The sequence below is a fragment of the Apteryx rowi genome, unplaced genomic scaffold (genome assembly GCF_003343035.1).
Source record: "Apteryx rowi isolate R43461 unplaced genomic scaffold, aptRow1 scaffold_2, whole genome shotgun sequence".
Classification (NCBI taxonomy): Eukaryota; Metazoa; Chordata; class Aves; order Apterygiformes; family Apterygidae; genus Apteryx; species Apteryx rowi.
In genome coordinates, this window is record NW_020448307.1 from 4,530,293 (window position 1) to 4,599,793 (window position 69,501).

Sequence of the window (69,501 nt, forward strand, 5' to 3'; positions counted from 1 at the left end):
TGACAGTGGCTAGCTACAGTGCCGATTCCTTCTAAATCACTACAGTGAGAGTGATAAGGTGCCTACAGAAATGAAGAAGTGAATGACCTGGGGTCATAGTCTGCTGGTGTTATTAACTTAAAGCAACACTTTATGTCAGTGTGCTTAACGGTGGATATAATCTGAGTCAGCATAAATTAGCGGTGAAAAGTCTTGCCTCTGTGACTGTTTCTATAAAATGCAGAGGTAAAAGGCCTGGCCACACCAAAGTCAATGCGAAGTGGTTTCAGGGGACGGCAGTTGCACCCAAGGAGTGTTTGGTCGCCGTGGACTGCGCTTTGGTGGAGCTGAGCTGCGGCTTGCACGGCCTATCAGCATTTCACACCAAAGCAGAGTAGCTGGGAAATGCTCTTAAATCGGAATTGCTTCGGTTTCCAGCACCGAGAAGGGCTGTTTCTGCTTTTCCCAGCCATACCTATTGGTCTAATAAAAGGTGTTTGATCTGCCTGCAAAACTTGCCGCAGTTAAACGTGAACGGCGCAGAAGCTGGGATTGCAGCCTTACGGCACCGCAAAGGCACGATGACTGAGAACTATGGCTTTCGCTGTTGAATTAAATGGGTATTTAAGGTGTCATCAAAACACTGTGTAGGCTCTTAGCTCAAAAGTGCTAATTTTCACAGTCTGAGGGAAAAGTAACAAGTTATAAAAGGAAAGATAACCTGCAAAATCACATGTCAGTGATTTTAATATTTGGCAACATGCCATTATATTATGCCAGCTGTCACGGAAACTTGCAGTCTGGTTCCTTTTTTGCCACGGAGTGGAAAGAAAAGTCACATTCGTATGAAGCCCAGGCACGTGGAGAAATGTTCCTCAAGCGACCCTAAAGACTGCCCTTGGGTGGGCAGAGCAGGGTCGGGGCGCCCCGGGCTCAACTCAGGCTCCCTGCTGGGGACGTGCAGTTTAGCGTGCAGTCTCGCCATAAGACTTCAAGTGGTTGAAAAGGGCATTTCCGTGCATTTTCCCCTTCTCTCTCCATCCTCATCCTCGCCCCCCACCCTCCTTGTTCTGCCTGAATATTAACAAGTAATTCAGGCACGTAGTTCTCTTGCTTGGTGTCGGAGCTGCTTGCAGTTTTTCTGCTGCCGTTCTTGGCACCTGGAAGGCCTGCAGGAGGGTTGAGGGATAGGTGAATAAGGCGACCAGGCCCTTCTCTCGTAAGGAAAAATCTTTCTGCATGTTGGGAGACACAGAACTGATGGAGCGTCGCTGAGAAATGGCAAACCCAGGTCTGGCTGTTTATATTCGGGGACATATGAGCAGCATTCTCAGTGGTGAAAATAATTGTCTGGTGTGCACACAGAAAAAATGTAAATGTGGCTCGTTGTTCATTTTGATGAGAAAAATATGTGCCTCTGGGCTTTTCTTCATAAATCTTCATTATTATTTAAGTTGGCTTTGACATATGTTACTTTATGGATACCAGAAAACCTTGAATCTCCTCCCAGAAAATTCTGTCTCTTCAGGCAAAATAACACACCCCTAGTAAATCAAGTAAACAATATCCCAACTTCATGTTGCAAATTCCATCATAAGCAACACGCTTTGATTCTCTCTAACACATCAGCAGCACGCCCTGTGTGCACTGAATACAAGATATGGTGGTGTTTAGCAAGCTCAATATTTCAGGGGAAAGGCTGGTTAGACACTTTAATCTAAAGGCTTCCTGTCTTGGAGCCAAGATCTTCAATCCGTTCTTAAGGTAGCTGTGGGAATTCTGCCTTTGTAAGGCCTGGAGGGGGTTTGGTTTTGCTGATGTTACTGTTCGCATCAATTCTGAAATTCTGGTGTTTAGATTAGTGATCCCAGTGATTAGCTTGGCTGGTTAACGGAGTGATTTTGTGAGAAACGAGCCAGCAGACACAACCCCCATGACCATCGTTTTGTAAGTAGGCTCTCCTGGGTGCCTGCGTGGGGTGGTCCTGTGCGCACCCTTGCACATACCGTGCAATGGTGTTTATACGTGAGGGTCGGTGCTGCAGGGAGCTAAGCCAGACGCTGGCGTTATTCTTCCTGCCCCTCTCCTGTGGTCAGTGAGGAGAAACACACCCCTCCAAGGGTAGTATGGAGCATCTGACCTCTGAATATCTTTTGATGAGAGCCCGCTTCTTGCCGCTGACTGCAGAAGTCGCTGAAGAAGCGCCCTGTGGCTTATTCTGCTTGAACCAGGTGCTGATCCCTGATTGTAATAGCTTTTCTGCTCCTTCTCTGGCTCCCAAGTGTCTTCCTCACCTGTAGACCCAACCCCAGAAGTTGGAGCAGTTGCTGTGTGAAAGCAATGGCCTTCTTGTTGTAAACGGGGGTTTGTCAGCATGAGCCACGCCTGCATAAGAAAAGGGGTGGAGGGACTGATACCAGGTAGGGCTGCACAGGAAGAAGTTTTAGATTTCTCGTTTTCTGTTCTCCACCGGTGGCATGTTACCGTTTGTTACCCTCTGCCTCTTCTAGCTCTTGCTGACAGGTTTAGAGGGTGGCCCATAGGGAACACGAAGCATACGGATATCAGACTAGTGCCATTGCTTTTTCATTCTCTAGTGCACGCGTCCCCAAAGATCAGCAGTGAGAGAGTATCTCTTGAGCAAGCCATGATTTTGTTCTTCAGAATTCCACCATGATTTAGTTCAATGTTTTCTTCTTCTTAAAATAGCCAGTATGTTCCTACACTCTAACCTTTTTCCATCCCCAACAGGTCTTTTTCAGGGGCATCACGGTCAATGCAGTGCGAGGATTTCCAATGAGTTCAGCCATGTTTCTTGGCTATGAACTTTCTCTCAAAGCAATGAAAAGAGACCAAACTGAGACCAATCCTTAACATCCAGGTCAGCGCATAAAGACCCTCTAGCATTATTAAAATTAGAAAATTAATCTCTGCAATTGTATGGATCTTCTGAAAGTCAGAGGGAAACCTGAAGCCTGGGTACCTAAACTTCTAGTGTCAAACATGTTCCAAATTTTGGTCTATGGGATTTGGTGTAGATAGCAGAACTGCCAAGATTCTAGGTTTCAATCCAGATCTTCTGGAATTTCATTCCATTCATTGATTGTTGTGATTGTCTTGATTAGTGTGAGTCAGAAATGAAAATATGAAAGGAGAATATTCCCTAACGTTTCATAATTTTTGAAATATCACTCATTAAAGTCTGTGCACCTTATCTTTTCCTTAGTAGATCCATCCACAAAGCCCCAAAATTAAGCCCTTTCAAAGAGTGTTGACTATCAACTCTTTCCCTCATAAACCTAGGATTGTATAAAGGAGCAACATTAAAAATATCTGATTACAGAAACTTTTTTAGAAGTTAAATGCTCAAAATTATTTTTGGCAGTCTTTGCTGTTTTCTGTGGTGCTTTATAAATCTCCTTCTTTCTTATTTCAAAAGTGTAGCTAAGAAGACCTGACCAGTCTGCTACTTTCCTGGGCCAAATCAGCAGTGTGGTATTGGTGAGGGCCTTGCTGTTACCAGCATGGGATATGACTTAAGAATCCCGTCACCACAGAAACCTTCCGCTCATGAACTGCGCTTTCTGTTCTGCCATGGACTTGGCCACTGGAGAGCTCCAAACCTGCACCAGCACAGTCCAAATCCAAAGAACATTTTCTTTTGAAATCTTTCACTTGATTGTCTAAAAGCACCTTAATAATTACTATGGCTGCATTGGGCTTTTTCACCGATGACGCTGTTTCCATTGAGCCGATAGAACAATTCACTTTCTTTACACAGAAGGGTGATATGTATTTAAAAACAAGCCACCTGACATCAGCTGAAGAAGTGCCTTCTATAAAATATTGGATATAATGTTTGACTTTTTTTGTAAACAGGGATCTCCTGCTCTAGAAAGAAAAGGGGGAGGCATGCTGGGGGCATGGGTGCTTTTCATGTAGGAAGTCCTGGATTCCTACCAAATCCTAGCTTGGTTTCAGGATCAAGAAATGGATGACTCCACCCTTATGAATGGATACTTTTGTTTTACATCACAAAATTCTCCATATGGTTTGCCACAATTTAGCACATTAAAAGATGTGCAGGGCTTCAACAACTACAGTTTGTTATCCAAGCTGTAAACTAAATTGAGAAAACAAGAGGATGTTAAATGTGGAGTCTAAGCTGCTCCTTCTTCCTCAGAAAACAATCAAGCAAGTCTGTATTTCATATGGATAGCTGCCCATTAACTTACTTAACTTGCCTGTAGACTTCCAGTGACTTGCTAGAATCTCATTAGACAATCTGATTTCCCTGATTTGATAGTCCATCTGGGCAAATGCCAAATCCTGCAGGCATCGCTTTGCAGCCTTAAGAGGCCACTGCCAAACGAAGCCTCTTTAAGGGATGTGGATTTTATCCCACACTATATGCTGTAAAATGTATGGGCCAGCTTCAGACCTGCAGCTCTTTGTTGCAATCCTACCCGTAGGACGTGGGGGCAGAAGCAGGTCTCTTTTTGGTCTACCTCAGCCTTTCATTTACTCTCAAGATCTTGCATCATCATGATTATTTCTGTTTATGCTGTTAAAAATCTCCATGCTTTATTTTCTAAGCATGGGGCTTCTGATGCCAAAAGCAGGAGAACCAGCTCTGCTGGGACTAGTGGCTCTGGTGGCACTCGCAGGAGAGGCGGCGGGTAACAGCCTCCTGTGCTGAGGGAAGTGCATCACAGAGGAACAATCTGGGACAACACTGTCTTGTGGAAAATGCACAGTTCCCCCTATCTTCCTCCAGAGAAGGAAGGCTCTGGGGAAGAAGCCCAACAGTGGCGGTTTTAGCAGATGCCCTCAATAAAGGTTTCTGAAGACACCTGGAGTAGCCATTCAGCTTTACTCCATAAAAGGAGGAGAAGGAAAGAGGAACTCCTACATCCTTGTCCCTCAAGGAATGGAAGAACAGTGACTGGGGACAAGAGACTTGAAGACCCCCAAGTCCCAGCAAACAGCGCCTGCAAACTTGGGTCTAGAGCAGTATTCAGAAATGGGTGCCCCGATCTCCTGTAACAGTGTGGATTACTCTTCACTGGGGCCTGAATTAACACCTGCTTCCCCCAAAACAGGCCCTAAAGAGTGGTAGAAACAAAGCCCCTGTTGCTTCATCTCAGGACTTGTAGGGTAGGAGGTTCACATAGTGCCTTTGAGCTTAGCAAGAACAAGAGGAACTGTTTTTGACAAATGATTTGTATAAAATTGATGAGCCTTCACACAAATATTTGTCACTGGCCACATTTAAAAAGTCATCCTTTCCATGTCACCTATTTTAATACATACACATAAAGTGTGTTCTCTAGGTGTGTAATATCGTATGACTCCAGGGATAATACTTGGGAAAACTGCTTCTTCAGTGCAAATAAACTGCTTTAGCCATCTAACTACTTTATGTAAAATGGACTATGAATGAATTAAAATGATGAGGTTTGCAATGAGCTGTGTATCTGAATTATCCTGCACCTAGGTTCTATGTTTTCAGTGCCCACCCGTGTGTACAGCCCGTGTCAGAGTTGTATGATAATTTTTCCTGATTTTCCCCATACAATGAAACCAATTTCGAGATAGATCCCCAGGACTCATTCAGGCAAAACTGATGTAATGGATGCCTGCTAGAAGGAGCTCTCAGACAGAGCCATGCATCAACTGGTGTTGAAGGGGGAGCAGGGGAAGGAAGCTTTTAATATAACTACATGAAAATAAAATGGAAAGTGAGTAAAAGGGTTTGGCCACATGATGGCATCCTCGTCCACAGCAAGGACAGGGAGAGGACATAGTCCATGTGAAGCACACTGGCATTGATTGCTCAAGCTGTCAGGAAAACACCTTTCTCTCTTGCTCTATTCAAACCCCAAGTCCAGGTTTGCTGCCAAATGAGCCCACATTTCCCTCCTGATTGAAGAGCCCTCATCATGGGTGGGCCAGAGCGCCCCAAGGGCAGACACAGAGGCCAGAGTACGTGACCCAGGGTAATTTCAGAGTGGTCCTGCCCTGCCTGTTGCCTCCTTGCCCTGGAAGTGCTGGAGGCATGCCCTGGCTGGCACAACCGCAACCCTCAGCAAGCCAGCTGATGAGTGTCTCACGAGGCTAACATCTGTAGAGAAACTACCGGTGAGGCAAAGCAACGCCGGGCTGATGCAGGAGAGTTTTGCTCTGCCTTGCAGTTCAGACTTGTTGAGTGACAGAAGCCCTGCCAACCATGCGGGAGGTCTGGTTTGACTCTTGGCCAAACGCAGCAGTGTTGAGACAGGCATGAAGCAGAATTTGCGGTATAGCACTTCGTGGTGTGGGTGAACCCATCACTGTGATGGATCGTAATGGATCCCAATTTAATCTTGCTTATAAATTGTAAATAAGTAAAGTAGTAAGTGCCATTGAGAGAGAGAGATTCAATGGCAGGTGGGTGTGTGTGGCCCATGGTGTCAGGGGTTGGGTGCTGGAAGAAGAGGTGATTTTAGCTAAGACTCAGCTCATGAGCAAGTCCTTTCCTGGGGGCCTCTTGCGCCTCAGGACCTCATACCTGCACCTCGGGGTGCTGACTGGCTGTGTCTGGTGCCTGGGACTGGATCTCAGAAGAGAGGGTAGGATGAACCTTGCAGGTGGGGTAGCCCCACATCTGGAAGAACGTGAAGGATGGCAATTGAAACTTGTGCTCAGAGAGACTTGACAGGTCTGTGTCTTGTAATGCCTTTTTTTTTTAATCTATCAAATACATTATTTTTCAGAGATTATATTATTATGCATCGATAGAAATTAGTGTCTCCAAGGAATCCTCTTAGGGGGCCTGCTGGTGGGATTTTAAAACAATGCCTTACCTGGCAGGCAAACAGTCATAATTACAACTGTTCCAAATCCCTTGCATGGGACACTAATTTCATGTGTTGGTATTTTTGACCTTGGACTACACAAGAGAAAAGTCCCCTCTGTCAATGTAATTTGGCATAAAGACCAGCTCTTTTATAAGTGCTGTGGCCATAGTGACCTGCTGCCAGTGGCATGTTCCCTAGCACCACGCAAACTGAATTCAAAGGAACCGTCGCAGAATGTGAAGCCTGGATTAAAGTTAAGCTTGGGCTAAGGTTAAGCCTGGCCTAAGGTTAAGCCTGGCCTGCTCAGACAGGAACTTGGCTCCCGTGTTTTTTAGCATGTCTAAAACCCTGGTTGGGATGGCTCTGGGCCAGACAGATTTTCTCACGTCTAGGGAGTCCCTTCTAGTCCCTACATGGTGTGTTCACACTACGGGGGCAGATGAGATCACAGTCCCCGTCTGAATTTCTCTTTTTCTATTGTAATCTGTGACGTAGGAGCAGGCATCCTCTTTTCAGCCACTAAAACATAATGTATCTCCTTGGTTTCTCTGAAGTTCTTTATTTTGTAGTATAGGAAGCAACAGGATGTTATGGTGGCGATTTCTCTCCTAAACCCTTGCATTAATGTAAGCCAAGAAGGCTAGTGCATGTCTTGTATCCGTGAATAAAAAGCTAAAGTGTGTAGTCAGAAGAAATGGTGACATCCAAGGAGAGAAATAGGAAGAAGTTCAAGCAGCTAAATTTAATATAAACCATACAGGAAGAGTTTTTTTCTCTTTAAAGACATTTTCTTTCTATATATACTGCTATAGCAACACACACTGATAATTACCAATCTGGATAAATAACACGCAAAGTATCCTTCCAGAGGTAGACTCCAAAGGTAATTAAGCCATAGAATGAGGGAAAATTTAAGCAGTTACAGTGATTTCCAAAGCAGTTTTCCTAAACTACGTGTTCCACTACAGCTCTACAGGCAGACATTGCTGAAACAACCTGTTAAGTGCCATACATGCAGCAGAAGGAGAATATCTTTTTAAGGAGGTCTCAGCATTCCCATATGAGGTTTATACTGCAAGATATAAGGCACTGATTAAATCAATAAATTTTTTGTTAGTATAGCTGGAACACCAGGGCTACTGGACTGTAGATCACCAGATCTCTGAAACAAATATGAAAGTCTCTTGAATTATGGAGAAAGCAATGAATACTCCTGGGTCACCTACAGTATAAAGGTTTTGAGAAAATACGGAACTTGCAATTGAAAGAGCACGGGCTAAGAGATTGTTCTGCCACGACCACCCAGTGCTTCAAGACTGGCACCTACTGGGGCCTTGTCTGGTGCAAGAACCTCAGGACTTGCGTAGATCCTCTTCATGGACTGGACCAGTTCCTAGTCTACTTTGCCAGATTTCAAAGCATTTTATCATTCACGTGGCCTGCTTTAGACATAGTATGGCAAATCCTGCCAGCTCCTATGGGAGAGGGCCAGCCTATTCTTACTCATGCAGCTAGGTGTGAAGCAACATCTGTGCTCACTCTACTAAATTGTGATTGCCGCATTTCCATCAAACAGCCTTCCAGCAAGCAGATTTCTAAAGGGTTCCAGTGTGCAATCAAGCTGCTTTGTGGGTTCAGCCACTGCAGGACTCTGGTACAGCTGTGGAGTAAGTGCTTTGTGCTGTCTGTCTGCCTGTCCTGTGCATTTGTCCTTCTGCTGAATGCTGCTCTGAGGGCAAAATCCAGCACCCTCGGTCATCTCTCAGCAGGAGAAGCAAGGAAGGGTGAGTGGACTTACGCTATGAGAGCTCTTCAGTAATGTTTTATCTTTCATGGTATGAAAGCAGTTAGACCCACGAAAGGGGATGCTGAAGTGAAGACAGAGTATGTTGGTAATGCTCAAAATGGCATCAGGAAAAGCCTGAAGAAATAAGGGAATTGGTGAGCTTTGCTGCCAGTTCCTGCTTTCCTCTGCTTACTTCTGGAGACTGTTGGGTGTGAGATGCACTTGCAACATGTGCAAAACCAGTACGGCTGGCGTGTTGTTATCAGGGCTTCAGGCTTTTAGATGTCTCAGCTGTTGCTAAACATTACTGCAGCATGGAAAGCTTTGCTCCCCTGCTAGAAAACCCTGGAAAGCTCTGATGACTGTACTATTGCATGAAATAGGGACGATTTATAGCTCAGAAGGTCCCTCTCAGCTGTGCTCCAAGGTGTTTGCTCCCCAGGCTCAGTTCGCCACCCAATGTATTACCCACCGCTGATCTCGCTGCAGGCTGGGAACAGCAGCCAGGTCAGCACATTGCAATCTCTGCCAGCCGTAGCACACTGCAATTTCTGCCAGCTGCAGCAAATTGCAATCTCTGTCAGATGTAGCTGTAGTAAATGCTTCAGCCTTTGCAGTCCTGCACAGACTGGGAGCCAGAGCCCGTAGGCTGGAAGGCTTTTATCTGAATCGGAAATGCTATCATTCCTGGGCTGTTCCCAGAAGAAATGCTATCTGTCCCTCTTCCCTGCTATTTCCACACAGGGGGCTCTGTTCAAAATATAATGCTTCTCCAAAAGATTGGTGCCCCTGGAGCTTCCTCTCAAAGATATTTTTGCATGGTGAGAGCATCCGGCAGGGCAATTCATGCCGGTGAAGCTGTTCTGTGGCTCCCTGTGGAGCTGGTCAGCTGACCCGCGTTTGCCCTTGCCCTTGTCCCTGGTGCAGGCGTGATGCCAAGGTGCTGGGACGATGACCCTGCTCCTGTCCCCATGTCCTGCAGCAGCAACAGCTCGTGAGCACCAGAAGTTTTTGCCTGGACGCCCTTTGGGGCAGCTCAGCAGAACCAGCCGGCTGAGCTGCCTTCCCAGGGCTCCTGGTCTCTCTTCCGATAGCTGAAAATACTGGCAAACATTTCTTTTATTTTTACTACTTCTCCAGAACAACCCATTTCCTTTACTTCACTTATTTCCTGAGCACCACTAGTTGTTCTGGTTAGTTAGTTTAGAGGGTTTCAAACTGACTAAAGCCCTCCCCAAAGTAACGGGCGCTCTGTTGCCTCCAGGCGCTGATGGGAGCCCTGAGCAGGTCCTGTAGCCCATGCGCTAGGACAGGAGCAGAGCGTGGGGCTCCCGGGAAGGAGCCTCCTTCCACGGGGGCACGGCCGGTGCTTGAAGTCTTCCCCAAGGTCATCTGGGTTTTACGTCTCTGTGTCACAGGCAATCTCAGTGTTACTACGCTATGGTTCAGGCTTTTGTGGAGGAATTAGCATGACTCTATTTTCCTTTATTTCTACAGTAGCATATGTCATCTTTACTTAAAAGGAAAGCAAAAAAAAATACTCCAAGCCACCTTATCTCTGGAAAATTAAAACTATCGAGAGCATCTTTTCATTTGTGGTTTTTGCAAGCTGCTGCATCTCGGTAAGTGTACACAACAAGCTTAAACCAAGCTGGTATATTATCTCTGGTATTCATCTGCAGGGAATCTTTTATCTACACAAAAAAAGGTTATGAGAGTTTCTTGGAAACACTACAGCGAGCTGCAGGTTCTCTCTTGAGAATGACATCTATGCTGACTATCCCCAATACGGGCTAAAATACTGATTTGGAAGTTTCACTTTGCAAAGAGATTTGTGGGGCATTTTTGGTCAATAGGCATTAAAAGAGAATACAGCCACAGGTATTTATATATAAACCAGAAACGTATGAGGATTTCCAAAGGAGCCAGAGCGAGCTGCCTGTAAAAGACCACAGCGATATACTTGGAGAGTTTTGTGTGTTCACGTTTTTCCGAATAGCTGTTCTGGGCTGAAATTTTACAGTTTTGTCTGGCGTTGAGTTGCGAGTTGAACGTTGAGCCGGCGCAGCGGGCTGGGGGACGGCTTGGCTCTGGCAGCCCGGCCGCCTTAGGGAGCTCTCTGCCCCCCGTCCTCGCCTTCGGCTGCTTATTCCCGACATCCCGGAGAACGCGGGGAAGTTAGAAGAGGCGTGCAGATGTACGAGCTGTTAATCTAAGCACCCCACGCCAGCCGGGCCGCGGCGAGCGCTTCCCCGCTTCGGTTTCCCACCGGTGAGGTTGGGACCGTTTGCGTGGGTTAATGCACCCGCTGCCTTTGGGCTCAGTATTACACGCCCTGGGTTTTAGTTCTTCCTTTTCCTTCTGATTTTCCCAGCCACAAAGCTTGAAAGGGAACAAAAAGCTTCAGAAAGGAAAGCTTCCAGGCTTAACCGTGGCGGCTGCGCGCTTCGGCAAGAGGCCTTTCGAGGCTCGTAGTCTGCGGTTTTATGGCCTGGGAGGGATGTGGACTGAAACAGTCGCCTTCCTACCTCAAGCAGTTTGAGGTTAGGATTTTAGCTACGATGAATTTGTTTTAGCTTTTTGAGTGGCAGTCCGAAAACCTCTACTTCATCTCTACGCTTTGCTCTATTTTGCTTACGGAGAGATTAAGAGAGGGGAAACACGGCGAGATCAGGGACCTAGAAATGAGAACTAAAAACAATCTGCTGATTTTTATTTAACACACAAATTGCAACATATTTATGAAAATATGTTGTCATAGCTGGTCATCAAAATGAAGACTTTTAAAATATCAAAGCTGTCTAAAGATTATATATAAAAAAAGCTTGTCTTTTTGCTGGAGTGGCAGGTAAAAGGGAAATATATTGTAGTTTTATTTTAAATCATTGCATTTAATGCTGATACTTGCTGATTCATCTAAGATGAGATTCCATTAATGCAAGAGGATAAAAAGCTGAAAGGTCAGAATCCAGCCCAAAGTCCTTAATATAACACCAAAACATAACTCTTCTCTACAGTCAAGCAAAAAATCTCTAGCAGCATAAACTACTGGTCCCCAAGGTCCCAATTAAAGATTTAGTAGAAAAACATGTATCATTATAAATTGTTCATTTAGCCCAAGTTTCTACCGCATTATTCTAACACCAGAAACCTGAAAACTTTCAAAATAAAATTAATTAAAACAATTAATAAAACTAAAATAGGTAATAACTGTTCAGGGTGTAACTCAAAATCAGTTGTAATCCTTAAAAAGACTTATACTGATTTCCAAGGACTTTGATCAGCCTCTTAATGCTGCAGTAGAGCCTAAACTCTCAAGAGAGGCCATACAACCCATGCCACTCACTCATGTGCCTAATCCACTGCTGCTGTAATCAATAAATGGAAAGTACTTTCTGTGCCAGTGTGACTGCTGGTGATTTCTGATTCACTGTAAATTTAAGACAGCTTTTCCAGTAGCCTATTTACCCTGGAGGAACAGCAGCGTGAGCAGCATCTCACTCACTAAGCACTCAAATGGAGATGAAAAGATGTAGAGACGGCGCTGGCACTGCCAGCAGATGCAGGCTCCTGGGAGGAATCGCAAGGCTCGGTTAGCAGCTCGTGACTATATTTCTTCTTTGAATAATTCAAATGGGATGAAGGGAATGACAGTTTTCCTCTCAGTCCCAAGTTACCACTGTTAACCCTTATCCCAAATCTTTCCTGCGATCACACAGCTCATTTTCCCTTAATTACGGCATTTTTCGTAAACGAGAACTGGGAACCCTATTTCACCTGGGAACAAACAAATTCAAAGGAAACACAGCTTTCATCCTCCCCACTGCGTGGACGTTTCACGAGTACAGACTGCATTAGCTCTAGTGAAGTGTGTGTGGGAAAAACTCATAGAGGAATGGTAAGCAGAAGAGGTTACTGAGCCTAGCAATGAACTTTCTGAATAAAACCAACACTCCAGCCTAAAGACACGAAAAAGCAATTTTGCTTTTTGCTTCACGTTGCAAGGAGCAGTTTTTTTCCAGAATGTCCTAGGTTTCCCAACGGTCAGGTTAAGGGCACTCATCTCGGCCATTTCCTTTCATTCCTTGCAAGTTCTACCACTTTGATTCTGAATCGGCAAGAAAAATACAGATCTTGTCCTTTTGGGCTGTAGGCACAGGAAGAAGTTAATAGATGCAAGATGTAGTTTGCTCATACACTCACAGATGACTGGAGATTCAGGCCTGGCCTTTCTGATTCTGGGATGAAATGTTTAATACATCAGATCTGGTCTGTTGGCTGCCCAGAGAATATAACTACATCTCATGTATGGAAGGGCTTAATTACGTATCTCTCGTGTGTAGTTTATGCCACCGATTATTTTCACTTACAGAGCATAGCAACTGCATTGCAGCTTTACTCCTAAGGTGAAGAGGCCCATCGGTGAACTCTAAGTATGTTATCACATTTTGTAAAATTCTTGCAACAACACAGCCTACCAGCTACTGGGCAAAATTTTACTTCTAATGGACACACTTTCCTTGAAAACAAGAAGCAAGTAGACACTCCTGACTGTCAGGAAGGCTTCCCTGCCCCACTCTCCCCACGGCTTGTTACACAAGCTTGGCTGAATCAAAGATGCTTGTGAGTTCCATTCTTTAAAGCCCTGGAAAAATAGCTTCTTCAACCACCTGAGAAGTGTCGCACAAGTGTTACACATACCTTATTTTGTTATGGGATATATGCTTCAAACCAGTAGTTCTAGCTCCTGCCATGGGGTCGTGCTGGCCTAGCAAACAGAGGAAATGTTGCTTTGCATGAGCTAAAAGCTCTTTCCTCAAGAGAGACCTACCCACCAGGGAAGCCTCTTTACTGCACTGCAAGGCATCACATACTCTGGATCACAAACCAATGATTTTAGCCCTTCTCAAACAGTCAAATGCCTTGACAGGTGCCATTGCCTGGCTCGTGAACACCGCCCGTCCCTGCAATACGCTCTTGCATGCATCCCGCTCCGGTCGAACACGGTGTGCACTGCTGCCAGCTTTAGCTTGCCAAGGGAGGACCTCTGGCTTTAGCTAGCTGTTCCCCTGGGCCTGTTTGAGAGCTGTATCTGCCTAATGGGATGTACACTTCCCACACAAAAATCACCTAAGGAACAACTTCAAAGAACAAGCATGGAGCATCCACCCCAGCCCAGAGAAGGTGCTTGGTGCTGGCAGGGGTAGAAAAGGCAGAGCTGCTTCTTCTCCCCTTTCAGTGCAGGCAGCTAGCAGAGGAGGAATGCCCAACCGGCAGGCAAATGCCAGAGGAAAGAAAGCAGATTGCAACTGATGTTTTCTCTTTGCAGGATGGTTGGCAGAAAGAGCTCGCTCAGCTTTCAGCCAGACTGACCAGCAGAAGGTTGAAGCCTTTAGAGAGGAGCTTTGAGGCGCACCAGAAGGAAGGAAAGGTTAAGAGCCAAAGCTGGTGATCTGAAAGAAATCAGAAGGGCTAACACTTGCTTTGCCAATGAGTGCCACTCGAAAAAAGAAAACTTCTGGGGCCACAGAAACCTGTATCAGTCATTCAACCTGATTTGGAGACCCTGGCTGGCAGAATTTCCAAGCTAATATCATTTTGTTCACTTAGGAATATTTTTGCATCTGGTCCTTTCTCCTTCAAAGGGAGAGGGCGGAATGGCACGTTGCATTCAGTTTGGCACTCGGAGGGCCCGGTCTGTATCTTTGTGTCGGTGCATTTACATTCAGCGATGGTGAGATCAGCATCAAGGACTACAGGGTTGCGCTCCAGGTGCAGGAGCTGTTCTTCAGCCAGGCAGCTTCTCCAGACACGGCTCGAGCCTCGGGCGGTTTCCCTCAGTCTGGTCAACAGAGTCCTGCAGCATTAGCAACTTGCTTTGTGAAAGGTCCTGCTTTGCATCCAGGGGAGCGCGAGCTTGCCGAGCGTCACTTTGTTTTCTGAGGAACTCTGACAACGCTGAACATTATTGTCTCTTTGCTTTCATGGAACCACGATTTACACAAACACAAGAGACAAAACCCACATCTAAAAAAAAAAAAAAAATTGCTTTCGTAGAAGATTTTTTTTGACCATTGTTTCCTGTTGGGGAGTGATATTACAATGTTCAAATTAATCACTTCTGAGGAGCATTTGTGAATTTCCACAGTACTACAGAAAAGTCACTGCAGTAGGTGACTCAATTCCACGTTCGATTTTTCTAAAACGCTGTCCAAGCTAGTGGGAAAAAATAGTGGGCACCTGGTATCAGTTTTATAATTGGGTTTTTCCATATGAGAATGGGAATTTTGTGCAGACTCGATTAAAAGGAGTGTCCTCCTATTCTTCTGTCACCCATCAGACCGAGATGCACGCGAATGCCAGCATGCTGTCATACGTGTTCTTCTCTTGTTTGCTGCTCTCTGTGCAAGCACACGATTGCCAAGTCAGGGAAATTATGCTCTTCACAAATCGTCTGCTTGTAAGTGGCTCTTTAGCACCTTAATTCGGTAAAAATGCATATTTGTAAATTATGTGATAATAAATACTGATTTCTCCCTTGTTATTGAGCAGGCTGAAAAGCTGCAGGATAAAACTTCTGTAAATTGCTCATGTAGGGAGCCTACTGCCAACGTAAGTAAAACAGCTTTGAGAGCATCACGAAACTAAATAACAATTTAGCTGTGTATTAAATGTTTGCAGTGCTGATTTTTAATGCTCGCTCTTTTCATTTTCAGTCATGTTTATGTCTTCCTATTCCTGAGGTAAGTAAATATTCTGTTTTTCTAAGTTACTGTAAGCGTTAAAGAAGTTAAGTATTACCTACTTCTGCTGAAGCTTGTTCATTTTGCTCCTCACATAAGTTTTGCTTTCGTTTATGAGGAAGATTTTTAATACGTGAGCAACAACTGAAAACAGAGCTTGATATTTTTCCCTCCTGAGGGGCAAAAGCAGAAGTCCTTCCATTAGCAGTGGAATTAGCCAAGCCCCGAGTTAGGCACAAGCTCTCTGTGGGCTTGATTTACACATCTGCAGCTCCAGGGGCACGCTTTGAGAAGCTCACCGAGACCTTGCTGTACGGTTGGGTGCCTAAAAACCTTTGCAAACCTGGGCCGGGGACGCCGGGCCCCCGATGCTCAGCTCTGCGCGCCCCCAAGCGCCGCTGCGTTTCTGTGCATCTCCTCAAAGAGGGGGCGAAAGCAGCGTTCACAGAAACGCCGCTGCCAACAGCGTACACTATGGCATGAAGTTTTGCATGAGCTGTGACAGATGTTCCTTCCTGCAGACGCGATGCCCTGGCGCTTCACACACTGCCCACAATTCTTGAGTCGGTTTTCTAGATATAGTGCAGAATGCGTTACGTTTCTGTTGTGGTGTGTCGTCTTGGCAAGGAACGTGTGCTTCTTTCCCCGGTACATAAGTATGAAATGCATCCGAGCCGCTTGGCAGTTTTCTCTGACACCGTCTCTGCTTGACAGCCTGGCCATGAGTTGTCATGCTTTGTGGAAGGAACTGAACGCTTGATGAACGCCAGCGTGACTTCAGAGGCAACAACCCTTCAGCTACTTAATCGATCCTTCCAGACTCAGCTGGAGAGAAAGTTCTGTGGAGTAAGGGATTTCTTACTTTTCTATAGAAATTTATCTTCTACAAGACAGAGGAGTTTTTTTTATAGCTTAAATACCTGTAGTTGTTTGAGTAAATTCAAATGTGTTTTAATACCTCTTATATGCAGAAGCCAGATAGGATATTGGAACATACACGGGGAAATGGAAAACTATTGAACCCGGCAGAGGAAACGGGGAGATGGCTTTTCCCACACTGTGCCGTCTGCTGTCTCCAAGCCCCCCCTAGCACAAGGCTTTTTCAGAGCCCAGGTGCTTAAACACAGCACGCTGCGACAGGAGCTTCATTTAAATTGCTTTGCTATTTTCCTCTTTCAGAATGTGTTGCTACACTAAATAATGCCGATATAAAGCCACAGAGGAGGCGTGCAGCAGCAGCAGCAGCAGGGCTCAGCACAGGCTGTAGTCAGGTTTTGTGGAGCATCTGGACCCATGTGAGCTCCAGGTTCCTCAAGGATGCTCAGGCACGAAGCACCACTGCAGCCTGTAGCATCCTCAACCTAGTGATCATGCTCAGAAGGGAAAGACTTCTGTAACCCCAGTTGCCTCTTCTGAGGCAGTGAATCATCTTTTATTTACACACGGTGCAAAACTGTTGTGTGGGTCAGTGAGGCAGCCTAGTTTAAGTGAAGTGCGCTATGACTACATTGCATCCAGTTTCACAGCGTGCATATCCGCCAGGTCAACACGAACAGCCCCTCTCACGCTCGCCGCTCGAGGAAGAGCTCTTTAGGATCCTGTCTGAAATCCTTGATTAGCTCCAAGCAATGTATATTTTAAGTCTTTCTTCTAAGCCCTATGTGCTATGCTTTATTTCTTATAAAAGGTTTAGTAACCCAAGCTTGCTCCTTTCTTCCGTCACAGCAACTGTCACGCAGTGATCAGTGCCAGTCCAAAACCAAGGGAAACATGAAGGAATTCCTGACTCAGATCCGGAAAAGCTATCAAGAAATCAACAAAAGTAAAGCTTGAAAAACTAAAAGCTTTACCAACCCAAAACTCCGACATGGGAAGGGGAAAATTATTTATTGTATTTATTGTCCATATGAAATATAAGAGGTAGAAATAACAATTGCTAAAAATCAATAAAACTAATTTACATGAAGATCAACAGTATTCAAGAGTTTATTTTATATGCTTTATATTATATACATTCCTATTTCATAGTTGTACAAAATAATCAAAACCTGATCAAAGCCAAAGCTTGATTTTTCAGAGTAGAATCATTTAGGTTGAAAGGGACTTCTGGAGATCTAGATCATATTTAATAATGATGAAACAAGACTGAGATTATGGGAAATGCATTTTATATAACTATATAAAGGCAATTAAACTTGTGTAATCCATATCAGACAAAAGCATATCTTTATTTGTCACCTGGCTGAGATAAAGTAAGAAGATAAATATTAAAATACAAAAGACTATTTCCATGCTAATCCCTACATAGATGAAACCCAGAAATAAAGTAACTGTTTTATCTTTCTCATATTTTCGTATCTTCCTACGTTTTCTACTCCAAGTTCAGATCAGTTTCCCCTATCTACCTACTTTGGATTCTAGTCCGAACAAAAAATCATCAGCATTTCTCAGGAGGACTCAGCTCACAAATCAGCAAAATACTCAGGCATGCTACTGACCTTAAGCAGGCAAAAAAGGTCTCATTAACATCCACAGATCTTATTGAATCTGGTGCTCAGTACAGTGTCTGATTTTAGACAGATTTCCAAATATCTCTTGAGCAAATAATGATATTAGTCTTGTCAAGTGCAAAGTCCAAGTGATTTTAGTGTTTCCATGATGCTTTTGTTTTCATATCTTTGTGCATGCAGTTCACCAGCAGTGTGTCTGGTCACAAGGTGTAGCAAGTGTAAAATCTGAAGAACGATGATTCATTTTTATAAATGAGAAAAAGAGCTCCAAGATCCTAAGACTGCAGATGGCTGTTCTACAACATGTTTACAGCAAGCTTCAAGAGAAAAGAAAATTCTGTATCTAATACTTTGACTCCCAAAAGAACTTCATTAAAATTAAGAAAAAGATACAGTAATTGTGAAAAGCGACGTAATGAGTTTAGTTCTAACCATCATGACTGGCACCAGATAAATGTAGTCGCCTTCCAGTTAAATCACTTCTGCAACACAGCAATACGAAACTCTTGCACAGAATGCTAGAGACCAAACACACTTACTAAGCTGCAGAAGATACGGCTGCAAAATATCTGTTCATCTGATGTCTCAGTTTGCAATATGTGTGAGAGAAATGATCATCATGCGCTTAAAGCATTCAGTGCAGAACTGCACAACCTGAAATAAGTGCCTCCCCTGCCCTCTGCCGTTGTGCACATGCCCCTCACCCCTGTGAGCCTGGGCTTTCTAGCAGCCTGGTTACAAATCTCATGGCAAATCTGGGTCACGTTCAGGATTTGTGGCCATTTCTCCCAGAATTATGACCTGTGGTCCGGTAGTCGCTGCATCTGCTTTTCAAATAAGGAGGAGGAAAGTCTAGAAATCCCTGTGCAGCAGGACAGCTACACGCAAATGTCAGCCAGCTCAAGTGCAGCCCTTTTCCTTGGGTGGAATCCCCCTGTCCTGGGCGCCCCAAGCCTTCGCTGCCGCTCCGGGGCTGCGAAGGGGCTTTGGAGAAGAGGTGCCGTAACGCATTCCCCTGTGCTGCTCCCCAGCCTCACCCACACCAACCCACACCAAGACTGCTGCAAGTTAAGGAAAGGGCTGACACCGGGGGTTCACTTGTACCTGCGCGCTCCCCCGAAGCCCAGCAATCTAGACCCCAGGAAATACCACAATCCTTCCCCCCCCCTGTAGTTTTGCCCTCTGCCTTCCCGCAGCCATAGTCATACCTGCTCAGTGGGACTCAAATACTCCACAAGCCCCTTGGCAGCCCGATGGGAAAGGCTGGATTTCTCCGGGTGGGGCTGAACTCCCTCCTCCGTGGTTCTCGGGCCAGCTCTCGAGCAGATGTGGGACCCTTCTAATGCCCAGGGGCACTTTCGCTCTCGAGCTTGGCTCAGGCTAGTATTGTGAAACTACCAGAAGAAAACAAAAGGAAACAGTAATCCATTGAGATAATTACTGTAAGAAGTAGCATTTTCTGTTATCTCAGTTATCTCTCTCTAGCACAATGTGTCATGCTGTGTCTGAAGGGGAGGAAGTGGCATGGGGTGGGGGGACAGAGGCGGTGAAGAAGGCCAGATATCTGTTAAACAAGATGACTTGCATACACATGTATTATATTGTGGAATAGATTTACAATGGGGAATCGACAATCAGTCATGATTTCAGGAAAAGCCCTTCCTCCAACCATGCACCTCGCCAGGTGTCCGTGGCAAGGCGCAGGCTTGTTTCCAAATATGCACAGTTCAACGTTCGCCTTAGTTCTACTGCTCACCTCAGGAAAAGGGGTTTCTGAACACAGAAACCCTGGACAGCTGAGGGTGTAGGGCCAGGGGTGGCGACTTTCTGCAGAACTGGAAAGAAATACCTTTACCTCTGTAAAACACAGGGGTAAACAGTACCTGCTTTCTTCTGGAACGTGTCTCACAAGATTTTTGGCCAATTCCATGCTACACATCACCACAATGATATGATTTTTTTTTTTTTCACATTAGAATTATATAATGCTAAATTGTATGCTATGAGTGAACCAAAGGCACTTGAAAAGCTACTTTAGTCTTCAGCAAGGAACAGTTTCCCCAATCCTGTTACACCAGCCAGAGCACAACCCTTTCTTTGAAAGGTTTCGTTGGTGACTGCTGTCAGCTGGAAACCTGTTCACAAGATCTGTTGTTCCATGGCAGTGTTTCCCAACCTAGGTCAGGCATCCAGTTAGGAGCACAGCTATTCTAAAACTCCTAGTGTTGTCTTCAGAAACCTAACTGGGCAGGACAGTTTTATATGCCTGGATCTCTGCTATGACACCCATCAAGGCAGAGGCATGGTTGCAGAACCAAAGTTGTGCTCCAGCCTTGGCTCTACGCAGCTCCATGACCCGCTGCAGGACAAGCCCGAGCCCTAAGCAGTGTCAAGGATCTAATATGCAAAACTCCCAGAGACCGATAGGAGATCACTGGTTTAAAAGGCATTTTTGGACAGGCTATGACTGCCCTAGTGCATCTGGTATAGTCTTTTTTTTTTTTTCTGAGCCTCTTGCACCCATGAAAGAACAAGTCTGGTACATGCTGTGCTATGGGAAGGAGAGGCACTGGGCTGCCATTCAAGTGCTTCTCTGCCATAAATCATACTCAATATTTAAAAGCAGATTTACATATCTGTATAAGAAAGCTGATCTTATCTGACTAATTCTCACAACACCCTCCCAAGGTGCGCGGACAAGCTTCACTTTTAGTTTTACAGAAAAGTAAGGCAAGAAGAGTTTGGTGAGAGGGAGAACTCATTTCTCCCTAACAGCCTGCATTCGACACTTGTCTGAAGACTGTAAGATTTGCTTGCAGATCTCAACACGCACCAGCGTTTAACTCAGCTGGACGTAAATGACAGCACCCATGATATCAGGTGGTGCTACTGGGAAAACGAAAGCCAAAGTAACAGCCCTCTACCTCCTGCCTCCTGCCAGGTGAGCCCATCTTTTCTCTTCATCTCCCACTTCTGATCCAGTCAAATAAAAAAATCTCCAAAAGTCAGAACTGAAAATTTCCACTACTTTTATGGGCTTTTTCTCATGGAGGCAACCACAACGATGATCTAGGAATTACAGCAAGGCTATTTTTTTCATGGAAGCGTACTCTGCAGTGTAAGTTATACACCAAGCACCAGTTCATACAATAATCTTTTGTCATCTTACCAGAGCTACTGCCAATGTTCATACTACTGTTATAAGGTACTGCTATAAGGATAACTGTTGTCTTCTTCCTGTTGGGCCACAGACTGGAATACAGGTCATCATCAGGACAGCTCAGCACCCAGAGCAGTGAAAGGGCTGGAAAGAGAAGGCAAATTGCTTGACTTGCAAGCTATTTCTCTAACCACAAAACAGCATTTGTATTGCCATAAGGACCTTTTTCTCCGGTTCATAGGCTGGCTGTAAAAATCAAAGATGCTTACAAATGATCAATGTATCTGCATTGTTTCTGCTATCTTAAATCTGGTATTGTAGTAACACATGAAATAATGCTAAGCTTATATCAGGCTGTAATCTAAAAAAAAGTGACAGTAAGTAAGAAACTACGTTAAAAACATTTTTTTCCATGTAAAATATTGGTGAGAGTTCTTTTTACTCATGTCAGAAACAGCATCAGCAAGAGGTTTCACAAGAAAAAAGGTATCACAGATTTGTTTATTGTGTTCATATTTGTTAGTTTTTAATTTGATAGCTTTCATACCAAATAAATAGTTTCCAGGAGTAATAGGTCAACAAAAAGCCCAGGAGTGAGGGGAGTTTCCCCTGCCACCCCACAAAATTGGAATTGTAAAAAAGTAACAGGGAAATCGTGACTTAAGAGATGCAGATAATGATCAGTCTACTTCTGACTTTGCAAGCAGCCTGTGGGAGAGAAGAGAGATGTTCTGTCTGACTTCAGGCAGGATATAAATCAGCCACTTAGTTTTAAGAATGTTCCATGGTGGCAGAAAAAGTTTCTAACTCTGTGATTTTTCTGTGCTCCCATACCTTTGACTTCATATTATTAAGGAAAATGCAATAAAAAAGGAAAGCATGAAGACTTAAATATTCCTGGAAACCACAGGGTATTTTTGGCAACATAGTGCAACTAGAAAAAAAATGGTATGGTGTTCACAGGGAAGGAAAAGTGCAAAAGCACATTTAATTTTTATTGCCTATTTAGAGGCAAGCACCCTAAAGTATTAGGTCCTTTGATACATCTCACAACGTTTTAAGAAAGCAGGCATTTAGGACCTAAACATTCCTTTTACCTGAGGTCACCTGAGGCAGCAGAAGGCTGTGGGACTGTTTTGGGGAACAGGGAAATGATATTTAGGCATTTTAAAGCATGGTCTCCCTGCTTCTTGCAGAGTTTGTGATATTGGTGTGCCAAGAGGGACAAGATGGGCAGGCAGAGAAGGATAATTTTCTGCAGCTTTCACAATAATCCTTTACTAATCTACATGCAATTAAGATAGATATTTATATACACACACACACACACACACACACACACATATACATATACATAGTACAGATTCTGCATATTTCAATATAATGCACCCATTTATATGGTTATTGAGGAACAAAGATGAGGAAAAAAAAGCAAGAATCTAGCAGACTTCTTGGGTTAAGTGGGGGCCGCAGCTGAAGACAGCGTTGCTGTTTGTAGCTGTTCTTGCCACCTTGTACCAACTTAGCTTTGGGTCAGCCCTTAGGACAAACTAGGACACCAGAAGATCTTGACAACCGGTGAAAATTTTGCTACCTGCTAATTGTCTCCAGGAGGTGGTCCAACAGGTGGGAAACACTTGGGCTTTGGAACAACCTGGCAAAGCAAAACAGAGTTTCCCAGGCAGTAAACTGAGAAATCCCCTTGCTTGAGGGGAAACTACCAGTGATGTGGAGCAGTGTGGGTGAAGCAGGGGCAAAAGGCATTCTGTGATAACAGTGCCCTATCACATATTCCTTCCCAAGAAGGACCATTCAGTCCTGTACAGATGGTTCTAGAAAAATAATTTTGTTACACTTATTACAAAAAGGCACACAGCACTAGTAAAGGCCATCTAAAAGTGTATCAAGGCACAAATCAAGTAAAGAATGAGCAACAGCACACAGAAATATTATATCAGTTAAAAGATACAGCCTTAAGAGGGTCTTCACCTCTGATACCGTGTTTGTTCTGACATCCACGTTGCCGTATCGTGTGATAAGTCCTAACAGCATGAGACGTGTTCATGACTGTACACCTGGCTTGAGCTCTAACGTTATTATTTGTTGTTTTCTTGGATTAATCCCAGACTTTTAAGATCTTGAAAATTCGATTGTGCAAACATATTTATCCCATCAAGTTAAACAAACAGAACAATGGTATGCAGGTGTGGTGCAATGAAATTAATAATTGGATTGTTTAATAAATCAGATGTTCAGATTATAGATAACGATTAGCTATATGCAACCTTCTCTTACAAGATTCAGGACCAGCAGCCTGACAGATATCCATGTGATTGGTGGTTCAGTATGCAAACTCAAGTTAGGAGTGCTGCCTTCTCCTGTCACAATGGTTTTACAATCAACTTAGCAGAATCCACTGTGTGCTTCTTGGAATTGGTATATGTCTCCAAACATCTACTCCCATTTTCCAAGCAAAATCCATACCAGAGTTCTTCTAGGAATCAGCCCTGTGAAGCAAGATACCTTCTCTTTCCTCAAGGGCCCCAAATTCATTGCAACATATCAGCAATTTGTTGCCAACTGCTAATGCATCCGTACAGTGCCATCAACCATAGGTTGGGGATGTTCTTCATGATGCAACCCAGCTATCTTTGAAGTGTAGCAGTTGTACAGAAAGAAGAAACCCTTAAGGGAACTCAGAAACTCACAAGGTCAGCGGACAAAAAGGAGAGAGTGAAAACCGGACTCGATACATCTGAAAGACAAACCTACCAGGACTGCATGCTACAACTATTACCCTATCACCCAACACATACTGGCACAGCACAGTGGTTTCTTACAGGTTCACAGATACAGGGTGATCTAAAGGGCCACTAGAAGCTGCACTTGAGAAACAGAGCTTAATGAAGCTGTCTGAGGAACCTAACTCACCCCAGGGGCGAGCCAAGGTAGCTCACCTTCACACAGGAAGATTGCTATTGACTCCTGGGGAACCAGCCACCTTGAACTGCTACAACCTAAATAATAAGCCCCAGATCCAAATCCAGCTGAGTTGCCAGGGGTTATCTTGCAAGTTGTCCATGGGCTGTCTTCACTAGCTATGGGCCAGAAACAGTAGCCAGGTTTTCGAGACAAGTTCCCACACTGTGCTGAATTTATTAATGACATATATTACATGTGTTCCTGAAGGAACCTGCACATACACTAGCAGGCTTTCTGCAGGATTGATAAATTGGACCAGTTTGGGAAAGAGGACACCAGGGCAACATGTGTGACACCAGGTTCTGCACACAATGGGAATTTTCATGTTAGAAAGCTCTATTTATAGGTTTATCTATTTTAGAACAAGGACGCCTGAGCAGATTGGATAAAATCCATGTTGCTGTCACTGACATTTAGCAGAAATTAGAAATTAATTTATATTTGAGTCTTCTCCTTTAATGAACACAGTTAACAACAATCAAAGAAAATACATGCATATTCATTCCTATGAATTCTGGGACAGATTCCAACTGGAATCAAGTTTTGGCTGGAAAAGGATTCTCTGCAAAGGTGAAAGGCAATCCTAGCCTCAAACCAGAAAGTTAAACCTCAGGGCCGCTCAAAACTAATGGTTAGAGTATCCCCTGCTGGTCGGGGATTGCTGGGAGCTAATATGTTCTGCTCAGTCTGTGCCCTGCTCCTGTAAGCTAATATTAGCTTTGAGATTTACAGAATTGCAGTGTGGGAACTGGGACAAGCTGCAAGTGTGCAAACCCATGAGTGCGAGGGCAATATCTGTGCCTACCCTCTAGATTATTGTTCCTTATTTCTATGAATGACTTTCCTTCTCTGGTAAATAGAAGATGTGTATTTAATTGTAGGTATATTTATATATACACACACATATCTTTCTCACACACACATGCATATCCCAACATAATCTCTTTACCAGGCTGTGTAGACCTCTGGTTTAAAAACCTAAATCATAGCGACAGATACGCGAGTTCCCTCTTGTGTCCAAGTGATGCTATAGCAACTCCTTGAAGTAGTGCCAAAAAAATGAAAATACATGTTGAAAAAAATCACACCTTTGACGAGCAAAGAAACTATTCAAATTGCAGAGAATAAGTCAGTTATACATTTTGTGTTCACTAGACAACTCTCTAACTATTTTTAAACTTTTATAGCAACTGTGCACAGTACAGAAAATGAATTCACAGGACTGTGTCTCTGGAAAAGACTGTCACAATAATGAATCAAAAAGGAAGCTAAGACTACTAAAGCAAAAATATTGTTGCAAGAATCCTAAGCCCCAAAGTCAATGGAGGGTGGAGGAAACTGGTGAAATGCCCTTTACAAGCTTTATCTTTATTATAGACTATTATGTGCTCAACTCAAATATATTTATCAGAATGTACGTGGAAATAGCCATTTCTGTGGGGTTCATTACTCAAGGTAATCTCACTATGGCATTTATCTAATAGCTAATGATATCAAAATTCTGAATCAGAGTATTTTTCAAGAATGCAAATCTATATATAAGCACACTTTGCTTTCCCAGAGGAAAACAAAAGCTGAATTGGTTGACGGTTTATTTTTAATGCTGCTTGGATACTGTCCAGTCTGAGGATGTTCAATATGTATTTTACAAATAATTGGTGGACAGAGTTACCTATCAAAAGTGTCAGGGCCCTGAGTGCACTAACAGGCCTTAATGGTCCTGACTGGGGTCACCTGGGGCCTCTCCCACACCCTGCCCATGGGCCCAGGAGCTCATTTAAGCTCAGCCCAGGGCCTTCAGTCCTTTCTCAAGCTGTGCAGGAGGAGTGCTGGTCTCCAGCTCAGCTGTGGCCAAGCCTGGCCATGGATCCTGTTGATCTGGACCCCGACCTGTGGACTGACTTCCCTGCTTGACCTCAGACCTGCCCCAGTGCCGTGAGCTTGCCTGATGATCTGGGCTCCTGGTTGAACCTGGCTACCATCTCTGGGGCTGCTCCAGTTGCCTTGTTTGGGAGTGGTGGGATGGGGCCCTGGCTGGTGAGATCCTGCCCTGCTGGCTGCGGTGCCCCCCTGCCTCCCCTTCCCTTGGGGAGCAGCCAGCCCATGCTAATGAGAGAAAAATTGAGCTATGCTAGTTAGAAGAGATGACCTAAAACTTATTTTAGAGACTAAAATACACTGCTCTGGGAGGATTTTAGTAACTTGCCTATAGCATACTAAAGGGATAGAGAATCTCTGCTATATCTAATTTATTGTCAGATAAACTAAAAACTGCTTTGTGAAAGCCTCTACAAAGAAAGTGCAAATAGCATCTGTACCAGTAGTTTCCTCATACTTCTTCTACATCTTAATGGACAGTGTTAATTTTACCTATTATCAGTTTAGTCTGAAAGACATATGTCTGGGTAGTATATAAAAAAACCCTGTAGCATACCATCTTACACACTCAAACCATCAAATGAGGGGGAAAAAATAGATAGTTGGAATTACTTTTAGTGACTCACTTTATTTTTGGAAGACAATTTTAGAACGTTTTTTAAAAGCTGCATTACAGTCTTTATAAAGATCTGTTCATACAAAACCATGTCTTGCCCCTTTCTCATAAAGGAAGGCATTTTTATACAGATGTGCAAATAAACTATCATTTATATTGTTTTTTTATTGCATATTCAATGTGGATTGTAGAAATTTTTTTGTAAAAGAACTTGGGTGATTTCTATTCTGAAGGCAGGCTGCTGGTCATATGCTTGTGAAGCAGCTGGTGTCTAGTGGAGCAGCTAACAAGCCTCCAGCAAACCCAAAATACTAATCTACTTTCTGGGCATGATTGTTGTTTGCTACTTTAGTCTTCTCAGTGTGTTTTAGATTGCTAGGGCTGCAGTCTTTGATCGCATAGAGTTTGAGTATTCAGGCTTTAAATTAACAATGACAATAAGTAACTGTGTTTGCAATAGTGTTTGTGAAATATATGGGTCTTTGTAAAATTAGCTTTTAAAAGCAGAAGTTAGGATGTAATATTTATCTGGCCTAGCACAAACATTCAGATATACAAATGCTGCTACCTTCAGAAAGCAGACTGATTCTGAATATCATTCAGTATGGCAACGATACTGTCGTCTTGAAACTGTGTCAATGCCTAGCACCACAGGCCTATTCCTTCCAACGTGATCTTTCAAGAATTCAACATAGCAAGTGTGCAACTGTGAGCATCTTTCAGGTTATGAGGATTCATCCGAATCATGGTCAACATGAAAATGAAGCAAGGCTGGTATGAAAATGTAAAAGTCCTGCTATGAAATTTAGTTATGCTGAGGTTGGTATTTTTAAAAAAGTGCTGGTAGAGGTACTTGTTTTTTCTGAAAACTATCGGTATGGTTTATTGTTGTATAGCACAATATACTGCAAGGATACTTAGTTGATCTGACAAGCATCCATGACTTTTTCCCCTTCATTTTTTCTGTGTTCTCACTTCTGGAGTCCTTTTATTAAAACTAGGCAAAGAAACAGCCAGTAATCTGACTGAAGAGAGATTCTCCTCTTAACTTTGCACACAGTTTTTTAGTCTATTTGAAATGCACAATGTACTAACTGATTCTAAACTGATAGACATCTTTCCTCAGTCTGATGAAAATTTCAATTTCCTGAAAGCTTTCTTATACTAATTAACTTGTTGGTTTACTCATATTGCTTGCTTTTCTTGATTACTGTTTTAAAGCCCAATGATAAAATGTGAATATCAGTGTTGATCAAAGTACACAAAAAGAGTACACTATAAAACTAATATGATATGAGTGATATTTGTGTTATAATAAGCATGAGAAGCAAACAGAATATCCCTTTCAGTAAACTTGTTTCCAGGGGACACTACCAGAGTGCAAGTGGGAGAAGAAGGGCTAAGCTTGACTTCTCGTAGTTAGATGAGGTGGGCAGTCTGCAGAAAAGGGCTTTTGCTGAGCTGGGCACGTATCCAGTGATACAGTTTGCCTTCAGCTCTTTGCATCTTGTGTACAAGACGAAGAATCTGGAGATACAACCAGCAACTCTCTGCTGGGCACTGACTTGATACATGGAAGATGAGTAGAAGACAAATGGGTGTGTGCATGTTTGTGTTTATTTTGTCCTATCACTGATAGAATCATAGCTGATTTTTTTTGTTCATATATACCTGTAAGCATTTTATAGAGTGATCATACCCTGCAAAAATGACCTATCTAAAGCACAGGATTCTTGATAATGTTTCCATTTTAGGTTAGGCATATGTCTCTGCAAGATCAAGATCAACAGAGGAAACTTCTATACTGAAACCCTCAAAGATTAGTCTATGTGAATCTCTCTTAAGTAGGAACCTTTTCCTTTACAGCAGCCCAAAGGTTATTGGCAATGCACCAAAGATAAACCCATGACGAGTTGATTTAGATACTAGCTACAAATCCCCATTAATCTTTTACGATCTACCACCTATTGCCCTCTGCAGAGTTACTGCAATACTAAATGTGCTTCTGGTAACAATTAAATGAAAAATTAGTTTGTAAAAATGTACTGGGAACAAAATGGGTAGAAAAAAATTATCCAGAACTTCATCTCCTACTTTCTTGGGAATCTGATTTTGATATGGCCAAGAACTTTACAGTTAAGAGCATTTTTGATAAGTTTTTAGTGATAAATTGACTTTTAAATGCACAGTGGTTTTTGTTATGTCATTCTATTTGAGGAAATTATTGTGTTCTTTAAAGATGTCATAGTCATTTTATGATGAGTAGTCCTTTCAGTTTCTATTTTACTAGCCCTTTAATATGCTTCTTAAGTTTCCCAGATCTGTTTGAAGAAATCTTATTTTAACATCACACAAAGCTGGAAAGCTGGCAAAATGCAACTAAATACTCACATAAAGGAAGACAATCTACCACTTAAATGTTTCACTTAATGTTTAGTATTATCTGTTTATAATATGCTATAAAATTTTGTTATTGGTTAATTATATAGGCAAGAGCCAGGAAATCTGTGGTTGCTAGTGCATTTGGTAGCAGTCAGTAATGAAAATGGATTATTCTAATATAAATACAATCACAAAAATATCAGTGTTAAAACTGTTATGCAGTATGTCTGCATAGATAGAATTTGTGTTTATTATGCTTCTGGGTAGCAAACTAGAGGCGCATTTTTGGCAGCTCCAATTTAGACATATGACCTAAATATAGTTCACTGGTCCCTAGCAGAGTGATTTGAAGAGGTAGGCAGTGAGGATATGCATAGTAAATGGTGAAAGTCAAGCCCTTCAGAAAGGGCACCTTTTGGGCCAATACCTAGCTGAGCAGCAGCAGTAAAACCCACCTGTACTCAATCTCCATTCAAGTTGGGACTGAGCAGGCTAGGATGGCCAGATGCTGGGGGTAGGCAGAAATGTTGTGGCACCCAAAGGGTGGCTATTGCTCTTGTATCAGTTTTGGGGCTACAGGCCAGAAGTACCAAACTCCTTTTCTGCAGTGTCATGAATCTAATTTCCCAGATTCCCATCTGGAATGGGAGAAGCAAGGAAAAAGCCCATGTCCAGGTAAAACAGCACCCTGAAAAGGTTCTTGGGACTCCAGTAGCAGCTTCTGAAGTCCAAGACTGTAGAAACTAAGATATGAAATTACTGGTGCTACTTTAAAGAGTTTGGTTCCTTTTGGGAGTCAAAATCTGCAGGTTTCTTTGAAAGCAAATGGCTCAGTGAGGTGGTGGTGAGCTTTTCAGACTAACTGCAGGAGGTGCTGCCCCTGTACACCCTGTGTGTGACTTCCTGCCAGTCAAACTGATGAACTTGCCTAGAAAGGTGATGCAGACCTCTAGCCTCAGCTGGATGCAGCTGAAACAAGCCCCTCTTGTCTCTCTTGCAAAAACCTGGCTCCCCAGGCCATTTGTGAGGAAATCTCCAACTTCCTTGACTGGAGATGGCCCCTAGACAGGAAACAATTGAAAATTCACGAGGTTTAAAAAGAAAAATTGGTGGGTGATACTGAGCCTGCAGCGAGGGCCCAGAGCCCCCCCTGCGCCTGTAACATGGGAAGAGAGCAGGCGGACGGTGAGGGACAGGATCCCTGCAGGCGCGGCGAGCAGCGCGCTGCCTCTCCCCGCCCATTTTAGCTACGCGGCGCCCGCCCGCCTCGGCGCGAAATGGCGCCCGCCGTCACGTGCCGCCCCGCCGCGCGGGGCGGGGGCAGCTCATGGCGCCTGCGCCGTGGCAGCGGCGCTGGGCCGCGGGGCTCCTCCCCTGGCGGCGGGCTGCGGCTTGGCCAGGGCGCTGGGGAGCGTGCGGGGCACTTCGCGGCGGCTCCGGCCCGGCGCTGCGGCTCGCCTCGACCCTGCCAGTGCGAGGGAGCCTCGCGGAGGCGGCGGTGAGCGGCGGCGGGACGGGGTGTGCGTGCGTGTGGAGGGAGCGTGTGGAGATCGGAGCGGGGGGGGGGGGGAGAGGCCGCGGGGCCCCCGGCGGCGGCGGCGGCGGCCCGGGACGGGCGTGTGGGCCGAGAGGGGAGGCTGGACGCCCCCGGTCCGCGCTCCGGCCGGGCTCCCTGCCGCGTACGTATCCCCCGTGCTTGGCGTTTACAAACAGTCGCCCGCCCCGCCCCGCTCTGCCGCGGCTCCCGCCCGCCTCGGCCTGGGCAGCGGGCGCCGCCCGGCGCTGAGGGGCGCGGGGGGCCCCGCCTCCCTCTTCCCGCCCTAGAAAAGTTTTGGGTAAATATCCACTTAAAAAGGCAGCGCCCTGCGCCGGGGCGCGTTCATCCCCTGCAGATTACCTCTTCTTGAGGGTTTAGGTGTAATAAGGTTAAAGCCGCTGTGCGTATCAGCGGGCGCTGCCGTAAGAAGGGTTTCACGTGCTCTGTGTACGTTGATCTAATGCCTCGACTTAAATTACCTGGAGGTCTCGGCGCGGACAAGCCTTGGAGGGATAAGCAGCCGGGCTGGCTTATACCTGAACGCGTGTGTCGAAGAGCTGTGCCCTCCTTCCCCTTACAGGTGATGCTGAGCCGAGGGCGAAGCTGAGGAGCCCTTTGAAGCTGTTGGTTGCTGCAAGCTTTAGTCAGAGCGTGATGTTCAGAGACAGGATTTTATTTTATTATTATTATTAATTATTATTTTAGTCTAAAGAGCTTGCATTGCTTATTAAAGTCAGGATGAAATGCTCCTGGGAAAATGGTAGAAAGCACATTTATTGCTACACACACCAATTGGTGAGCCCTTAAAAGAAGTTCTGTAAAGAACTGTGGAGCTTCGGAAGTGTCATTTAGTACAATAAGTCTTGGGTTTTGTTTGTAAAATAGTTGTTGGGGAAAAAACTATTCAAATGTGAGGATTTTCTTTTACAAAAACATGCAGCTGTGCAATACACTGAATCAGAAAGTCAGGAAGTTAACAGAGGAAAGCAGCTGTGTACGCTGCTGTGCCAATATTTGATGATTTACACAAGTGAGGGTGTGAGTAGATTTGCTAAACCTCATCAGTTTTCCGAAATATTTCAGCAACTTTGCTGCTGCTTTTTATCTTTGATTACAGTTTAGGTAGCTCTACCTTGGACATAAACGTCACTGTTTTTAATATAACTGGTTTCTTTAACATAAGCTTATGTTTGACTGCATTTCTGATAGTTGTTATTTTATTATTAACCTTCCTGCTTAGACTAGCTGATATTGTTTGAATTGCTTTTGATGGCTCATGTGGCCTTGAACACTTGAAGGAAGTGTCAGTAGACTGTACACCTGGTTTTTGTTTGTTATCAAGAGCTTTCAGCAACCTTTCAGTAACCTATTTTTTTTTTTTTAATGCAATATATAGAACTACTTTTATCTCTGGCATGAAAGTATAAACTGCTGGTACATCTAATCTAGTTAATTCTGGACTGAGGGAGTCTCAGGTCTGTGAAAGAGAAGTTCATTACAGCAGAAGTTATAGTCTCTGATTAATAGAAGTATCCAGCCATTATAGGTAACCAATTCAAATCTTCATGAAATTTAGAAGGCTGTTGAACAACATAATTCTATTAAGTCAATAAAGACTGTATTTGACACATTTCTTAATATAAAGGATATTGCTGTCCTTTTCTTAATTTTCAAATGTTAGTTTAATTTTAGAAACTATTTTATTTGCAGCCAAACTAAGCAGTGTTAGGAAGGATACTAAAATCCTGAGCTTCCAACAGATAGCTGCATAGAATTTTTTTTTCCCCACCATGATAGGCGTATAAAGTTATTTATGATGATTTCAGGTTTTCTGGTGTATTTTTATAAAAGTAACCTTAGTGATATGATGAGGGATGAAACTTTGAATGATTGTTTAAAATGGAAGACACTGAAACACAAACTTCTGTCATGCAGTATTAAAAGAAAATAGCACAAAGGGAGACAGAGGGCTTTCAGTCTTGCAAAATCCTGATATGGTGGTTTGTGATACGCCTGCCAGGTTGGACAGATTGCCATCTGCTGTCCTGGGAGCCCTTAAATAGGGAGGAGGCTGCAGTCTGGGTGACTTGTTGTTGACTGACTGCAGCGAATGCAACGGTGTAGCCAGGGCTGTCCTGCGTGGGTGACTTGCGGCTCCTGGCACCGTGGGCAGCAGGGTGCTGGGCCATATGGTGAAAGAGAGAGTGCCTGTGTTTTGATTGTATGTCGTATAGTTCCCTCGGCCAATAGACAGGATTGCCAATGAAGGGAAAAGGGCAGAGCTGTGTTTTAAAATACATTGCTTATTCCAGTGTACTTGCTGTGTTCCATGACTTTTGGATTACAGTAGTAGATACAGGCAGTGTTGTTTACCAAACTTCGCTGTTAATGATAATGACAATAGCAAATGTTGAATAATTCTTACAGTTTACATTGTATTCTTGGCCAGTACAGTGTAAATGCTGTTGCAACACTCTCCTTTAGTTTTAAACTTAACCTGTTTGCATAATTCTGTGAATAGCATAGTATTTGCAATATAGGGTAAGCTGCCTTGTGTTAAGATGCTGCAAACTCATTCACTAAAGCAAGCAGCTGAGGAAGATAGAGATAATGAAGGAATAACAGGTTACTTAGCACCTTTATTTGTTTATTTATTTATTTACCAGTTTTGAAGTGGGGAGGAATAGTGGTTGACCTCTTGATTGCTGCCAACATATTTTCTCTGTTATCTTTGCATGGGGTGGACTATTGGGATTGTTTGTTTTTTAAACTAATAAAGATTTTTGTGGCATTTTATCTGGACAGGAGGACAGATGCTTGTGAATGCCCCATGGCAGCAGCAACCTCTATTCATTCATTTATTTCCTATTGTAACTTGGAAGCATTCTTCAGGTAAGAAAGCTGCTTCAAAGTGTGCTGTGTGGTTTATTAAATTACACTTACTACACTTCAGTGTTGAATCTTTAAATTACATCTCAGTGTTTTGCTCTTTTCAGTTACAATCTCTAATTTATGTATTTTTCTGTTTACATTTCATTATAAACCTACCTTATGTTGTAGAAACTGACAGCACTTTTGCAGATGAATTTGAGATATGTGTGCGCCCTGCCATGCAGAGTTAGCAAAGAGATAGTCAGCTCATTTCACTGAAGAATATGTAGTACCTGTAGAATGTACAAGTAATACAAGGCTACAGTAATTTAAAAACTTCTCCAGATTTCATCTACAAACACAGTTACCAATGTATGCCAGCTTTGTAATCCTAGACAAGCGTGACTATGCAGCTCTTAAATTTTGCGATGTGCGTGAGCTGAGCAACCTCATTACTTGCACAGATTTCAATTCTTGGTTTTGTTTTTTCTTAGGAGATAGGGGTTGCTTCTCTTGTCTTCTACTATACTAGTTTTAAACCTTATGATTATAAATGTGACATTAACTGGCTACTTTTTCAGAAAAGAAAATGTTATGAGCTGGGAGAATCTCAATCTCCTATGTCTTCCATCTTACAGTATTTTTTTATTTTTATTTTTTAAAAGCTCAGCATTAGGATGCTACTAAAGGTGTTATTACTGGTTAACCACAATACTTTGAAAACATCCTAAAGTAATTTGGTTTAGTTTTTAAATCTACTTTTCAGTTTCGAACCTGTCGTGGTTTGGTTAGATGAATGTTGCTGTTCCTATTAGCTTTCCATTAAAACTGCATCAAATACTGTAAAATGAGTAACTGAATTTGGAGTTTTTTGGTATACTTTCCCAAATTAATAGTGAAAGGAGGTGTTCTCTGATACTAAAATACAGAGTAGCTCCTTTCATATTGGTCTGTGGGAGCATATTGATATATTATCAATATTTTTTCCAGTTGTGAGAGAGTTTAGCCAAGTTAGTTTGTCAGGGATTATAGTGATACAGTAGCATACCTTTTTTTTTTTTGGTAAAACTGAGTAACGTTTAAAGCCGAGAGTCCTTAAATTTAATATATTAGATGTCATATCTTTAAATATAAATCTTTCGATCAATGTAGCTTTCTTAATATACTGGTATGTAGTTAGCTGAAAAAAATTAACACTTCTTATGTGGGTGCATAACTACTTTGAATAACAATGCAAGCTGTACTGATGTTGCGTAAGAGTACTGATGTGACTCAAATTGTGGGTAACACCAAAACTAGATTTGTGGGAACACCTTCACCTTTCTATTAGTTAGCTGATAGTTCTGAGACAACAGCATTTGGTAAAACTGATTTGCTTGTTACGTTCTGTTGTTCTACTTATATGTCTGACTTACAGCATAGAGAGTTTTAGTCATCTCGGTCTTGTTTCCAAAACTGAGCTTAGTCCCTCTATGGGTCTCCCAGAATTTGCAGAAGAGCTTTTCTTTGGTCGATGACTTCACAGGTCAGTTCATCCTCTGGGACCGCTCTCTGCCTTCTGGTTAAGGAATCCGTGCACACATACAGGATGACTCATCAGTGGGATGGATGGTCAGACACCAGACAGGTGCTGGTAACTTGACAGGAACTTCCACATTCTTTGGAGGTATGTGTGCATGTACACCTCTCATTCAGTACTGCCTTGATTATATCACGTGGAACTATTATTTAGTTAACTTCAGTTGTGTTTTAAGATACACATTCCTCTTAGTTTAAATTTTAAGCATTCTCGTTTACACAGTAAATATTAGGGCTTCATGTTTGGTTAAAACTTTCTGTGATACATAACCAATGGAACCTTTTTTTCTGAATTATTTTCCCACAATGAGTCATATAACCTCATTTTGTTAGGTTTAAAATTCTGCAATATAGAATACTGAAAAATAGACAAATTCTGAAGTTGTCTGTTCTGATGGGATATAGCAGCAAGGACAAGATATGGCCACTTTCATCAACAGCAGCCTAGGTATTACATATGCTGTGTGTGTCTTGTCTCATCTCTTGATGTTTCTGAAATGGATATGCTACGTCTTGTCTACAACTTAGTCTGCAGGGTAGACTTTTGTGTCCTTTCTTTCTGGTAGCTGTCGGATGTCAGAATTTGTTTGTAGGGGTCAGAGTAGCACCCGTGAAGCTCAAATAAGTTTCAAATGGAAAAGTGAAAATTTCCCTTTTTCCAGATACTTGCATTTTACTGAAATGTTGCAGATTTGCATGAAAATAGCAAAACCAGAGATGCTTCTCAGACAACAGCATTTGTTTTATTTTACTTTTTTTTTTTTATGCTGGACTTTGTTTTTTAGGAGACAGCAAAATTTTTAATGCAGCCTAAGGAGAGAGGAGGAAAAAATAAGCAGGTATTTGAACCAAGCTAAATTTAGCAAGGCTATGAGCAATATGAAGAGAGAGTTCTATGTGGTTAATTAATACATCCACCAATTAATACATAATGCAGTGGAGTGCCTGTTCATTGTGCTAAAGATGGAAGTAAAGTTTTGAAAAGTCATAAAATGTGGTCATGTAGATAATAATCTGATAAAATGGTCCAAAACGTTTTTTTATACTGAGCTCATACTGAGCTTGCATCTTCATTACATTAGTAATGCTAGTACAATTAGTACTAGTACAATTAGTACAATAGTCATTAGTAATTGATTACAAATACTACTTTGCTTTGGAATGGAATGTATTGGAATGTACATACTACTATTAATTCTCTTTGACTTAATCATTTTCCCACTTGTTATGTAAAGCACACATGTCTATTCAGGGAAGGAGAAGTTCAGGTTTTAAAAATAATTTGAAGAGTGTCACTAGTTTAACCTTCTGCATATATTACATGTTTCTGTCATAAGTGAAACATTTAAAAGACTAAGGTAAAGATTTCTGAAGACTGCTGGAATAAATTCTGTGGTGGCTGGATGCTTTTTCAAGAGAGCAAACAGTAGTGAAGCTGGTCAGACAGCTCCCGAGTTATTAGCTAGGTTGTTCTTTTCCACTCATATGCATGTGCTTTCTTTTATTTTAAAGAAAAACTTTTATGAAAAGCTTTAGATAATAATAATAAAAAAATGAAGAAAAGAAAATGCTTTGCTTCTCCTTAAAAGAAAGAATGGATGCACATGCTTTCTTTTCTTTTCATAAAAATAGAATGTTACCACTTGCATATCTGACACCTCTTCAGTCCTTAAGACTCGGATATATCAGTTGAGCCCTACAGTTCAAACTGGAGGACAGAACTGTGGTGGAATAAAACACATGGCATGAACATGAGTTTGAATTAATTTGTGAATATTTGGAACTTAACCTGATGTTGTTCATCTATTGCAATGTTTGTTTCTGTTGTGCAGATTTGGAAATAGCTCTGAAAAACTAAATAAGCTGGAATAAGAATTAGAACCAGTATGACTTTTTAAAGTAAAATTTCTTTCTAGCTAATTTAATGCTTAAAGATTGAAAAGAATAATATTAGAAGAACTTGAGAAATCCAGAAGAGGCATGCTCTGAGGGCTGTCTTGGAAGACTTTGTGTTCAGAATAAAATAGACAACATGTTCTGTTGATTCTTGAAAAATAAGTGGTTGCTATGAAAAGTAGCTTTAGGCTGGTTGGAAGGAGATAAGGTGTAGCTCAGCATTTAATTAGCAGGACTTTTGAGAAGAGGCCTCACTCACTGTAAAATGAAACAAGTACTTGAAAGTTAAGGCAGCTGAGGATTTTCCTAGAATAGACTGCTCAGCTTCAGCGTGTGGAAGCAGAGCTTTTTCATATGTTGGTTATCTTTTCGTAACTTTTGGACTCTTCCGGACATGCCTGTTCAAGGTTCATCATTATTTGAAAAGGGAGGTTAATATGAGTTGGGTTCCACAGTTGATGATGATTTCTTTTGAAATCGCCAGTAGATTCAATAATTTGTCTACTGAGTTTAAACTTAAACATACGTAGTTTGTTATTACTAAACTAAATTGCTGTTGAATAGTTTTTCCCTAAAAAGTATGTGATATACTGTGAAGTACTAACAGATGAAACTAATTCAAATTGAGTTGTACAAAATAAAAGGTATAGAGAAACAAGGTCCTTGCTATTGTCTGTGTACTGGATATCAACATATGGACATACATATTGCATAGTAACATTTTAAATTTTACTAACTTGTTAACTCTTACTGCATTTCTCCCTTGATCCCTTGATCTTTTTTATTTTTATTTTTAAGAGACCATCTGCACTTGAACCTGTACAGTTTGACTACACTGGATCATTCCAGTACCTGAAGCTGATTACATTCACAATGAAGAGAGCTAGGCAGAAGGTTGTGGTAGAAAATGAAGCTCCTCAAACATTACAGAAAAACAAAAAACAGAAAACTTGTTTCCGTGGATCACCGCTTGGTGACTCCAACTTGCATGCCTCGGATTGGGGAAGCCTTCCGCACCATGTTATTCTGCGTATTTTTCAGTTTCTACCTTTAGTAGATCGAGCGAGGGCATCTTCTGTTTGTCGAAAGTGGAATGAAACTTTTCATGTCCCAGATCTCTGGAGGAAGTTTGAATTTGAACTTAACCAGCCAGCTACTTCTTACTTAAAGTCTACTCATCCTGATCTCATTCAGCAGATCATCAAGAGGCATGCTGATCATCTGCAGTACGTCAGCTTCAAGGTAAAGGCTTGAATGTATTTTTAAAAATGCAGCTGCTACAACTTCTTTCCATGCATACACGTTGTTTCCTTCCAACTTCTACAGTTTAGTTCCTACACAGTAAAGAAAGAATTAACATTATGTGATACTGTGCTGAAGATGGCATGACATGTTTTCAGAATGTATGCTGTGGAGTTTATATATTGTGAATCCAGTGTGAGTGGCAGTTAATCAACAGATTAATCTGCAAATAAACTTATTTCCTTAAATTCTTCTATGTGTGAGGAATATTTTTACTCGTGGGCTATACAGTGAAGAATGTCCTGAAATTTCAGAAGCCTGTTGTGCAAAAGTATGTGCAAGGAAGAAGGAGACTGTGTATTTATAATTCAGTCGCTTGACATGTAAGGACATTATGAAGTAATAGTAAATATTTTTAAATGGCAGCTATGTTTATAGTCAAAGGATTACGTTAATTCAGTCTTCCTTCATTTGAACACCTGATACAGTTCACTAACAGTTTATCTGACAAGACTACAGCTGGAATTGCAGATGTTTTGTTAACTTGTTGCAATCACTCCTCCTTAGAGGAATTTATAGTTCTAAGCTGTGAAGGGAAAGTTGTAGAAGGGAATGATTTTAAAGCTAGAATTAAAATCAGAAGCTCTTTCTCAGCACTGTCACTGAACTTCTTTGGATTTGGAGATCTTGTGATTTGGTTGCATAGCAGTACAGGGTTAATCAGTTATTAAGGAAGGTGAGATGGAATAGTGGTTTGTCCAAAGTTAGCCATCAGGCTTACGGATGCATTGGGAATCTTCAGCTCATTATTAAAGATGCTAAGCTATTGTCCCTGAAGTAACATGAATTAGTTTGCCTTGTATCTAGGCTTTGCTAAGTCTTTTTCTGCTCTAAATGTCTAGAGTTAGTGCGTGCGCGCATACACGCACACATGGCATACCACTGTATATCATAATGCCAATACCAATTATGCCTGTTATTTAGGAGGAAACATGGGCATGAGGTTCTTCAAAGAGAAGGCCTAGGTTTAAGCTGTCCGTATCAGAAATACCTATCGGTCATACTCTGGAGTACTTTCTGATAGTATGATAGTTTAAAAAATACTTCTCGTTAACTTTTTTTTGTCAGGAAATTTCTAATTAATGTTGCTTTTTGTCCTGGTGGCAAATGAAATCTGGTGCAGTACAGGCTGTGGTGCTTGCAGTCCTTGGTATTCATGACGCTGTTAAGTTTTCTAAATAGTAATACAGAATGACTTCATGATTCTTAAATTGCTTTTATAGGTTGATAGTAGTACTGAGTCAGCAGAAGCAGCCTGTGACATCCTTTCTCAGCTGGTGAACTGTTCTATCAAGACACTGGGTTTGATTTCTACGGCAAAACCAAGCTTCATGAATGTCTCTAAGGTAGTGTCCTACAAACTGTATTTTTAACAAGTAGATTCAGAAATGATTTTTTTTCAGCAAAATATTTATTCACTCTTAAAACTACTTTAACCATTATTATTATTATTATTATTATCTAGCTTTTTCTTAAAGTTATGCTTATGTAGGAAAGTATTTGATGTTGATTTTATAGTCTTGAGAGAACTGTTACTCAGTTGATACTGATTTTTTTTTTTTTAATAAAGCCATCTATATTTATTGGTCTGTCTTCTGTAATTTGTGGCATCCATTCATATGAGGAAATAGTTAAATTTAGGTTCTGTTCATTAAATTTACTAGTACTGATAACTTCACAGCATAGAGAAGTGAAACTGTTTAGAAGACTTGATCCTTCTAATTTCCAGATTAAAAGATACAGTGATTGCAAGTTCCAGCATACTGATGAGGTTTTTTTTTTTTTTTTTTTTTTTTCCTTGGCTCTGTAGGTCACAGCAGAGTTATTCTCTGGAAAATAAAATAAATGTCATTGCCTTTTTTCTTGCAGTTAAATCCTAGATACCTCAGGCTCATCATTATGTACACTTACCAGTTTTATTAAAGAAGGAAATAAGGCTGGATGAGTTAACTACTGAATATAAAGTAGATTTTATTATTTTTGTCAAATGTAGCAGCATTTTTTTTAAAACATAGAAAAGATTATCTCTGTTAATGTTCAAGTAAGCATTGCTTCATTACACAAGAAAGGGGATCCCTAAGAAGTGATTACTCTTGTACTTTCTCTACATGCAAAACCTAAGGTTCTTTTTGGATGCAAAAGTTTGGCTTATCTTTTTCATAAGGTTTTTTTTTCTCCTGCATTTTTTTAAACAGGCTCATTTTGCTTCAGCACTGACAGTGGTTTTTGTAAACTCCAAGTCATTATCATCAATCAAGATAGATGACACACCAGTTGATGATCCTTCCTTGAAGGTTCTTGTCGCTAACAATAGCAATACTCTAAAACTGCTAAAAATGAGCAGTTGTCCTCATGTATCACCTGCTGGTGAGTAGTGAATATATACGAAATGTAGTAGTGAAGCAGTAGGAAACAATAGTCAGGATTAGGTTTGAAATGAGTTAGCCATATAATTTTCCATGTTCTTCTGAGTCTTTTAGCATAGGCCTTTCGTTGACCTAATCTTGGCTGTTTGTAAAGTTAGAAGGAAAGAAGAAAAATGTCTTTGAATGAACTGGAGTAATCAAGGTGGAGGTTCTTCTCCCTTCACTGCATCTTCTAGAAGTCCTGGAGATTCTTTTTGCATTCTTCTCAGCTGTTCTATTACCTCTGATAATAAGTTTGAGAAGAAAAAGCCTCCAAAATTAGTGCATGCCTTTAATGTAGGTACCAAGGCCTTAATAGTCATTGCAAGTTTTGCCTAAAAGTAAGTGTCAGCTGCTTAATGTGTGCATCTTTGTAAACTTAGTCAACTGGTGTTTTGTGGGAAAACAAACACAAAATTGCCAACCCATAAATCAACTACTGCCTGCTGGGATAAAGAAGGTGAACGTAGTTGCCTTTAACTGTTTTGTAAGATGCTGTGAGTTAAATTTATTCAAAAAAAATGTTAATACTTTGAAGCTGTATTACAGAAATGTGGGAATGTACAAATTTTAAAATTTAGTAAAATAAGACCAAAGGGCTTTTCAGTTTCTGCAATGCCCTCCTGTGTCCAGAGCTGGTAGTACAAACTCTTTTTGTTTTAGCACTGGTTGGTAAAGGGCTCACTCCCTTCAAGGGTAATTGAAAGTGCAGGCTTGCCTGACAGTTCAGAGGGCCTTTGGGTCCCTTGACTTAAATTTCTCCTGAAACTCTGGAGCTAGGGAAAGAAAAACCCCAGTCTAATTTCTCTTCTACATTTTTATCCAGAGTCCACAAAAAGTGATTAAATCTGTGTATTTTGTGTTCAAACGGATTAAGAACAGTTCTGTTATGTATGTCTTAATTCAGAGAAGGCTTCAGTCTAGCACAGCTCTTAAACTCTGTTGCTGGTGGTCATTTAAATGGAATGATTAGATGGATGCTGACGGAAGGAGCTTTGGGGAAAGGAAGTGGAAACATCAGTTGGATCTTACCTGGTGTCAGTTGCTTCTTCAAAGCTGAGGAAACTCTGCACAGGAAGGACAGAGTGCCACAAAGATAACGCAGACTTAAGATTAATGTGACTGGTTAGGCCTGTTTTTCTTACTGATAAGTATTTATGGCCAAAACATGTGAAAGGGTGTAGATATTTAGAACTTTGTCACACTTTAGGTTTTGGATATGAGCATGAATACTCAAGCCAGTAAACTTAGCGCTTGCTCAAGTGTTACAATAGATAATTCTGTTTGGTTATATTCACTTCTTATTTAACAAAGTAATTTTTTTATTTCTCAGGAATTCTTTGTGTTGCTGATCAGTGTCATGGACTTAAGGAGCTGGCTTTGAACTACTACATTTTAAGTGATGAACTGCTGCTGGCTCTTTCAAGTGAAAAACATGTTGATCTTGAACACCTTCGGATAGACGTTGTGAGTGAAAATCCTGGACAAGTTGAATTTCATACTATTAAAAAGCAAAGCTGGGATGCTCTTGTTAAACACTCCCCCAAAGTCAACATTGTGATGTATTTCTTCTTATATGAAGAAGAATTTGATGCTTTCTTCAGAGAGGAGACCCCTGTTACACACCTTTACTTTGGTCGTGCAGTAAGCAAAGCAATGTTAGGTCGCATTGGCATGAATTGCCCAAGGTTAATTGAGCTGGTTGTGTGTGCTAATGGACTTCAGCCTTTGGATGATGAACTTATTCGGATTGCTGAGCGCTGTAAGAACTTAACAGCAATGGGTCTTGGTGAATGTGAAGTAACTTGTAGGGGTTTTATTGAATTTGTAAAGATGTGTGGAGGCAGGCTCACCCAGCTTTCTATAATGGAGGAGGTATTGATTCCAGATAACGATTATAACTTAGATCAACTTCATTCTGAAGTCTCCAAGCACCTTGGAAGAATGTGGTTTCCTGATATGATGCCAACATGGTGAACTGTCTACATCTGCGGATAAACTGATAGAATCAGGGTGTTGCTTTCTATGCAAATAAGGAACTTGAAAATGAAATATGAAACCTATTTACAGATTACAGTTTCTCTTCCTTGAGAACCTATAGTGAGGTAACAGTAAATCATTCAAGAATGTTCCTGGTATAGTGAAATAGAAATTAAGTGTACTTAACAGTAGACACTCTTGAAAGTATGTCCATGGTTTACAGGTGCTTTTTTACTCCAGTTAAATTAGGCTGCTCTGATTTAGCTTCAGTTTAATTGTTCCGTTCAAGTTAAACTTTTTTTGTGTGTCTTTTGCTTAGTCATTCTGATGTAATCAGAAGATGACTAAAGAAACTTTCCTCCTTGAGCAAATCTTGCTTCTGGGGAGCTGGATAAAACTTGGAGTTCAGGAAAACTGTATTGTTTGCAATGATGTTTTATGCAGGAGATTTTGAAAGTATTCTTGCTGTAAGTGTAAAGGCTTATACTTTATATTTGAGTAACCTGGACTAGTGTAAATATTTTACTTTAGCTTAAACCCACTTAATGTCAGTACATTAAAGTGGTGTGATAAGTAATAAGTTTATGCCTCCAAAACCCTTCTGTTTTTAAATTGCACTTTAAGTCACTTTATAAGATTAGCTAAATTTTAGAGACAGTGTTATAGAGTATGTTGTTTTTCTATCTTATGCACTTAAGTGGATGGGAAAGAGACCTTGTTAAAATTAATGAATTTAAAAGTTTGAATCTAGGTTGATTGCTTGGATCAATGGCAAAGCATTTTGGAAACTGCCAGAATGAAAGGAATAGCTTTTGTGTTTGAGAGAGTTCAAGTCTTTGATTATGAAAGTTGATGTCTGAATGCCATTCCACGCTTCCATTAAGAGATTAGAAGGATTTCATAAAAATGGCCAGTTAAAAGGAAGGTTTGAAAGGAAAACCATGGTCTTCAGTCACTTTCTACCTGGAATCAAGGGTTTAGAGCACTTTCAAAACTTTGCCATTTAGAGGCCACAGTGATCTGTAGTAGCTTTGCCTGAGTTGGCCACAGTAACTTTGCCACAGTTCTCACAGAACTGTACTGTGAGCCCTGATTCCTAGAGCATGTATTGCTGGTTCCTGAAATTTTTGGTTCAGGAAGGATTATACGAATGTTTAGTACTTGTCGCTTGTAATTCTTTTTTTGAGGAGAAAGGTTCTATTCCTTGCTTGTGGGCAGTGGAAAGGAAGGGGGAGTTGATGCAAACTAGAGTACATATATTTGTGATATTTTGCACACTGTAAACTAAAATGCATTGTATACAAATATTACTGGAATTATTTTCTTGCTGTAGTTGGTCTATCCTCCTGTTTGTAATGAGATGTGTACATTTGATGAATAGTGATATTTGTCACATTAGATATAATGTCAGATAGTTTCTTCCACAGTTAAACTTCTTTTCTGCAAAAATAACTGCTGTGGGTTGTCTAAAACTGCCATTATCTTGGACAGAATGGTTCTATTACTTGTTCACAACTATGAGCTAAAGCAATTAAGTAAGAAGATGATGCATGTCTGAATCAGTAATGCATTTTTGCTTGCTGCACAATTTGGGGGGGGGGGGGGGGAGGGAAGGGGCAGCTGACTGGTTACTAGCACTTATTAGCCAAGCACTTGCTTCCATAATCAAGGGGGTTATGATTTACTTTTTGAACAGAAAACTGAAATATTTCCAGACAGTATTTTGTTTAAGATATGTGCTTTGTTATATTTGTAAACTTAATAAACTGATCTAATATATGCACTGATAATAGATCCCTGTCTGTTCCACTGTACATCACCCCTCTAGGCAGGGTTCTGTCCTATGTTAGAAACCATATACTTGACAGACTGGGGGAAGGGCAGTAGGACTGGTTGACTCTTGGATTGTAGGAAGTTAATCATTGTCCTTCCACATTCATGTTGCAAACTCTAGGATATTTTGATGTGCTGAAATTGAAAAAGAGAACTTGGACAAATCTTACAGATGATGTTGACAAGTTAGATCTAGAGTCCTTCATGTCTCTCTAGCCTACTTAATACTTTTAATGAAGCACTAGTGACTATAAACAAATGTAGTACAGGAGAAAACTGTAAATGCTTGTTTGAATCCTTTTCTCTGTCCCTCTGTTACTAAAGCGGCTGTTCTGTGAAGCCACAAATGATAGCTTGCTCCAGGTTGAAGGTTCTGGCAAAATGGGCCTGCATTTATTAGTGTTGCCAGTTTTGTTTCTGCTGTTACCATCAAAATTCTCATGCAATTTACTGTTGCTAAAAGTCACTTCTGTTCTAACTGAAAGGTAACTTCTGGCATTATATTAATGTTGCATTTTATAGTTTTAGTGATTTTTATTAGATTTGTTTTTAATATCATGTGCTGCTGTTACGGTAAGTACATTGTCCTTTAGGAATAAGTGTCAGAACACTGGCCTGTATAAAGTTCTGCTTTTCCTTCCTAAGTAGGTCTTTCTGAATGACTGCAGTAGAGGTGATACATTTGGCAAGAAACCTTTGGATAGCTGCCTCTTCTCTTCACTTTCCTATTATTCCTTGAGCAGCCTGTACTGCAGAGCTCTACCATATCCTAGCTAATACATTTTGTCTATTTGTTAGGCTTTTCCTAGCTTCACTGGCCTGAGAAGGCTTTCTAAACCCCCATGCCTTCAGTGTATAACACTGGGATGCAGTTTGGTGTCAAAGGAACTAAAATAATCAGAGGAAAGTACAGAATGGGCACCTGATATGCCAGAGATTTGTAGGGTCACTAAAAAATACAAGTTGTAGTGAGAAGTTAACAGTAATGCAGCTTTTCTGCCACAAGGGCTGAGCTCTTCTCTGGACTTGTTGACTTTTCTGACTCCCTGTGAGGGCTTAAATAGTTGTTGCTAATTTCCTGGTTAGGTTCTCCTGTAAATGCAAATTCCAACAAAAACTCAAAGCTTCTCTTTTCCTTTCCTGGAGTCACTTTTGCCATCCTATAAAGACATCAGTTGCTGTGGCATGACAACTTCAGTCAGCATCTCTTTTGCCTTTTGGAGTGTTCCAGTAAATTTCCCTCTTGCTTCCTTCAATCCAGGTGCTTTTCAAAACTATGGTAATTTCCTTTTTTTCAGAGTTGACCAAGATGTAATGCAAAGTTTGTAAATTAGCCTAAAATACAATGTTAACAACAGCTACTGGTACTATAAAAGGTTACCCAGATGGTACCTGGAACATATATTAATGTTAGGGCCTTGCAATATTATATAAAACCCAAAATATTGAATCAATAGTAATGTAAACTGTTGTATTTTTTTTATTTATTCTGGGTAAAAAATTCCTTTTCCCGTCATCCATTAAGGTAGACTGTCCACATGAGAAGAAAAACAACTTTTGGATGCTGAGATGAATTTATTTTGAATTTACTACACTTCCATTTTATATTTTTTTTCCTTTCCCCCTTTCGAGATTTTTAGTAGGATCTGAGCGATCGCAGTTCTCAACGTGAATATGAGATGTGATACCAGGAAATACTCTTTGCATTGGGAGCATTCTCCCAAGGACTTGCCCCTTAGCAATTCTACCGCTGTATCTAATGGGATGGATACAGAGCAGTTTTACGCAGAAACCTGGTAAAAACAAGAGAAAAAATCCAAATGTCTGATAAAGCTTTTTTGGGGGGTGGGGGAGTAGCAGTAGGGGAGATAATGAAAATAGCCAAACACTGTGGTCATTGAAAATAAAAACAGTAGTCAGAGTTGCTGGATTGCTGAAGGAGGGAAAATGGGAAGGAGGTGGAGTGAGGATGGGGATTCTTGGTTTAGGAAAGAGAAGAGCTTGAAGACTTTATACAGAATCAAGCAAAACTCCTCTAAAACATCCTATCTCTTTAAAAACTATTTTTGTTTTTTTCCTGCAGTTTTGGTCCCAACCTCAGTACTTGCAGAGAGAAGAATAAATAATAGGTCCTGAAAATGAGAGCTTGCCTAGTTATGTTTAAGAGTGGGTGTCCTACATTTGGATTCTAACATAGCAGCAAAAAGTTCTGAATGCAAATGGATAGAAGATGCTGTGTCTCAAAACACACTTTGCTTCACTGCTTAGTTAGGTGCAAGGGGACACATCCTACGGGAAATTAAGATAGAAAAACTAAATGAAAAATAGCTGTTTACCTGATCCACTGATTTGGACTCCATCATCAATGGCATTTCCATTATGAAAGATTTTAATGGGTCCAGAGAGCTGGCCGGAAAAGGGAGCATAGACTGTTGCTCCGTCAGCACAGATGACATCCACACCTATGTGCTTTCCTTTACCATTGCGTCTGAAAAAAGGTTATGTTAGTAGTAAGACAGTGTTGGCAAAGCAGACTGTGACTGAAGAATCTAAATCATATTTTTATTAAAGTGCAGATTATGTAATGCCCTGTAGGATTTATGATCTGTATTGTTAGATTTGCAGTTCTGTGAATTGAGAAACAATGTTTCTTACAAGCCTTTAAATAGAACTGTAGAGTAGCAGAAATGTTGATTGGAAGGTACCTCTGGAGCTCATCTAGCCCAGCCTTCCACCTGAGTCAGTGCTGTTCCCAGCACTAGCTCAGGTCAGCCATGGCTTTGTCTAGCTGAGTCATTAAAAAAAAACTCCAAGACGGATTTTATGACTTTCATGGACAGCCTGTTTTGGTGCTGCATCACCCTTATAGTGAAAATGTTTCCTACTTTTCAACCTCAGCCTTCAAAGTTATATTTCAAAATGGGTTTAATCATACTTAAATTCTATTTCAATGGAGTGGCAACAAACTCGTGCTAATTACAGTACCTTGGAGCTCCGTAGTATCCACAGCCGTATTTATCACACCCTCTTATCTCGTTTGCAATATTCCCAGAACATAGTGTAGCCCAGTATTGATCTTGTTGTGGAAATGGTGAAACATCTTTGAAATACAGAGACACAAGAAATCAAAATTATCTTCTGGGTTCTGTTTGTTCTGATGCAACTCCTGGGTTCTGATGCACATTTGTGAATACTATGTTTTCATTTTAGTTAAGTAGAAACATACTGGAATTGTTGATATCTTCCACAGAATTTGTCACCCCTTTGGAAGTATAAGTAGAATGTACATCCAAGACTAGATTTTATTGTTTCATCATATAGAGCTATCTAATTTAAGGAACATTCTTTAAAGAGAGAAATTCAAAGGGATTATCATGTTTCCTAGAGTGTAATCTCTTTACAAAAAAACTGAGCTCTGTTTTTAAGTCCAGCCTAATGGCACTTCAGTCCTCAAGTGTTATTCTACATTACTACCAAAATCTTTAAACTTGTATTTGTAAAGGATCATCCTAAAAGCTGAGGATAGCATTGCTGTTAATCAAGGACTTGATATTATTCAGTGTTGAAACTGGAATATACGGTCAGGATCTGCAGAAGATTGTGGGTCTTACCTTTCCATCAGATTGACCTATTCAGAACAGAACTCTGCTCAAGAGATTATTACTCCATCTGTAAATTGACAGTAGCTTGCATGTAAAGAAACTTCCAAGTTTATTGGTGTAGACTTTGAAGCCAGTCAGTGTGGAGAGCTGGGGATTTGCTCCTTGCAAAAGTGTTATTGCTATGTAAATGAGTAATGTTAAACTAGAGAAGATCAGAACTTTCTCCTCTAGAATGTTCATTTCTCTAAACTGTGACCTTAATTAATATAGTGGATACTTATTGCTGATCTTCAAGTCACTGTGAACAGCAGTGTTTGGAATCGAGTGTGTTTCAGAAACTGAATTGTCCTGTAATGTCTTCATACCATATGTCTGTGTATTAAATGGGGGATGTATTCCTGTATCGGCTATTTCCTGTGGCCATGCTGATGGAGAGGTAACGCTGCTCCTCTTTGGAAATTTACCCTCAAGACCTATGCAATTCAGTAAAGACAGCAATTCCTAATTCATAAGCTAGCTAAAATGCAATACCGAAAACATTGCTAGTAGTTAAAAGAATACAAACAGAAGTGTCTGACTCAGTTTGGAGAAGGGGGATGACTACAACTGATAAGCTGATACATGTAGCTCCTGTCTTTAATACTGTCTACAGTCCTATTATGCTGTATGTATAAAGCACACTTGCTTTCTCTTGGATGTTGCTATTAGAGCCTAAGACAGAGGAGAATCTTGCTTTTAAATGCTCATGTTCTTATCTTGAATTAAGTATACTTTCATTCATTATACCTTTTTTTTTTTTTTTCTTCCCCCCGCTCTTACCAGGTTTAAGTAGATCAGTAGGATCAGAGCGGTCACAGTTCTCAACATGGATGTGAGACACAATGCCAGGAAATACTCTCTGCATTGGCAGCATTCTTCCGAGTTCTTGCCCCCTCTGGATGGTGCCTTGGTATCTGATAGGGTGAATACAGATGAGTTTTACGCAGTAACCTGTAGGAGGTAGGAGAGGAAGTGAAGTCAGGAAACATCAACTACATCTGTTCTTGTGGGGTACAAGAGATCTTCCATGCTGGCCTCTTGCTGGAGATTGCAATGATGAAGCAGAAATACAGTAAAGATACTAACAATCCTGAAATCAAAATTCTCTGGATTGCTTATGGAAAAGGGGAAAGAGAAAAAGAGGGTTAGAAAATAGGGACAGTAAGCATCCTCTCAGCAAAATTGAGGGCATATTACTGATACTTTTACTGTTTCCTTTTTTTAATTTTGGGGGGTAATTGGTTTTCTTTGCTACCTGTTTTTCAACTCCCTCTTCTCTCCAAGAAAAGCAAAGGAAAAGGACTGCATTTCCTGCTAGTGATGACTTGTGATGTTTGTGAGCAGGACTGTAGTTGTATTTAAATGCAGGAACTAGAGAGACATGAGAGTAAATGACAGTTTGCTTGACTTGAAGAGCTACAGAAATATCTTACTCAGGTAAATAAAATGATTACTTGTGGGCGCTTAAAAACACGTCTGCTGTTATTACTTGCCTGATCCTCTGATTTGGACTCCATCATCAATGGCATTTCCATTATGAAAGAATTTAATGGGTCCAGAGAGCTGGCCAGAAAAGGGAGCATACACTCTTGCTCCATCAGCACAGATGACATCCACACCCACGTGCTTTCCTTTACCACTGTGTCTGAAAACAAATATGTGATTAGTGAAGTCTCTGTCAGGCCTCACACTGTATATAGATAGATCAGTTAGCACACTGCAAGATCTGAAGCTTGTATAACAATTTAAACTTTTACATCTGCAAGGAAGTTGGAAAAAATAGTGGCTTCAATCCATCTGTAATTATTGAAAATTGTTCGTATTAATCTGACCTAGTTTAAAAGAAGATAAGATTTCAAATTTTAAGCACATTTTTAACTTTCCTGTATTCATGGAATACTTCAAACAGTTATATAAAAGTACCTTTGTTCTACACACACATATATCTGTGCCAGTGTAAAATAGAATCTTATGTTGGGATTTTTTCATTTAGAAATTCAAAAGTTGAATATTGAAGATGGGCACTTTTTATGGGCCTTGAAGGGAGGAGAAGAGAGGAAAATGCGAGGAAGGCAGAAGTCATTCTGCATATAAAAGCATCTTTCAGGGAAGTACTATAACCTGCTCTGTTATGAGGTGCCTACTTACAGACAATGATGCTGGCAGATCTTTAGCCTGTGTAAATTAGTCCAGTTGGCTTCATGTAAGTTCTGTGGGTGTATGTCAAGTATCTAGTCTATGAACAACAAGAATAAATGATGCCAGTTCTTGCAATACTTTCCATTTCCTTTACTACTTGGTGCTTTTTTGATTCTGGTCTGTAGTAGTAGTGTGTGACATCAAAAATCTGGCTGCTAATTCATGTAGTGGTTTGGCTTCTTCACCCGTGCATCCCTCAGCAGAAGTGACATTAATGAACTTCAGTGAGATTTCTGAGTAAGGTCTCCAAAAGGGGTAAGGACAGGTCCTATAGACAATAGTATTCTGTCATTCTTAGCATAATGGGTAAAATAATGCTAATGATTGCTAGAAAGATGTCACCAGTGTTTTTGTGTATTGGTCTTAGATCCTGGTGAAAGAAGACAAAATGGCAGCAAACCTTTGATTTTTTTTTTAAAGGGTGGTTAAACTCTACAAAGTTTCTCTGGTTTGATTTAGAAAAGCAGCAACAAACTTTTCTGCAAACTCCCAATACCCCCCTGTTTTACCTGTCAGCGCCATAACCGCCACAGCCGTATCTATCACAGCCTCGGATTTTGTTGGTAGGATTCCCACTGCATATCTGTGCCCAGTGTCTGTGTTGTTGGGGTGGGTGCGCATCCCACTGCTTGGCAAAAACTTTATGAGCAAAAGAGGAAAATAGGGAAAATTGAACCACGTTCTTAGTACTATACAATAGAAGTTGTTAAGCTGCAAGATACACAATGTGCTTAAAGTAGAAGATAAATGTCATGGCTCTTCCATTGCATGTCACCTCTGCTACTCTGTCTCTGTTCCATGGAATACAGCTTTCTCTTTAATTGCATGTTAACATGGTTGTGGGATTTTTATCCTTCTATCCCTAAATTCCATGACTGAAATCTAGTATCCCTTATTCCCCCAACCTGGATCATTCATTGGAATACACTTTGCATCAAGTCCTGTGTCAAGCTGTCTCACTTTAAATATTTATTTTCTTCAAGATAGTCACAGCAGGTAGAGCTCCTCTCTAAGCAGCAAGAATGGGTGTGTTTAGAGTTTTCCAGTGCTAGGCATATGGGGAAAGGACATAGGATAATGGAAGATAACAGCAACCTCTGAATCTGAACATGTGTGAGGAATAAGATGACAAGTTGCCAAAATGCTAAATAGCAGTGAAGTAGTAGTTAAATTTATAAAAATGAGTGAAAGTATTCCTTTCAACTCCACCAAAGAATTCCACTACATATTTGTTAATGCTGGGAATAGAAACATGTCCAAGCTTGTCAGTCTGAATCTAATATCTAAAAGATGTGGATTTACTGTAGTAATATTCTTACCCATGCAACACAGTACTGGTTTCCTGACCATTCATGCTGGTGCTGATGTCCATTCTTTGTAGAGAATGGTTCATGGGTTGTTAGAATTTCACAAAATGTATATATATATATAAGAACATCATAGAACCTGTTACATAGATCTGATCACTCTCCTAGACGTCTTATGTCTTTAATTTTAAGGTACATTCTCTAGAAACAAAGCAAAGCTATAATTGCATATTTTTAATCCTAGTTTGTGAAATAAGTTAAACTACTTTCCCTTTTTTGCTTTTCATGAAATCTCTCTAAATGCTTCAATATGATATGACACTAACTTCAAATGCACACCCATGTTTATATTTTGTAATAGTTATAATAGCATACATTACAATAATTCTTCATAAAACTAAATTGAAAAACTTAGCTTTAGCATTATATATATTGGAGTGAATTTCACTGATTTCTTAGTGTCTGCCTGAGAAAAATAAAGACAAATACAAAATAGTAATCTCAACTCACCAGTGGACACCAAGCTGACCAAAGTGATCAGACTGAGAGCTGACATTTTGTAGCCGTTCCACCGGTGTTCCTTGATCAAATCAAAGACATCGCGTAGTAGCTCTCTTTGGTATTTATGTACTTTAGAAAGTGCAAGTCCGTTGTTTTGGCCAATCAGTCTTGAGCAAAGTATTACACCTCTGTGTAGACAGTATTGCCATATTAGGCTGTAAAGATGTCAACAAACTTAACTGTTGTTAGAGCTGGTTGGGAAAGATAAAATAATTGGCCTCTTAGCACACAATAACAGATGGAAACAGAGCAATCCCACATTTCAGGAAGCTCCAGTTGAACTGTTTCTCAATTTTTCTTCCTCCTCCTGAAGTAAGGGCACACTTAGGCCAAAAATGGTAGGAACGAAGAATATGGTCCAGAGACTTCAGTTGGAGGGAAATGGTGGGCAAAACTCCACGTAGTGTCTTGTCACTCACGTGCATAACCAGTTTGTCCTTCTGCATTGCTCATTCCAGTACCTCCTCCTCAGGTGTATATGCTCATTAGCTTTCTAACTGAATGATAGAAAACACAAGATGGTGTGGTGTTTGGTTTACTATGAATATGGACTTAAATTAAGAAAATCAGATGCTTTTGCAAGGAAAAAATTTTTTTCCTGTTCAACTGAAGTTATTAGCTAGTCTGGACTTAAATTCATTAAGTCTTTTGACTGAAACCCTAGTTTTTTAGAAGAAAATGCTTATCAAAACTTATCTTGAAGTTCTAAAATAAACAGTTGCAACCAAAGTTGCACTTGCATAGCTGTGACATGCAGTTAAACTTCTGGTGTTGTATGACTGGCCACCTTCAGTGTCTCAAAAGCTGGAAGAACAGCCTCCTCTTTACTCCAGTGTCCCAATAGACTGAATGATCATCGATTTTAAGCATTGATATAAAGCAGGAAAATTCAGCTAGGAGGAACTGATAGAGCTAAACCTCAGGATGCATCACAATCTGGTGATTAGAATATTCTCTGGAAAGGTGGGAGACCTTTGCTAACATCCACTCTCCCACTGGTTTTCAACCTCTTCTTAGGTTTTATGTTTCATTTAGTATCTGCATTATTAATAATAGTAGTAGTATCTTCATTTAGTAATCTGTATTATTAAGTACACTGTTTTGTGGGGTTTTTTTTTAATTATTCCTTCTAGTTTTTTCTGTGGCAGTTATAGAAAAGTGTTAGATTTTCTTTATGGGCAAGTCTTAGTTAATGAAAAAGTTAAATGAGTCATGGAACTTTCACATAAACTATCCTGTATTCCCAGTTTTGGGAACCTCTGGAAGTCCTGCAGGTTTTTTGCAGAGGAGAAACAGACGTCTCTCTGCAGCCCTTCTAGTTTGCAAAGAATGTCTCTAAGCCTGTTTTCTTGAAAACTCCATGGAACAGGCAGCAGGAGACAAATCGTTTGCTCATGGTTCCAAGCTTTTTTACAGCCAATATTTAGCCCCAAACCAATCTTTCAGTCCTCCCTGGGGTTATTATCAGTGGCTTTAGTGATTTTGTCCCTGCTGGTTTTTCTGCCATCCTGCCAGAAAGTACTGCTGTTTTTCACTTATAGCCACCAAATACTCATTTAAAATGTTAGGCTCCCTCTATCTAGTTTTGATGGGGCTTTTTGTTCTGATCTGCTCAGTGTAATGGAGTCCAGGTATCCAAATAGCACAAGGTGCTGGCAAGAGCTCTCAATGGATATCAGGATCTGGGGACACTGCTTACCCTGAACTTAAAGACAGGGGTGGCTTATGTGACAGAACCACCTTGCCAGAACGAGTCGTAGTCGCTGCAAGTTGAGAGGCTGCTGGAGGTGCTGTGAAGCGTGTGCGTACTATTATTTCCAGCTTTCCAGGCTTACTAGCTTTAATTTCTCAAGACACTTAAACTGCGCAGATGGAGACCTGCATCCCGCTAGAGTGAAATGATTTGAGACTTAAAAGCCAACTCCAGACTACTATTTCTTCATGACCCAGGTCCCTCACCCCTTACTAGACCTCAGCACAATTTGAGTGAAATTCTCTGAATCTGTTGGATCTTAGACTGTGTGTATTGGTTGAGTTACCAAGGAGCATTGTGAAATTCCAGAAGTCTTTAAAGTTTCTCCTACAACTGTCTTTCAGTGTAAAAATATTATGTACGGCAATAAATTTCTACAGCTATTGTACTGTCTATCACCTATTTTCAATCCTCACTCATCTCTGTGGGTGAAAGAGCTCCGACCCCTGCTTCAAAAGTGGTTCCGTGCAGGAACAGAAGCACTCCCTAATAATAATAGTAATATTAATATTAGTAATATAATAATAATAATTTTAGCTCTGTTCAGCAAGGGAGGCAGGCAGTCTGTGTGCCGTCTTTCAGTCAAGGGAGTTGAATTCACCTTATCTGAGAGGGATGGTGTAATTGCAAAAGATGAAAAGCAACCTAAGCAACAGCTGTAACAGGAGACAGGTTAATCATTTAAGAGTGGAGACAACAGGGGAACGTGATCTACCTGCACCCCGGTTTGACCGCTACGTGCACATTACGTGACTGTGTCTGCATCCTGTGTAACCAGAGTGGGGCTGTTCGGAATTTCATAGGATGTAGGTGTCAAGGTATTGCTGAGCTTAGTTAGCTAGATATTGCACTTTTTTTCTACTAGAAACAAAATCATTTAAAAATGAATAATTTTTGACTGTTGTCCGGCCTTTCTCAGTTGTGGGGCCTCCAAACATGGTTTCTGCGATAATGATCTCTATCTGCCAGCTTTTTAGTCCTGGTTTTACTCCAGATTGCCGGTTTGCAGTAGTAGCGTTTTAAATATCTCATTGTATAAATTTTACCCAAGGCACACCTGTCTTAAAACACAGTTTTACAAGGAAGGAACTGCTGCACCTCAATCCTCTCTGCAAAGTCTTTTGAGAAAGCAAAGTTGTGTATAAAATAAGCCAGATACACCGACAGGTGAGAGACCAGAAGTACAACTGTGTTGTAGGTGCAGAGAAATTGGAAGAAGCTTTGCTTCGACTACTGGTTTGCAATTTGGTATTTTGTAAAACAGCTCGTAGCTACCTGTTTGTCATTTTTTTCCACCTACATTTGTGTTATAGGGCTTACTCCAGACTGCTAGTAGCTGTGTATGTGTGCTTTTTATATTTCCTTCCTAAGAGATCTTAATAGTATTGGGTCTTGCTCAATTCTTTCTTAAATGAATATGTCAAAATGTCATTTGTTATAATAATATAACTAACACACTTGTGGTGAAGTATTGGTCTTAAAAAATTAGTTTTCAAACGTATGATATTGTAGTTGAGATTTAGGGGGGGATTCCCTGTCTTTACTGCGTGGTCTGGCAGGGGTAGACCTGTCACCTCGGGCGGCTGGGCCTGAGGAAGCGATGAAACTCCTCCGTTGGTGGCATTCCTGTGTTGGGCAATGAAGATGTTAATATAGCAGTTGGTAGGTGCAGTTGTGAAAGAAACTAATTGGTGACTTAGCGCGTAATAACAGAAGGGTATGGGACAATCCTCCACCAAGTTGCAGGGCCCTCGGGAGCTGCCGTTGCACCACTTCCTTTCCTGCGGTCGGGAGGATTGGGCAGAAGACGGAGCGAAGTCAGCGCACGGTGCTGCAAGGATCCACGCGAGGAAGAGACGGACCAACGGAGCACATTGGGACCGCTGTCTCTTGCCTAAGAGGTGCCTTCCCCGTTTTGCTGCTTGTGTGTCAGTAATGACTTCCCTGGCTATACGAGCCCCTTATGGGTCTCCTAATGGGAGATTCTTCTTCCCTAAGAAGAATACCTCTTTTCCTAGCCGGCTGCGCGTCGTTCCCGAGATACTGTGACTCTGCTTTGTAAATCAGGTTGTGTTTTGGGGGGCTGACGGGCAATACCAGTGAATTGCACGTTGCCGGTTCCCAGGACTGTTGAACAGGACGGTGCCTACCTTGCACCCTGAAATATTAGACTAGTCCTTCCTAACACGTTGAGAGCCCTGAGACTTTGATGGAAAGGGGATGGAGATCGGTTATCACAACTGTACTCTGGACTCTTTTGACTCCCTGTGGACCTGCTTTACATAATAGCGGTCTGAACAGGAAATGTTTCATGTTTTGCTTGGGAAAACAATAAAATGATAATGTTGTTTGAAAAAAGAGAAGCTTCGTTCTGATATACTTTTCCCATTTTTGGCAAGTTTAACTGAGGAGCTGGAAGCAGTCCTTTGTTTCCAAATTTAATGGGGCGATAATAATGTTTGTGTCTGGGTATTACCTCTGTTTCTGTAAATATAGCTGGTAAATCTTTCTTCTCCCAGAATTACTTGTCTCAAAGCTATTCACAGATTTGTTTTCAGTAAATGAATTTTTTCAGTAATTTGAGTTTTCGGTAAACGAACTATTTGACTAAAAAATAAAAACAGGAAAGGTTTATTTAGCCCTAATTGTTGTAATAGTGCTACAGTTATGAAGCATGTAGTTGAAGACGTAAGGAGCTAGCGCAGTCCTTGGGGTGTGAGAGAACAGCAGGTCCTGCCTGTAGGAAGAGCAAGATCCAAGACTTTTCCGACGTTGTCGTCAGCAACAGGAATCGGCCAGTGGCTTTCGAAAGGTATTTCACACATCGCTCTCCTACTGTTCGCTGCTCCGATAACCCAAAGTATGTTTTGCTCGTACCCCAGCTGGGAAGCATTAAAGTGATTCTGCTTCGGCTTTGCGTAGTGAGCAGAAAAGAAAAGAAAATAAGGCACTGCCTCGTTTGCAGAGCTGCCTGGTTGGCAGCCACGGTCTGAGGGACCGGTTTGAGTTAGTTGCTAACGGGAGGCCCCAGGGTCGGTGCCTTTTAATATGTATAACGAAGAAGCTTGAAAAAGATTCCTCATCTCTCTCAAACAGAATGAGCAGGTGGTAAGCTAGCCATGTCAGGCTTGATTTTTCTTGGTAAAACAGTCTGTAATATGTCTGTCTTAAGTACAGAAAGAAGAAAAGAAATTGGAAGAAAAAATGATGTGATAAGCTTCTTGGAGGAAAAAAACCTAGCCAGAAAAGTACAAGAGGCCCCTGGGAAATGGTAGTGGACATGGTGGGTGGAAGCATTAATTCATAATTAATTCCAAGGTTAAAGGCAGGGCCAAACCCTGAGCAAATGCAAAACTTCACAGCTAAGGCCTGCAATTTGATTGCCACCGTGCTGCCGTCCTAATTTTGTTTCCCACCAGTGAGGGCTGGATCGTTCGATCGTTTCCTTTACACATGTTACAGCTCAGTGGGATTCCACTGACTTCCATAAACCGATGATTTAGGCCACAAATTCCTTCCTCTTGCAACCTCTGTGGGGTTGCAGCCGCCATGAATTAGGTAAATGACCGTCCTGAAAGCTTGCGCATCTTATTGCTTGGTAAAATTACAGTACCAGAACTGTAAGTTTGCTAGGCTTGTTACTAGGTAATTGGAGAAGGTAAATCTTCTTCCTATCCCTGGATATATTTTACAGAACACTTAACTTTGCTCTTCTCGGCTAGTCCAGCGTGTTTAGTGCGATGCTCCAAATCAATCTGGAGCATTTACTTTCCAGGTGATCTGTGTGCATTATGTTATTAAAGAACCTTAAAAGCTGTTTGTCTGGCAAATGAATAACGGACTTAGTGTTAATCATAAAATCAAATTATGCTTTAGAAATTAGCTGTCGAAGAATTTACTTGCGCAATCAGCAGCGTGTGGTTTTCATGGTGAAAATCAAGCTGGCACAATGTAAAACAAATTGCACGCGGTATTTAATCAGCCTTATCATCGCTTGAGTAGGCTGAGATGAGATGAGTTTTGTCACAAAGATGAAACAAGCTTTAGCTATCGGGCTCAGATTGTAGTATCCCCGAAAAATCAGCAGGTTGCGCTAGTTGATCAGCCAAAAGACATGTTTGGTCATGTCGTGTTAAATACCTAACGTGCTGTAGAACACCTAAATATATGGCCTTTATCTGCAGCTTATACTTACGTATGGAAGAAAGTCGTGTTCTTGTGCACAATTCTGATTTAAAACTCCACGTGGAATTTCTTTTGCCTTTATTGATGTGATTGCCAGGCCTGAGCCATGCAGGTGTTAGTTGGGAGGAGGCAGGAACATAAAAGGAGACTTTCTGCTACCTATGTCCTGTCTTCTGAGAAAATGAACCACTGGCTGAATCCTCCAAAAGCCCTTTAACACTTGGAGAAGTAGAAGGGAATTGCGCAGATTTGGATTACAGCTGGGGCAGTTTGGACTTCACAGGCTGGGATGAGGCTTGTATCTCCGTCTTGGGGCATAAACCCCAACATGGCAACGAAAAGGATCCCGGCAGCAGGGTGAATTAGCACGGAAACAAAGCGGTTCTGGATGGTCCAAGTTTGCCGGCTCTTTCTTAAAATGCCCGGTTGCCCCGTTCCCTCCTCGCAGCATCCCTTCCCCTCCCCTCGAGGACTTCTGCAGCTCTTACCAGCCCTTTACTTTCTTCCGGGAGTCAGCTAGGAATTGCACTTTCCCTTCTTCCTCAGCCGCTGATATGTTATCAATAGACTGAAAAAATACAGCTGGATTTACTCATGCCGCTTGCCACAAGCGCAAAGCCTAAAGCAGAAAGCGGCGTTTACCTTTTCCTCCCCGCTGCCGGAGCCGCTGCCCCGGCGCGTCCTCCCTTGGAAGCTTTAACTTTCGCCGCCCGCAGCGGCCCAAACTGGGAGGTCGCAGCAAAACCTGGCGGAGCGTCATGCTGCGAGCTGCTTCTCCGCAAGGCCGCCGCGCTCCCGGCGGCGGGCAGCGCCGGCTCGGGGCCCTCTCCGAATTGCAGCGGGGCAGGGGCTCGCGCCGGGAGGTCTCGGCTGCTGTTCTGCATTTGTATCCCTCCCCGGTCCCTGATGCCACCCACGTCCCGTGCGTTAGAAGGGGGGTGATGGGATCATCTGTCCTTATTAACGTCTTCCTGCTGCGTGTGGCAGCTGGGGGGACAAGCGTGACGGGGAAGAGCTTGCTTGCCCCCAAAAAACAGCGTTGGATCATGTTCTGACTCCCGTATGGTGACTAAAATCAAGCATAAATGTTAATGACAAAAAGCAGTCTGTGTGTGGCAGAGGAATCCTGAAGCAGGAGTTTGGGGGAAAAGGAACAAGTTTCTTCATTAACGTTGTTTTACATTTTTTTGAGGCAGGTCCCAGGAAAGGGGTTTTGGCTTTATACGGGGTTTTTTTGCAAGCTGTGTTTAAAAAAAAAAAACAAAACCCAAGCCAAGCTTTGTGACAGCACCAAAAAAATTTGAAACAATTTGGAGCGAAACCTTCCTTTAATAACATCACTTCCCATACATAAGCAAAGGGCAGATTTGGGGCTTACTGAAGAAATACGGCTGCAAAGCGAGCAGAGAAGCGCTAGCTTGGCGTGTTACAGCACGGGTGGCGGCGTGGCTGGTGGCCGTCGAGAGAACCTCCTTCTCCCGAACAGATGCTCTTCCCTTCGCGATTGCTTCAGCATTCGTTTGGCTACTAACGCGGCGGCGTGCAGGGGATGTCAACAGCTTCAACGCATTTGTTCCACCTCGCTCTGGGCCCCTTGGTGTGCAGCTAACCACCAGCGTTTTGTTCGAGGGCGCGTTGCTTGCTTTGTAGAAAGCAGAGCCCCGTTCTAGGTTCAGTGGCTTCCACTTTGCTCAAGTGACGGTCCACGCGCAGGCAATTTAATGAATACACAAGCGATGGGCTGAAAGCTTCGTTTCCGATGCGCCGTCTTCCCTCTACAGGTTGGGCGTCGGGTCGGTTAAGTCACAGTTCTGGACGTGGACGTGGGAGGTGATGCCTCGGTACACGCTTTGCATGGGCAGCAGGACACCGATTTTCTCGCCCTTCCTGACGGCGCCGCTGTGCTTGACCGGTTTGATGTAGAACATCTTAATGCAGAATCCTGTTAACAGGGGACAGGCAAGGGAGGGGGAACCGCTGCTCCCATGAAATGGTTCAGAAACCCGACAAAGTCATAAAATTCAGAGGCAAAGTGTAAACGACAGGCAAAAAGACCGTTTGAGCTATGGCAACAGGAAAAGTTGCAGAAAATGTGATGCTGCAATAGCATCGAGCGTAGAGATTAGGAAAAGGAGTGAATTAACAGGGAGAAGAGTGGGGAAAAGGGACAGCTGTGGGTAAAACTGCATGAGCAAGTAAAAGGCACGCTGCTGTTCCTTTAATTATCCAAAATGTGCAAATGCACCAGCCCGACCCCTTTGATTTTTTAAATGGAGATGAAATGCTATAATCTGTAGTTATCACCCTCATCCCTTGTTCCCCTAGTGTTTGAAAGGATGATTAACCACAGCTGGTTCACGCACAGATCTCGCCATCAGTGGCACCCAGAGCATGGCCCAGTTACGTGCATGAGAGGCTGCAACCACATCTGGGTGTCAGCTGTAAATGCTATTGTGGAGGGTTGTTTCTAAAAGGGCCTCTGATTGCCATCAAAATTACGGGATTATCCACCTGGATGTAGCCCGGTTTGCTCTTGCTATGACTCGGGCATCCTGCTACGACTCATAACGTTAAGTAACTCAAAGTGTCCTATTGGCCTCTGGTAGCGGTTGGATTTAGCAGGTCTCGCAGGACCCGGCTCCCCAAGGCCTCCCGTTGTATCTCTGCTTTCTAGAAGTATTTGCTGGTTATCGTCCTCTCAATCTAGCGAGTGCGCTTTTTCTGTGTAAACAGATCCTGGATTTCTAGGTTATCCTTTCGCTTGGATTCCCATGCCACAAAACTGCAGTTCTGGCCGAGTTCACAATTTTGGGCTCATTTTAAAATCCTGCAAACGAACCGGAGCTCTGCAATCAGGGTTTGTAAAAGGCACGTCTTAAAGCTTTGGTACCTGATCCGGAAAGCTGCACTCCGTCATCGATGGCATTGCCATTGCCGTACGGCCTGGCTTGCCTGTCAATCTTCCCCGTGAACGGCGCGTAGACCGTGGCCCCATCCTTGCACACCACGTCCACCCCTCTGTGTCGCCCCCCGCCTCTGCAAAAGAAGAGCAAAGCGTCCACGTGTCCGTACGCGGCGGATCTGCACCCGCCCTTCCAGCTGGGAACCCGAGAGGAGCACAAGTGCTCCGGGGCAAAGCTGCTTCGCCGGTGGGAGCCCGCGTCTGCCCAGCGATGGCTCAGCAGACGGAGTCACCCTTGGGCCTTCGACAGAAGACTGGAAATAGGGTACCGTGGTCTAAGGAGAGGAGGACAAGGTAAGATACTGTTTTACAGTGGCTAAAACTGCCAGAAAAAGAGGGCAAGCTCCGTGGACACGGTTCCAAAGTTGAAATCTCTTTGTGTTTGGGTGAGCTCCGGGCAAGCTTTTCCAGAGGATTTTAAGTCTCTGAGAGCACCGAGTCTTCCACCCCCCACCCCATTCCTCTTGCCCACTTTTTTAACGTTTTCTTTTGTTTTTAGGAATTTCTCCAGTGCAGCACGGCCGCCCGTCTTCACCTGGGGCGGTTGTATCCACCGCAGCCCTTGGAGTCGCAGCCTCTGATTTTGTTTGCAGCTTCGCTTGAGCAGATATTTGCCCACTGTGCTGCGGCAGCTAGAAAAAAAGGAAAGAGAAGAGCAAAAGATGAAACCCCCAGGCTAGAAATAGGATTTCCCAGCCCCTGTTATTTCCTAGCTGCTGCTGCTAACTTCCCTACGGGGCTAAATGAAAACCTGAAGGCATGATTGAAGGTCTGTTGAAATCGATAGTAAGGCTCCTCCGGGCTTTGCTGTAGCCATGGATCAGGCTTCAGGGAGCTAGAAAGTTAGTCATCTTTTATTGCAAGTTAATTTTAGGAATGCAACAAAACAGATCTTTTCCTGTTTTCTGTTTTGCCCAGTGACACCTGAGGGCGCTTAAAGCAGTGACGTTAAAGCAAAAATACAGAACAAATGACAGAGAATAGGTCTGGAGGGGATTTTGCCCTCAAGACGGGCAGTGCCTGCAGGTGAACCGATCCACCCCTGGATCTCGTGACATTGAACCTCAGCTATGAAAAGATGGGGCTGAGAGAGACCCAGCAAGCCCACTCCTGCTCCCTGACGTGGGAGCCGGTCCGAAGCCAAGGCTGTCACCTAGCTTTTACTAGTTGCGCTTTCTACCTTGCAGCCAGAATGGTGCATCTCCATGTTTCTTATTGCCCTCTCCAGCCGTCATCCCCCGCTGTCGAAACCCTGCTGCTCCTGTGGCTCTAGCGTTGCCCTGCGAGGGGACGACGGGGGAAAGGCAACGCCGGGCTGAGGACCTTCAGCAAGCCCTGCTCGCCCCACCACAAGGACGGGGGGCTTCCAAGTGCTGCTGCTGCTGCTCCCCGCGGTCCCTACGGGCTGGGAACGGGGCTGGTCTAGCGCAAAGCAGCGAGCTGAGGGTCGTTCCCCGGTGTGCGTGATGCCGCCACGCCATCCCTCGTGGTCCCTGGGAGTGTGCGCAAATAGAGGAAATGATCCGTTTGCATCAGAAGGATGGGTGTTAAAAGGATACGGGAAACCTCTAATGCCTTCCTCCAGCGAAACAGCCCTTTGTTCTAGGTGTTCTTCGTTTATTTTAACGGATTATGCATTCTTTGTGAAAGCAAAGGTGATAACGTTAAATACAGAAACATCTGTGGCAGCACTTCATGCTCAGCAGGCTGATCTTTAAGCGAAAGGCTTTTAAGAAAAAATACATGCTGTTAATAACCGAAATGCTTTAACCTGCCCTTTCTTATTGAATCACCACAGATTGTTGCTCCTCAGAAGATTTGACTACAATTCTTTACCACAACTAAAGAGGCTTTCCCAGGGAGGTTTCTATGCGATGTGAGGGGAGTTATTTTTGAAAGCATAAAACGGCAGTCAAAAATAAATCAGTTCCTATATCCTTACAGATGAGCTTCAGCAAAAAAAAAAAAAAAAAGAAGGAAAAAAAGAAAAAAGGGAAAGAAGGCAGTTTGCAAAGAGCAATGTTTACAAAAAAAAATCTGCTAACTTACCGCTGGAGATTGCAATTGCGAAAATGACTGCTGTGACTCGATGCATTTTCATGTGCCTTGGGAGCTCTGTTTTCACACTGAAAGGTCTAAAATACTTTGCTTTCTATTTATACATCCCAACAGAGGCTGTAGCCAATTTTTTGCAGCCAATCAGAAAATTTATGTGACACTAGTTCTTTTGCTTCCAGATTCAAGCCAAATAGCAAGAATGGACAACAACCCTGGCTTTGAGGTGTACCAGCAGCCCGGCTAATTGGTGGTGTAGCGACTCCAACCTATTTAGCAATAGTAGCTAAATACTATTTTGTTTGCAACTGAACACTGACTTTTAAAGCCAGACTTTAAGGACAATTTATAGCTATTTCTCTTCATTCCTGCCTCTTGCACAATCCTGGAGTTTAGCAAGATAATTTGGGTGGAGAAAGGGAAAAGAATTCAAATGAACTTTAAAAATATCTGGGCAGATAAGTACCTCGTGCTCCCACCACCGCTGCTGCTGCTGCTTCTTGGAAGAAATTGAGCCAAGTGGACTCATCCTCAAAGCCCTCAACTTTGTGCTGGTAAAGCTATGTATTCTGATCAGGCAGCACTTAAAACGAGACCCTTTTACCCCATATTTATTAATAAGTCAGCTTTATTATGCCCCCCAGACACTGCCGTGTCACTGATGAGATACCTTCAGTGCGACCAGGGGGAAGAGACACATGTTTACAATCTTCGCTGTGCCTGAACGGAAAAAGTAAGAAACCCTATAATATTGTGGCTGAACAAAATTACAGGAAATTCAAGAAATAGAGAACCCTGGAGCACGAACAAGGCCATCGCGGGAGTTATTTCTGGGAAGGGAGGGAATGTGATCCATTGGTTTATAGCCAGGAACTGGAAGTTGTTTGTCTTCTTGGCTCTTTGAGGGCCTGGTCTGTGCCACTGGGGAGCCGCTGATCATTTTGTTTCTCTGTGCAATAAAAAATGAAAGCCAAAGATGCGTGTGACTTTGTGCCGGGGCTCTTAGCTGTGATGCTGTGCCCTTGCCATCTCTCTTTCATGGTATCACACGAATGCATAGAGATTGGCCATGCATCCCAAAAATGAACCAAAAGGAGCGTGTAGGTGCAAGGGGTTCAAACGTATCGTCGCCAGCAATGTTGACATCAGCTGTCAGTGGGTGTGCAGCTGAACATAAATTGTGTTTTACAAGAAAAGAAGGTGGTCCCATCAGGATATCTTCAAGACTTGCATGCTACCTTCTCCCTTTCCCCCTTTCCCAGCAAAGTATCATGCAACTATGTCACTTAAGCTTGTAATAAGTTAATAGTGATAAGGAAGCAGCTTTGCTTGGACAAAACTAACACCTGAAAGCAGTCAAAGTCTGGCTAGAGGGAGCTTTCACTGCCTGGATGGAGACTTCAGCAAGCCCGATGCTATGTGAGATGTTTCAGGTCTGAAAGACCCAGTGCAAATCCAGGCAGGTTAGGAGGGGAGCTGGGCAGGCCCTGCGAGGGGAGAGGTTTTAACTGCTCACCAAAACCCTGCTCCATTTTCTCTCCAGAAGAAACACTCCACTTTTACCATTTTCCTGTTCCTCAGGTGTAGAGGGGGGAAATATATTTGAGTGTAACATTTTGAAACAGTACATTCAGACAGAATATGCAGGAAAAATGATACCTAGCTCTCTGTACAATGCTTCTCATGCCTAGGTCTCAGCTAAACCAGTTCAGATAAAACAGCATTATCTTAAATTCAGTTTGTTAACTGCTAATTCTGTTAGAGACTTACCAGTTGACGTCAAAGAGAAAAAGAGAATGAGTGAAGTAATTCTGTGTATCTCATCAGAAGCCAGTGCTCAGAAAATTAGCTTTTTTTTCCCTTAGTCTGTTACTAACAAATATCCTGAAGGCCAAAGTTTTCTGCCAATCCAATTTCAAGCTGCACATTAAGTTTAGTGCAGAGGAGGCACTTACCATGCTGCGATACAGCAGGGAAACCACCGGCTTCAAGGGCATTCTTCAAGCACAAAACTAAGCCGTAACCTGCCTATCTACGCGTGGAGTCTCTGAAGGCGGACGTTTGCCCGGACTCGGAGAGAGTAGCCCCAACAGCTAACTTCTGTTCGTATCCTTGCTTAGCAGCGTCTCCAATGAGCTTGGGCACGGAGACCTTTGAAAATGCGCATGTGCTCTTGTTTAACACACGGAAATTTGCATTAAAAGCTTTTTTTGGAATTGTGGGTTCCCAGGCTGGCTATTGGTTTCATCGGGGTCCTTTAATAAAACACTTCCTGGCTTCTTCCAGCGCGTGGAGAAGAGGAAGGTTGCTAATGTCTCCTGGACGTAACTCCCTGTACCCTCCCTGCAAGAGCTTTTGACTTGCTTTTGATTTTGGTAACTGAGCTGAAAAGTTTTTACCGAGCTAATTGAGGGCATTAAGGATGGTGAGGACTAAATTATGTGCTGACATTTTAAGTTATTGCCTGAGATGAAGATCAGAGAGGCAAAGAGCGATGAACGTGGACTTTGCACAAACAGTGCAAGAACAAGGGGCTCCTGGCTCGCCAGCCGTGCGCCCACTGCACACCTTGCATGGGCGCTGGTGAGCGGCTCCTGGGTCTGGAGAGCATCGCAAAGACCAGAGCAACGCAGATCCTCTATCCATTTCTTGACACTTCTCCTCTTTGGTAGCTGTAGCCAAAGTTTTTTGCTTTTGCAGAAAGCCCAGGAGCAAAAGGTGGCAGCAACTGGCAGTTATTTAATTTTGCATTGACGGCAGGTGTGTGAAAGAGTTAATGCAAGGAGCAGGATGAGGAAAAGCCAAGGCAGAGGCTGTGGGCTTCAGCCCCTGAAGGTCTCCTTGGGGAGAAGGTGTGGGAAGCCCTGGGGCAAGGCAAGGCTTTTCTTTCCCTTGCATGGTGAGTGCTAGGAGCTATCCACAAATAGAAGGAAAATGCGTGCGTCTAGGAAAGGTGATCCGCTTCGGCAATGGCTGCAGAGCCTAGACGCTATGCAAGGCGTATGCCTGGAGAAAAAGCAAGAGGAGGAAAAACAGATTATTCCCCATCTTCTGATGAAGCTCCTCAGCTTTGCGGGGAACCCTGTATTTTGTGATTAGCGGGTGTAATTACCGTGCTGCCTTCTCTTGTAGGAACGTGCTCTTTCACAGCTGTGGAGGGGAAATTCCCAGGACCAAATTCACTGTGGGACGAGGAGGCCCAGCACCTCAGCAGGTAGCCTGGGGGCTTCGTGGGCTGAGCAATGCCAGGGGAGGTGGTGCCCGTACCTGCGCGTCTGAGTCTGTGGCATTTAAATGCTCCCGTAAATCTCTCCCAGAGCAGGCAAGGAGTTTCTCCAGGATTTCAGAAACTCGGTAGTAGAGCCCCAGAGGGAATCCAAGTAGCCCCTTTTGGTGTTTTGCTGTTGCTGGGTCCATGTTGTGGCAGTCGCTCAGCCCGGGGGATCGGCAGAGGGACCTCCCGGGCTCCCATCGGTGCTTTACGGGTTTCTGCTGTTGACTTCCACGGGTCAAGATTTCACCCCAGTCCTTTGAAAACAGCAAAAGCACAACCCAGCAGGGTGATTTAACAGGGCATGTGAAGGAGTAAGGATCATTTCTGTTGTCTCTCTGCTGTTTGGAAAGCGAGGGGAGGGAATTTATTTCTCATTCCCAGTTATTGCTCTTTAACAATCCATTTTAAAACTGCTTAATTGCTGCAAAGCGGAGTGAAAAGGTAGCAAAACGGCAAGCTACTCCCCCACAAATAAGCCCAACAGCACAATCAAGTTAAGGGTAATTCAAATAAGATCAAATTTAAAAGACAATGACATTAAGTCCTGGCCCCAAAACTCATCGATGTCATTGAAAGCAATTTCCAAAACTGTAACCATGCTGCTATCTGATAAAGTTCTCCTTAAAGAGAAAGTGTCTGCCTCAAAGCCTGGCGTTTGGCAACAGGCGGTTCTTCCCCCTTATGGAAGGCATGCAAATAGCTGTAATAGTTGCATTTCTGTTTTGCAGATAGAGTACCAAGACGTGATTAAGTTTGTTGGCAATGCTCAAAAGGGTGTGAATGCTCAGCCCAACTGGCGTATGCTGAAAACGCTCTTAGCTCCTTTTCCCCCCACCTTCATTTTTAAGGAAAAAAATAAATTGACAGAACAGGATGTTCCAGAGAACTGTGGTGTCCAGAAGCAGCTGTTTGATCTGCCTCCCCTTCGCTGATAAGATCTTGAACCTTTAAAGAAATAGGAACTAGTTTATTGCCAACTTTTTTTTAAAGAGGAAACTTTTTTCTGCTTGTTTTAACATTTAACGGACTCCTGTAATGCAGCATCTAGCTCGTGCAATGGGCACTGAGGGAAACGCTGGTAACGAAACCCAATTTGATTAATAAATGTAGTTTAGAGAGAGGCTTTGTTGCAAAGTTACGCGGGAAATAGTTTAGAAACACTCAGCCTGTGGAAAAGCAGGGGTTTGTGCTTCCTCAAAAAGCCTTGCTTCAAGCTGTGGAAACCCACAGTGGTTTTTTATTAGTTAATGCAACTGAAGGGGCCATGTGCAATCGTGCAAACGGCCTCGTTGCTCCCGTGCCGACGGCAAGTCGCCTCCAGGCTGGGCTGCCGGAGGCGCCCGTCCTACGAGCTGCAATTTGGGTGGCCTTGCAGCCCGGGCTGCCCTCGTCCCACCAATGAGCCCCTGCCTCCCTGCATGCCGAAATGGTACGGCTGGGTCTGGGGGCTTCCTTGGAGGGAAGCGCCGGCACCGGCCAGCCCCCGCTGCAGGCGCCCGGGAGAGCGGGGCGACCGGCGCCGGGCAGCGATGTTCCTCGGGAGCGTCGCGGGGCGGCCGGGCCGCCGCTGCCCTCTGATGGCAGCCGGGCGAATATAGTCCTTCCCGAGCGCCCCGTATTTTCTTTACATCCGTATATACACAGACGTGAGATTTGTGTGTGTATATGCGTATATTTTTCCTTCTGCCCTTTTTTGCTTTTCTTCTCTGTCTCATACGCATAATCCAATCCCTCGAAGCACCATCCCAAGCCCTTCGCGTTACTGCTGCCGCTCGATCTCTGGTTAAGGGAAATGCAGCTTGACGGAGATACTGATCGCCTTTTCTTTCTTTTTGTTGCTTGGCGGGTGCAATTCCTCCAGCGTCTGCGCGCCAACGACGCGCGGAGTCTCCCCCTCCCCTGGGCTGTGCTCTTCAGCTGCCGTGAAGCGTCGAGCCCTTTGCTGCTGTTGCAGGAGGTTCGTGGGCAGTAACTCGTGGGCGGCGAGGGAGTAATGCCGGTCCGGGTCTGCAGGCAGCGGGAAACGACGCCTGCAGGGCGGCTCGGGGAATTTCCATCGTTGCAGCGTGTTTATTCCACCACAAATAGTTTAATTCAGAATTCCACGTCGGCCCCGAAGTCTTTCAGTGCCGGGACTTCAAATCTCCTTTACCCACGGCCCCAGCCAGCGTCAGCCTGCGAACGGCTCCTACAGCGCTCGGGCATTGGCGGTACGGATGATTGCAGAAGGCCAGGGGGGAAAAAAAAGGTTAAAAATAAATGATACAGCCATTGTAGGGATTGCTCTTCTCTTTCCTGCTCAGCTGGTTTTCTTTCACGCTTTAAAAGGCGCTGTGCTGGGTTTCGCAGAGCTGCAGCCTAGGGGAACGTGGTGCGGGAGCGGAGGCCGGCTTCGCCCGCCAGCCGCCCCACAGACCCGCCGGCAGCGCCGCGCGCGGCCCAAGCCCTCGCAGCAGCGACGGCTCCGCGGGTGGGAACGGCCCCTTGGCGGTGCTCGGAGAGGAAACCGTATAATTATAAGCCACTGTCTGGCCTAAAGCGCTGCTAAGCATTTAAGCTATCGTGTTTCGAGGGCTCATTCAAGGATATTTTTAGCGTTGGGGAAAAAAGTTGCTGACTCTAGATCAAGTGTTTCCTCTTAAAGTCTACGGTCCTGATTCGGAAAAATGAGCGTGTGCTTAGATGTCCTTCTAGAACGACGCCGCTCTGCTCTGCCGTGTCCAAGCCCTAACGTGGCAAGCGTCTCCGTAGAGGAGAACTGGGCCTGAGCTACAAATGCGGAGAAAGCCCAGCTTGCATTAAAAATAACAGTAGTAAAGTCTGCTACTGCTAACAAGTAGGTATCTGTCTAAACAGCATTCCTCTTGCGCACGTGCTTAGGTTACACCACGCCCGCCTTCGCCGGAGTGGAGGCCAGCGGCGCTGAAGCCAGGGCCGTGAACGGCGCCGCGGCAAGCGCTCTTCAGCGTGGGGAATTAGCAGTGCTGCAGTGCTGACTCGAAAGATTATTATTTTTTAAACAGAAATATTTTCTTAATAAAGGAAAGGCATCGTTAAACTGTTGCGGGCCCACGAGAGGAGGAAGACCTGGGTGAAACCCTTGCTGCAGGGAAAGGGAGAAGCGAGCGCGGCCGAGAGCCACAAATTGCGAAGCCAGAGGGGACCATCGCGATCGCCTCGATTAATTCTTGTTCAAGCTCGAAAAACATCCCGTTTAAATTAAACGCTGCCAATGAGCATCCGAGGATAACTTTTTCCTCTGGGTTATGAGCCTCAGAGCTAACGAT

The 69,501-nt window shown here is 42.8% G+C and overlaps 5 protein-coding genes across 8 annotated transcripts in view; 3 read left to right on the forward strand and 2 right to left on the reverse strand.

The window, feature by feature from the left end:
• The window catches only part of SLC25A48 (solute carrier family 25 member 48), a 63,942-nt gene extending 61,089 nt beyond the window's left edge, over positions 1–2,853 (forward strand). The window contains exon 7 of the mRNA XM_026063535.1: positions 2,731–2,853. Coding sequence (XP_025919320.1) covers positions 2,731–2,853 — 123 coding nt within the window. The remainder of the gene's footprint in view (positions 1–2,730) is intronic.
• An 11,795-nt stretch (positions 2,854–14,648) lies between these two features.
• Positions 14,649–17,180, forward strand: LOC112964921. The gene is made up of 5 exons (XM_026063536.1): positions 14,649–15,064; positions 15,157–15,216; positions 15,321–15,347; positions 16,062–16,193; positions 17,073–17,180. Exons 1-5 carry the CDS (start codon positions 14,951–14,953, stop codon positions 17,178–17,180), a joined length of 441 nt encoding a protein of 146 aa, XP_025919321.1. The 5' UTR covers positions 14,649–14,950.
• A 13,086-nt stretch (positions 17,181–30,266) lies between these two features.
• LOC112964745 (F-box/LRR-repeat protein 21-like) lies at positions 30,267–44,238 on the forward strand. 4 transcript variants are annotated; one of them, XM_026063238.1, is made up of 8 exons: positions 30,267–30,373; positions 33,218–33,304; positions 34,809–34,949; positions 35,195–35,309; positions 37,556–37,999; positions 39,283–39,405; positions 40,255–40,426; positions 41,798–44,238. In XM_026063238.1, exons 5-8 carry the CDS (start codon positions 37,631–37,633, stop codon positions 42,439–42,441), a joined length of 1,308 nt encoding a protein of 435 aa, XP_025919023.1. In that variant the 5' UTR covers positions 30,267–30,373; positions 33,218–33,304; positions 34,809–34,949; positions 35,195–35,309; positions 37,556–37,630; the 3' UTR covers positions 42,442–44,238. The 4 variants fall into 4 exon arrangements, with proteins under 4 accessions (XP_025919023.1, XP_025919022.1, XP_025919020.1 ...); XM_026063237.1 differs by lacking the exon at positions 35,195–35,309 and having other exon boundaries at positions 34,769–34,949; XM_026063235.1 differs by lacking the exon at positions 35,195–35,309.
• A 1,589-nt stretch (positions 44,239–45,827) lies between these two features.
• Positions 45,828–52,110, reverse strand: LOC112964747 (myeloid protein 1-like). Its single transcript, XM_026063239.1, has 7 exons — positions 51,935–52,110; positions 50,627–50,756; positions 49,412–49,563; positions 48,699–48,869; positions 47,263–47,377; positions 46,614–46,765; positions 45,828–46,070 (listed from the first exon to the last, which is right to left on the reverse strand). The coding sequence occupies exons 1-7, from the start codon at positions 51,978–51,980 to the stop codon at positions 45,880–45,882; spliced, it is 957 nt and encodes a 318-aa protein (XP_025919024.1). The 5' UTR covers positions 51,981–52,110; the 3' UTR covers positions 45,828–45,879.
• Positions 52,111–59,656: 7,546 nt separating this feature from the next.
• On the reverse strand, positions 59,657–63,422 carry LOC112964858 (leukocyte cell-derived chemotaxin-2-like). Its single transcript, XM_026063454.1, has 4 exons — positions 62,935–63,422; positions 61,421–61,517; positions 60,814–60,959; positions 59,657–59,865 (listed from the first exon to the last, which is right to left on the reverse strand). Exons 1-4 carry the CDS (start codon positions 62,984–62,986, stop codon positions 59,699–59,701), a joined length of 462 nt encoding a protein of 153 aa, XP_025919239.1. The 5' UTR covers positions 62,987–63,422; the 3' UTR covers positions 59,657–59,698.
• Positions 63,423–69,501: the final 6,079 nt, after the last annotated feature.

What these genes read in the sequence shown, in the direction of transcription:
- LOC112964921 (XM_026063536.1), top strand. Translation starts at nt 14,951, where the DNA reads ATGCACGCGAATGCCAGCATGCTGTCATACGTGTTCTTCTCTTGTTTG. An exon ending in TCTTCACAAATCGTCTGCTT is followed by an intron (nt 15,065 to 15,156) that starts GTAAGTGGCTCT and finishes GTTATTGAGCAG; the next exon opens with GCTGAAAAGCTGCAGGATAA. An exon ending in TATGTCTTCCTATTCCTGAG is followed by an intron (nt 15,348 to 16,061) that starts GTAAGTAAATAT and finishes TCTGCTTGACAG; the next exon opens with CCTGGCCATGAGTTGTCATG.
- LOC112964745 (XM_026063237.1), top strand. Translation starts at nt 37,631, where the DNA reads ATGAAGAGAGCTAGGCAGAAGGTTGTGGTAGAAAATGAAGCTCCTCAA. An exon ending in GCTTCATGAATGTCTCTAAG is followed by an intron (nt 39,406 to 40,254) that starts GTAGTGTCCTAC and finishes TTTTTTAAACAG; the next exon opens with GCTCATTTTGCTTCAGCACT. An exon ending in TCCTCATGTATCACCTGCTG is followed by an intron (nt 40,427 to 41,797) that starts GTGAGTAGTGAA and finishes TTTATTTCTCAG; the next exon opens with GAATTCTTTGTGTTGCTGAT.
- LOC112964747 (XM_026063239.1), bottom strand. Translation starts at nt 51,980, where the DNA reads ATGTCAGCTCTCAGTCTGATCACTTTGGTCAGCTTGGTGTCCACTG. An exon ending in TACTGATCTACTTAAACCTG is followed by an intron (nt 47,378 to 48,698) that starts GTAAGAGCGGGG and finishes TGTATTTCAAAG; the next exon opens with ATGTTTCACCATTTCCACAA. An exon ending in GGATACTACGGAGCTCCAAG is followed by an intron (nt 46,766 to 47,262) that starts GTACTGTAATTA and finishes ACCTTTTTTCAG; the next exon opens with ACGCAATGGTAAAGGAAAGC.
- LOC112964858 (XM_026063454.1), bottom strand. Translation starts at nt 62,986, where the DNA reads ATGAAAATGCATCGAGTCACAGCAGTCATTTTCGCAATTGCAATCTCC. An exon ending in GGTGGATACAACCGCCCCAG is followed by an intron (nt 60,960 to 61,420) that starts GTGAAGACGGGC and finishes CTTCTTTTGCAG; the next exon opens with AGGCGGGGGGCGACACAGAG. An exon ending in AGTGCAGCTTTCCGGATCAG is followed by an intron (nt 59,866 to 60,813) that starts GTACCAAAGCTT and finishes CCCTGTTAACAG; the next exon opens with GATTCTGCATTAAGATGTTC.